This window comes from Chenopodium album, chromosome 9 (genome assembly GCF_948465745.1).
Source record: "Chenopodium album chromosome 9, dcCheAlbu1.1, whole genome shotgun sequence".
Lineage (NCBI taxonomy): Eukaryota > Viridiplantae > Streptophyta > Magnoliopsida > Caryophyllales > Amaranthaceae > Chenopodium > Chenopodium album.
The window spans coordinates 53,075,588-53,147,676 of NC_137842.1; the positions used below are offsets into that span (position 1 = coordinate 53,075,588).

Here is a 72,089-nt window from a genome sequence, read left to right on the forward strand (position 1 = left end):
CACATTGCTCTATGAACTAAAACAAGCGGCCTTACCGAATGCGTTAAGACAACGCTCGCAGTTGTTTGATAATCTAACTTGAAATCTAAACAGCATTGAACTTTTCGAGCTGTTTTAGTACAGGCCGGAAGTGGCAACTGTTTCATGTTAGAGGCTATACAGTCGCATGTCCTTGCCTTGGGGCAGGGCATGGGAACGATTATTTTCTCAAAAAATAAGCTAAGTCAAAACTTAGTGTAGGGAATAATTTCAAGCCTTTAAAATCCCACTAGCTTGAACCCCACTGTGATCATACACTAAAGTACGGTGGCGTCCAAAAGGGAAGAAGATAGAGCAAAAGAGTCGCCAACAAGTTTTTAAGGAACTTGTAAACCATCACGAGGTGAAGGTTACACCCCTTAACGATCCAAGAGATCGTCAACTCCATAAGGTCATGAACCAAATAAGGGTTCGGGGATGATGGTACAAATCCAACCTAAAAGAGATTGAACCTGCCCTAATAATAGGCCTCTACTTTATTCTGCTCGTATTCATGTGCGCTTTTTAATTAACATGCAATCAATAGATTTAACCCTAAACCTGTTTAATCTATGTTGGTTGGATTTAATGCACAAACAAACTATTATTGGCGATCACTTGAATTATAATCACAATTAACCCTAACAAGATTATTAATTATCTTATTAAGCGTGATTGCAAATACAAATTCCCTTTAAGCATGCATAAAAGGTGATCAAGCAATAACAAATAAAATAATATCAAGCAACATAATAAATAATGATCATGAATAATAATAATAATATTAATCATCATAATCATAGCAATCATAATTATAACAATATTCATGTTAAAGCATAATAAAAGTAAGATCCTAGGCATGATACTAACAAGATTAATAACAAACCCTAGCATGTCACTAAGCAATAAAAATCAAATCTTTAGCCCTAACATGATACTAACATGAATTAATATTAGGAAGAATATAGGAAGCATCGTACTTTTAATCATACTTAATATTAAAGTTACCCTAGACATGATACTAGGAATCAAAATAACAATCTAAGCATGATTTCTACATCATAATATCAATAAATCAACTAAAGTACTTACTTGGATACCTCGTACCTCTTTCTAATAACAAAATACACACGTTGGTAACTTCAAGGAAAATAATAATCAAAACAATTAAATTAAATAATTGAAAAAGAGATTTGGGACCAAACCCTCAGAAATTAAAACCTTTCACGTCTAGGGCGAAGGCAACTTCGAATATGGCTAGGTGTTTCTAGATCTTGTGAATGCAGAATTTTGTGTTAAAAAAGTAAAGTTTAGAAAAGAATACTAAAGAATTAATATTATTGAGAATTGATGAAGGAATTGTAGATTAAAATTGGAGAATAAAGAGAGTTGATGAATGATGAAGATAGTTGGTGAAAGCTAATTAAAACTAATTGTTGATGAGAATTCGTGAATATTGGTGTCTGAAAGATTGTAGGTGAATGAAAACAGAGTTTTAATACGATATTTATAGAGAAAATCATCCAAAAAAGATAATTTAACAAAACAGAGTCTGAAGATCGAGAACCAACCTTGGCGCCAACCCTAGCTAACTGGCGCCAGGCGCCAATGGCTAGCGTCTGGCGCCAAGCCTGGTTCCAGGCACCAAGGCCTGGGGTTGGACGCCAAACTGGATTTCAACGCGTTTTCGAAAATCTGATAAATTTACCGTACTGGAAGATAAAATAATATAATTCCATCGAAAATGCTATTTGATCTTGATTAAAACTCTAAAGAGTCCTAATTGAATTAAGAATGAAAAGAACCTTCTAGAATGTTCTAGAAGACTAAAACCATTCCTAATTGCATTAGGAATGATAAATTATATTAGGCCCTCCCCTAGATCATTGGGCTGCATATAAAGCTTAAACCGGACCCAGTTTAGTAAATTGGCCATAATTTCCTCAACATTCATCGGAATTGGGCTTATAATATATCGTTGGAAAGGTTTTTGCAAGCCCCATCCAACCACACCACTATTGGACCCATATCATGGACCAACCAAACTAGATTGACTGTTTTCTTAAAATAAAGTTTTCAAAAACAGGGAGAAGAGAAAAGAAATAAAACTTTCCGCAACACTAGACCTTTCCACACTTTCGTTTCATTCGATTATGATTCGACGTGAAAGGCACTCATCACCGGGTTTGGTTTTGGGGAGACACAAATGGGTGTCTACAGAAGCCCCCACTTTGACTGAGTTTGGAGAAACGCGAGTTTCGAAAACGAAAGCCAAAGTAGCGATAGGGACGGAGAATGACTCAGAACGTTCTGCGATCCTAAATCACTCTTATAACGCCGATACCTGCAAAACTAGCATTAGTTAAACAGATAAAAGAGTTAAGAAACGCGTATCTTGCACCGTCGAGCACACGTCTCTAAAGGTAACCGATTGTTTTGATGACCTCCTGCAAGCTAGAGAATGTCATCCCGCTTGAAAACCGCTACGCCCGTAACTGCTTCCAAATTAGAAGATTGCTTCGCCTGAAACGATCCTCCTCCGCAATGATAATATTCCGCGTCCAAGGGAATACCATCAAAGATTTCTTCTCTTGAAACAATCCTCATCCGCATTGATAACATCCCACGTCCAAGGGAATACTATCGAAGACTGCTTCTCTTGAAACAATCCTCAGTTGTTTGTGACAAGTCTCCACAATCTAGGGAACGCCACCTTGCTGTTTCGACGTTCACTCGTCTCTGAACAAAGAGCTTCTTTTTGATATGACTCTAATTTCCGCTGTGATAGTCTTCGAAAAGATCACTGCTTCTTAATGTTTGCTATGCCAGTACGTCGGTACTTTGTTGCTTGTGAACCAGTATGTCGGTGCTTTTGCTGTGATGACAATCCTCTTTTCTTTGGGAATAGTTGCCAACAAAACTCTTGTAGGATGTATGACAATCCGATTTAGGGAAAGTTGTCAATGCCACGTAACAATCCATCCTTGGAAATGTTGTCACGATGAAGCGACAATCCGTACCTCGGAAAATTTGCCAAAATCCAATTTTTGGAAAACTTGCCAATGCTTCGTAACAATCCTTCATAAGAACTTTGCTACGATCGACAATCCACATCTTGGAATATAACTCTTGAAAGCAATCCACCTTGGAAATTTGCCAACGCTATGCGACAATCCTTTTGGGAAAATATTGCCACTATTAACGATCCGTGTCTTGGAACATTTGCAAAAAAGAGTTGACCGACAATCCACTTCGGGAAAATTTGCCACTTACTGAAATGAATGACAATCCACGTTGAGGAACTTTTGCCGATATTTATGATGAATAGAAACCTACAACAATCCTTTGGGAAATTTTGCTATAGGGAACTGGGTGTATGACAATCCAATTTCGGAAAACTTGCCAGCGAGCCGATGAATGTATGACAATCCGAACTTGGAAAAACTTGCCAATAAAAGAAGGAGCACGACAATCCACGCTTGGAAACTTTTCCAGAGATGACAATCCAATCTTGGAAAAATTGTCTTTGAAGAAGATGCACGACAATCCATTTTTGGAAATATTGTCAGTTGGGGGTGACAATCCATATTTGGAAATCTTTGTCGTTTAATAAGAATGAGCGACAATCCATATTTGGAAATATTGTCGTTTAAGTGCTTGCTTTTGAATCGATTGTAATGAGCCAGTGTTTTAGGCGCTTAAGCTAAGTGAGACGATTTTTTTGTCAGGTCAATCACTTACTACGATTGTAATCAAACTGACTACTTAATCATGTCAAATTGCTTATAGGGGCTAACTGGCGTACCAAGGAACCCGAAACTGCTGCATGAGGTCGAAATCACCTTTCTGGGAGGCTTCGAGCTCTGTCGTTGCTGAGATATCTCTGGCGCCAAGAATTGGAGTAGGGTCTTCCCTATTCTGCTGCACCTGTATTTATTTTTTACTATAGAACTTTGCCAATTTCTTTAATTATCTTAGGGTTGACCTAAGGCTTAATGTTGCTTGACTCATCGACTTGACACGACTCAAGGTATAAACTTGACTCGATATGTTTGACTGACTCGAGGTTGACTCGACTCGAAGTGTAATGACACATGTGTTAGACTCAAATCAAAGTGATATGGCACGACATGACTCAATGTGTACATGACTCGTGTGTGCATTGTAATGTTATTGTGCGACTCGAAAATGCTGAAAAGCAAAAATTTTCCGTCATTTTTGTGGAGGGTACCGACTTTCTCCCGAAAAAGAAAGACGCGAAGAAGGAATTGAAGTTTTCGAATGCATGTTGAATGAGCTTAGTCAAATGTTGTTTGATACTATCTCTCAAGGTGCAAGGATTAATCCATCCTAGGCTATCTCAATGGTTGACTCCATAATGAAAGTATTTGGGTAACTTAGGCACGGAGGCTAAGCACTTTATACTTCGTGATGCAATGATGATCATGATTGATGAGTGATGTTGATATGACAAGGCATGCTTCAGCGTTGTATTAAGATTTCATGACAAAGGGTTCCTAAGGGAAGTATATTTGGTCATGTATCTGTGCAGTGTGTGATAGTGACACTAAAGCTAGGCCGCAAGAGATAAGTGTTTGGAAAAATATATTATTGAAAAGAGTCAAATGGTGGTGACTCTTAGGCTAGGTAAGCTAATGATGTAGGGATCAAGCCCCCAAGTCTAGCTCTAAATGAATAGGGATGAGCACAGGGGATCCCTTGATATGATCATGGTGTAAGTGTGTGAATGTGAATATGAATGCATGTTTATTACGGTCGCACCTCGATGTGAGGTTACCTACGTATCCGTTAGGAATCAGGCCGATCGTAGCTCTAGCCGAACCTCGCACAAGTGTGTATACCTCAAAAAAGGTCTTTTTAAGGGTTGTAACGTGGTTAGGCTAAAGGTTTAAAGAAGAAGGGGATAAAGGCTAAAGACCCTAGATAAGCCCCCAAGGTGTGCAACCTTGCTTTTGAATCTTTGTATTTTCATGCTTGAGGTTTTCTACTCTTTTTTAGCTCTTCCTTTTGTTTTAGCATTTATTTTATTTTAATAAGTGTGGGCAATCCCGATCATGCGGTCTATCACTCACTTGGCATTCATGTTTCTCAGGCACGGTACCGAGCACTCGATAAGAGACGCAATTTGAGACGTGTTCTTATCGAAGATATTTTCATATCAAAGACATTGGAACACTTGCCCTTTTTGTACACTTGTTTTCATTTTTTATTTTTGCTTATTTTTTGCTATTGCTTTCTTTTGAATTTTCTCAAGCTTTCTTTAGAATTGCGTAAGTTGCACACCATCCCATCCCAAGGTTAGGTAGATGTAGGTTGAAAAAAGAAGGGTCTATCGTTAGACGAGGCTCAAAGTGGTTTATGAAGAAAGGATTGTAAATTTGAAAGGTGAAAGGAGATATGATGTGGCTACAGGGGGTGCCTCAAATCATTGGTATACCTTGAGCTTAATTCGACATGGATTTTTTTTTTTTTTTGATTTTTTTTTTTTTAATGCAATGTAATGAAATGATCATATATAAGGAAATAAATGCTCATTTTATTAAAAAGGGAAAAGGAAAAGAAAAACTACAAAAATAATCTAAAGGAAAAGAAAAGGTGCCTATGCTAGACTTATTGGGGAAAGGAAAAAATGAAAAAGAAATAGAAAAAGAGGTCATGAAATCTTGTCGTTGAAGCTCGCCTCTTGTCTTGTGTCATTCGCTTATCATCACCCAGTCTTCTCGCTGGCTAGAGGCAATGGGACCTTGTTTGCTTCTATGAGGTCTTGAATGAGATTTTGAAACCTGTAGCATTCATTAGTGGTATGACCGTTTCCTCGATGGTACTTGCAATAGGAATTTGGATTCCATCTCGAAGATCGATTTTCTGGTGTCGGATCCTCGGTAGGGCCAATAGGTTTGATTAATCCTCGATCATAGAGACGATCGAAAGCAGCATCGTAGGTCATTCCAATGGGTGTGAACTCTCGCCTGGGTTTCCTTTTAGATCCTTGATTATCTATGGCTAAGACGCCATTATGGTCAAAGGTACTAACATTATTACTAGAGTGGGCGTTTTCGGAAGAAGAAGGATTGTCGCTCTTCTTTCCTTTCCAGCCACCGTGGTTGTGTTGATATTTTAAGTTGTGTTGATATTTTAAGTGCTTTGAATACTTTTCTTAGAGATTCTTGATAAACATCCTCACGGATTCCTTTTCAGTGGGGACCTCAATCATCTTGGCGGAAGTTTCCCTCCACTTTTTAAAGAAAGAAGTAAAGCCTTCATTTTCTTTTTGTCTTAGCATCTCAATTTGTCTATGTTCGGTTTCAACTTGGATATTGCACTTGTACCTATCAACGAAAGCGTTCACTATTGACTCCCAGGTAGAGGTTTTTTCCTTGTCAAGGGAGAAAAACCATTGTTGGCAAATGGTTTCAAGAGATAGTGGGAACAGAGAGGGAAAAACCTTCTTATCGATACCCTTAATGTTCATTATTGTTTCGAAAGCTCTTAAATGGAAATAAGGGTTATCTGTTGCCTTGAATTTAGGGATGTCAGTGGCGTTGAACTTATGCGGAAGAAGTTCTTTGTCCAGCGAGACCCCTTGCGAACTCATGCCCTGAAATTTATAGTCACTAGATAGCTTGCTTAGACTCTCTTGCATGAGATCCATCTTTTGTTGCTTCACGGGATCATCGACCTTAAGTGCGAGAAGTTTCAGTGTCTCAGTCACAGTAGCCAATTGGTTCTTAAGATCATTGACCTCTTCTTGAGTTGCCATTATCTTCTTAGCCTTCCTCTTTTGACGAATCGGTTTATCAAAAAGCGAGACTTGAATAAAGAGGTTGTCCTTGATTAATCTCCCTTCTCTCCTCGACCAAGTACTGTGGAAAAGGAAATTGGGGATACTTATTGTTAATTATTTGACTCAAACTTTATTCAACATGCAATGGATGGAAGAAGTGAAGAAAGATGGAAGAATGTGAAGAAAGATTTAGATGGAGGGATATGAAGAACTAGGAATAAAATGTACCCCCAACTTAAACGACGGAAAAGACCGACTCATGCATGAACCTAAGACATGGCCATGGTGATGTGTACTCAGAGTGTGTGCTAAGACTAGTGAGTGTAGGTGACATGTTAAGACTCGTGTCATGACCATGTGGCTAGATTATGTGACCAAGACTCGATTAATGACTCAACAAGGTGTTATTGACAACGGAAATTAACCGAATTAATTAGCAAACTGGTTAATTAGACATTAGGTGATGACTCGACAAATAATCCAAACTGTCGGCCAAGCGATAGGACTGGCGTCACAACATAGTGATAGGCGCCAGACTTTTTAGTAAATGTCTGGCGCTACACACCATACAGTGGCGCTACAGCTTAGACTTTGGCACCAATATTGGAGCTTTGGTCTGGGACTATTTTCGGTATTATTAGTCAACTGGGGTATGCCTAAAGTCGTACTAGGTCCATTCCTATTAAAAAGAAATTTTATTGACTCAAATTAATTAATTAATTAATTAATTAGGCAAAGTTCTTTAAGTCATTAATTTTAACCTCAACACAAATCAACAAACGGTTAAGAGGAGCATAGAATATATATGCACAACAAATAATGCACAATTAGTCAAGTAGGCATAATATGATGCAATGAGTTCGCAACCTAACCATGGCTCTAGTTCTCTAAAGTTCGGGATACGGTTTAGTCAAATAGGGTCCATGGTTAATTGTCCAGATGCACCGCGTAGAAGCCTAACCGTGAAGGGTTAACGCCTGTGGATAGGACACCGCGAGTTTTTAGAAAAAAAACTCACTTCCATGGTTTGGTGAATTCAACCTCTCAGATGTACCCTTTGTTGCCAGGAGCGTTCAATCGGGTAGATAGAGCATGAATTCCCAGAGGGTTATGTCCATATGTAGAACACATATGGGTTTCAGAAAAGTAAGAAAAAATTCAATCAGGAAGCAGGATCGAGCAAACAATACGAAAAACCGATCGAAATTAGAACGCATATTTCTGGCTCGGTATTGGGGGAAATTAGCGCCGGCAAACAGAGACTGGCGCCAACTTTTAACTGTAGCGCCTGGCGCCAATACTAGCGTCTGGCGCTACGGCTAAAAGTTTGGCGCCAAGCTCTGGCCCCTGACGCTACTTCCCACATGCCTCAGCAGCTTTCTGTGCTCAATAAAATCATCCAGTTTCGCGCGGTGTTATTTCAGTCCTAGTTGTGAAAGACATTTCTCAAATTTCCTACGTGTAAAATCCTTATGTTTTTTACTCATTACGGATGGTCTTTCCAATGAGAACCTTTTTTATGCATATGACAATAATGTTAATCAAAATTACGCACATGAAATACTTAGAACTTTTCGAGTCTCATCCACTCATTCTAAATCATTGCCGAAACAAATTCAGGAATTAAAATAGAAATCCTCCCAGTGGAGTCGCCAAAAACTGTAGGGAATAATTTCAAGCCTTTAAAATCCTACTAGCTTGAACCCCACTGTGATCATACACTAAAGTACGGTGGCGTCCAAAAGGGAAGAAGATAGAGCAAAAGAGTCGCCAACAAGTTTTTAAGGAACTTGTAAACCATCACGAGGTGAAGGTTACACCCCTTAACGATCCAAGAGATAGTCAACTCCATAAGGTCATGAACCAAATAAGGGTTCGGGGATGATGGTACAAATCCAACCTAAAAGAGATTGAACCTGCCCTAATAATAGGCCTCTACTTTATTCTGCTCGTATTCATGTGCGCTTTTTAATTAACATGCAATCAATAGATTTAACCCTAAACCTGTTTAATCTATGTTGGTTGAATTTAATGCGCAAACAAACTATTATTGGCGATCACTTGAATTATAATCACAATTAACCCTAACAAGATTATTAATTATCTTATTAAGCGTGATTGCAAATACAAATTCCCTTTAAGCATGCATAAAAGGTGATCAAGCAATAACAAATAAAATAATATCAAGCAACATAATAAATAATGATCATGAATAATAATAATATTAATCATCATAATCATAGCAATCATAATTATAACAATATTCATGTTAAAGCATAATAAAAGTAAGATCCTAGGCATGATACTAACAAGATTAATAACAAACCCTAGCATGTCACTAAGCAATAAAAATCAAATCTTTAGCCCTAACATGATACTAACATGAATTAATATTAGGAAGAATATAGGAAGCATCGTACTTTTAATCATACTTAATATTAAAGTTACCCTAGACATGATACTAGGAATCAAAATAACAATCTAAGCATGATTTCTACATCATAATATCAATAAATCAACTAAAGTACTTACTTGGATGCCTCGTACCTCTTTCTAATAACAAAATACACACGTTAGTAACTTCAAGGAAAATAATAATCAAAACAATTAAATTAAATAATTGAAAGAGAGATTTGGGACCAAACCCTCAGAAATTAAAACCTTTCACGTCTAGGGCGAAGGCAACTTCGAATATGGCTAGGTGTTTCTAGATCTTGTGAATGCGGAATTTTGTGTTAAAAAAGTAAAGTTTAGAAAAGAATACTAAAGAATTAATATTATTGAGAATTGATGAAGGAATTGTAGATTAAAATTGGAGAATAAAGAGAGTTGATGAATGATGAAGATAGTTGGTGAAAGCTAATTAAAACTAATTGTTGATGAGAATTCGTGAATATTGGTGTCTGAAAGATTGTAGGTGAATGAAAACGGAGTTTTAATACGATATTTATAGAGAAAATCATCCAAAAAAGATAATTTAACAAAACAGAGTCTGAAGATCGAGAACCAACCTTGGCGCCAACCCTGGCTAACTGGCGCCAGGCACCAGTGGCTAGCGCCAGGCGCTAATGGCTAGCGTCTGGCGCCAAACCTGGTTCCAGGCGCCAAGGCCTGGGGTTGGACGCTAAACTGGATTTCAACGCGTTTTCGAAAATCTGATAAATTTACCGTACTGGAAGATAAAATAATATAATTCCATCAAAAATGCTATTTGATCTTGATTAAAACTCTGAAGAGTCCTAATTGAATTAAGAATGAAAAGAACCTTCTAGAATGTTCTAGAAGACTAAAACCATTCCTAATTGCATTAGGAATGATAAATTATATTAGGCCCTCCCCTAGATCATTGGGCCGCATATAAAGCTCAAACCGGACCTAGTTTAGTAAATTGGCCATAATTTCCTCAACATTCATCGGAATTGGGCTTATAATATATCGTTGGAAAGGTTTTTGCAAGCCCCATCCAACCACACCACTATTGGACCCATATCATGGACCAACCAAACTGGATTGGCTGTTTTCTTAAAATAAAGTTTTCAAAAACAGGGAGAAGAGAAAAGAAATAAAACTTTCCGCAACACTAGACCTTTCCACACTTTCGTTTCATTCGATTATGATTCGACGTGAAAGGCACTCATCACCAGGTTTGGTTTTGGGGAGACACAAATGGGTGTCTACACTTAGCAGCTTAACTATCTGTCTAAGGCCTTTGGCCGGATGTATTGAGTTACTAAAGATCGCCTGTTCAATATGGTCGTCTGTCGCTTGGTTTAGGGTAATCACCATAGTGATTTATTGACTTAAAAACCATACATACTATTTAAAGTATCAATAATTTCCAAGTCAATCAATCCCATTTTTGAAACCAACTGACATCCAGCCAAAGGCAAGGACATTCGCTTAGTACACAGGTTAAAAATACTTAGCCAAAAATTCTATGCATAAAATTTCGAAAGCTTTAAAAATTTTAAAGCACAAGCATCAAAATGAATAAAACCGGTTAAACAACCGGATGCTTCATAAAAAACAAACAGCCGTCAAAATTGACGACTGCAAAAGTTAGGTGGCAAAGCCAGAGATTGTTGAATTACCCGACCCCTTGGTCGGTAAAGATACACATATACTCAGCACGCAGGCTGAAAAAGCAAATATTAGGTCATTCGGCCGCATAAAAATATGACTTAAAGCTTAAAGATCAGGGGAGTTTCTCAGGCATCCGGTTTGTCCTCCGGCGTCTGCTTGTTTGTCTCTTCATCCTCCCCCTGATCCTCCTCGTCCTCAAAAGACGAGTCGTCTGACGAGTCGGACCCCTCCTTGGCCTCTTTGGCAGCCGCCTCCTTGGCAGCCGCCTGCTCAACTTCCCTCAAGAGTAGGGCATTGAACTCGTTATTTGCCTTATCAAACAGAATATTCCAAGTTTGATAGTCGGCTGACGGCTGCACTACTTCCCAGGCCTCACGCATGATGGTTTCGTTGTCGTCCATCATTTGTTTGACTAAGGCCTATTTTTCCTCCTCCGTCAGGGACCTATACTTGGTCTTGAGTTGGGTTTCTTAGTTTTGCAGCCGCCCTCTAAGTCTCTTGACCATCTTTTCGAGGTTATTAGCCTTCTTTTGCGCCTACTGAAGGGGCTCCAGCTTCTCCTTGAGGTCCTTGACCTCATCTTGGAGCTCCTTGACCCGTCGCCTCGCTGCGTCCAAGTTCTATTGGACTTGCATATTTGCCGACGCTTGGGAATAAAATATATCAAGTGTCAGAATATCATTTTGAGCAATCTCAAACTGAGCTTTGTCCAAGGAAGAGGTGCCCCGAGCATGCGCTGCCTTTACCTCTCTGGTTTTGTCGTTGAGTGGTTTTTTAAGACCACTCACACGCACCATAGCGTGCATTCGGCCAAAACAAAAGAACACATCAGAAACTATTCGGTTAAAACATCAATCAAGTCGAAAGACACAAGTCTTACCTCGCAGAGAAGCGCCAGTATGGCGTCAAGGTCAAGGGTGCCGACTCCTTTGACAGCCGCCTTGTCCTCAGGATCAATCGTCCTGAGCATTTGCTTGGCTATCTGAAGGACACTTGGCCTCGCTAGAGCATTTGTCAATACAAGCACAATAAACTAAGTAAGAACTTTGAAAAGACAGTTGCATTTATAATCATTGAAGAGTATGGCAGAATGTATTACCTTCCTCTCCCCCTTGCGGCATCGCTGCCGCCTGTTGAGCCGAAAGCAGTAATGAGTGGCTGGCCACTCTTCGACGCTCTTTGATGAGCGTCCGGCTTCGATGGAGTTTGAGTGGGGGAAGAGGCTCCCTTTCCCTTTTTCGGCTTGTTGGCAATGTGTTTCCTGCGGCTCTGAGAGACATCGCCATCCGACTACTTCCGCAGCTTGGGATCCGGCTGTGGGGTGGGGGCAGGCTTTGATGAGCCACCATGCAAAAAGAGTTTGCATGTAAGACCTTATGGAAAATCCCAACAAATGGAAATCTATTAGAAAATTATAAGTTAAATAAATCGTTACCTGAGGAGTGCCGCCTGGCGGCTGCTCATCCGTTTATTTGAGGTTCGAACGGTAGAAGGCAGCAGAGACAGCCGGCCTCTTGTGACCAGGAAGCTTCAACATTTCTATGTCTGCATAAAACAACAATAAGAGTTAGAAACTTAGACAAATAAAAATCAATATGGGTATTAAAGAAAGTAAATTCAAGCGGCCAACTACCTCTTGGCTTTTCAGTACTAAGGCCACAGGCGGCCAAATACGTCCTGTTCGAGAGCCACCCAAATCGGGGAATGTATCTTTAGGGGGTTACCTCCTTAATCCCCGTCTCTTTGTTTGTTCGGACGGCCACAGTAAACAGGCCCCGATAAAAAATCTCTTCATGTGCCCGCCTAGGAACAGACGGCAGGGCTTTCTTCCCAGCCAGGAGGGGTAGTTCCTGGGTCCAGCGGTTGTACCGCCTGTTCTTTTGGAAATCTGGGGAAGAGATTATGTAAAACTTGGACCTCCTGTCCTTCCATTTATTCTCCTTCCCCAGAGCCATCATATAATGCTTATGGCTGGTCAGAGTGAACCAGCTGACCCCACTTGCATTCGAAGTCCTGCTTAAATAGTGCATATGAGCAAACGCCTCGAAGCTGGGCTCTACCTCTAGCATATCACAAGCGGCAACGTAGCCCAGAATGTTAACCCAAGAATTGGGGGCTACTTGCCAAACACGCAGTTGGTATCTATCCAAAATCCTCTCCACAGTCGGATGGAGAGGGAAGCGCAGCCCTGTAATCTATCCCCCGTATTTTTAAATATGTTATAAATGAAATTTAATTTTATTTATAATATTGATTTATATTATTCCGTAATTTAATTTCAAAATATTCAAATTATTAATTTGGGTCAAAAATTATTTTGGTACAAATTATTTTATGAAACTTCATTCTATAATATATTTCAATACAACTAAAGCTTAGTCCATTTCATTCATTTGGTCCATTAATTTTATGAGAATCAATCTTTCTATTTACCCTACAACATTCTCCCCTATAAATACCCCATTAATCCCCAAAATTTTCCCACACAAAAAGGTTAGTCTTATTTTCTCCTTTGTTTTATTAATTTGTGTAATTATAATTATTGATTTATGGGTTTTGATTTTATTGTTTGAAATTAATTTAATTAGTCTCAAATTGTATTTTGATGATTAAAATTTAAAATTTCAGATTTTATAAATGTCATAATTTTCAGATTTTGTAAATTTTATAACCTAGGGTTTTTAATTATTGAAAATCATGATTTTAGGGTTTTTATGAACAATTGATTTATGGCTTTTAAAGTAATGATGTTTTGAAATTTTTGTGATTATAACTACTGATTAGTTTAACTTTATTCCATATTATTTTGAACACGTAAATTCGTGTTTTCATTTTTAGATTTCCGTTCGTAAATATTAATCCCGTTTTAATCCCGATCAGGTTCTGAACTCATCCGATTTTGATAAAAAGACAGTAGTGTTTTCCATGTGGAAACAACGTTTTAAGAAAGACTTACTACCTTTGGTAGTAAGCACCACCCTCTCGTGGCCAAATTCAGCCTCTAAATATGATTTTCGGGCAGTTTTTTATTTTTAACGAAATTTTTTTTATGCTTAAAATTTTATCCTTGAGTTTGATTGATAAAATTAATTATGATTAAATTTAATTAAGTATAAATATATGTTTTTATTGAAGTTTTAAGAGGTTTTTCATCATATTATATTGTTGGAAATTTCTTGGGTTAGGAATATTAATTGTTAGTTGTTTTTTTAGAAAGTGATTATTTCCTAGGAGATTTTTAATTGAGTATTAAAGTGATGTGTTGATAAAGTTTTGAAGGGTTTTTATTTAATCTAAAGTGCTGAAAATAGTTTCTAAGTACTACTTTTGATGTTTTATAAAAAGGGTTTAATCACCCATTAAAAAGGGAGATTATTAGGGGTTTTAAAGTAATTTTCAGATTTTTTTATTAAACTTTAAACTTGTTGTAATTTCATGTATAAGAGTGTATTTTAAGGTTTTTTATGAAGAAAATTTAAAGAACTATATATAAGCCTTTAATTTTAACTAAAGGGAAGGTTTTAAAGTTTTGTTTGATTTGGATTTTGAAGGTTTTAAAGTAAGTTAGTATTGCTGTAAATTTGATTGATTGGGTATTGATTGAGATGTTATTGTTTTGTTTAAGAGAGGAGTTTATTGAAGGTGATTTCTAGATAGTAAAGTGGCATACCAATTCGTTTATTCAAGGTACGTACGAGTTACGAAACCTTGCCTCTAGATGCATGTTTAGGGATGTATCGAGAACTTAGTATCATGTATAGTGAAGACTGGGCAAAATTGTTTGGTTATACATTGTGATTTCCGTATATTGTGTATGAGGCATGTTTGAGATATAAGTATATGACTACGGTTGTGGGTGATGTATAAGTGATTGTCTTATCAATTTGATATGTTATGATTAATTAAAGGTTATGGATTCTTGGTTGTCTATAAGTGGAATTAATTTTGATAATGGTTCCATGAGGTTAATTTTTAATACTCTTTCATGAATTAATTATGATCTGAGTAAAGGAAGTTCATTAAAGTCTTATAAGATGAGGTTAAGGTTTTGGGGTGTCTTATGCACTCAAGGTGTTTATACACCGAGGTAGTTAAAGGAGTTAATAATAAATGTTGCTTGTCACTAATAAATCAATAATTGAAATTGGAAAGTTGTTTTACTTGATTGAATTGATAGTTTGCATATGATTCATCACCAATTCTAAACCTGTAAATCACGTAAAGTGCAAGATGGATGAGCAATAAAACTCTAGATTGGTGCACATCTAGAGTAATGACAATCAGGGGTTGGGGTACATGGGGTATTAGCCGTGTACTTTTCTCGAGGCCGTCTGATCTACGAGTATCTTATTTCAAATATATTTTTTTTTTAAAACTAGGAGTTAGGTGAGATCTCATACTAACTACGGTTACGGAGTCGCGCCCGTGGTCGTTGGATGTTTATTGATGTTTCCGAAAGGAGGCATGGGGTTTTCTTTTATTGATGTTCCTAATGGAGCATGGGCTGGACAACCTTGTATATTGCTTAATCCAATGAATAAAATGAAATGATTTACCTATTATTGATTAGTGGAGTCTTAGTAATGTAAACAGTTGAGTCATGTGTTTGAGTTTATAATTAAATTGGATTCGATGATTGATTGTTAGTAGCATGCTAGGAATTTCTTATTATTTTTCGTAGCTTGTATGTACTCAGCTTTGCTGATTGCGTGCTTTGTGTGTCTTTCTTTGGTCATGGCCTTCGCCTTTCAATGACCCTATAATGATCCAATCTTTACACTTGTAATATTGGGGAGCAGACTCATCACAGGTGCTTACATAGTTTGGACTTCCATCAAGGTGGTGGGATTTTAAGTGGAGAGTTGGTTCTTATTTGCAGTTTATTTCTTTTCATAATTTTGAATTTATTTAAACTCTGGTTTTATTTATTTACTACTTTTGTGGGGTTTTGAATAAGGGCCTTAATGGTTCCAAGTTGTAAGATTTAATTTGGTTTTGGTTATTGGTTTTGAAACATATTTATAACTAAGTTAGTTTTTCCGCTGCTATTTTCTTATAAAGCCTTAACGTTTGAACACGTGGCGGTAGCACGCCAGTAATTCTCTTGAATATTGTTCAGGGTCCTCACAGGTTTAAAGAGAGAATTATTGGGGTGTTACAAGGCCTGCCCGAATGGACGCTTCATAGCATCCGAAGCACTGGTCACCATAACTGGCCATCTCAGGCCAGGTGACCGTGTCCTCAGCATCCGGCACGGACATCAAGAAGCCATGTCCCATGACATGGGCGAGAATAAATTTTCCAAAGTCTTCTGTCATCCTTTCGCGCCTGCCTTCGGCAACGTGCAAGTAATAGGGAGCACGTTCATGTCGCCGCGAAGCAGACGTCTCTTCCTAACCTTCGCCCTTCTCCACGGAGATGGACTCTCGGGCAGCCTTAAGATTTTACTGCGCCTCCTCCTAGTCAACGGAGGCGTTGTTAGAGGATGATGACACAGAGTCATCATCAGAATTTTCCCTAGAGATGGGGGCCTGTCGGCTGGTGCCGGCAGTGTCCTCCCTCATCTCAACATTCGGTGCAGATCCACTCGTCCCAGGGGTTTTATATTCATCATCACACTCTTCTAAAAAAGAGTCGCTTGGGGTACTTGTAATACCCAGTATTTTTAATGTATTTTATAAATTATTTATTTAATTATAAAATATATTTTGGGTCAAACTATTTTAATTATTGAATTATAGATAAAGCAAGTATTTATATTTGGGTCAATAAGTATTTAATCCAAACGTAGCCCATCTTTATTATATATGAACCCAATCATCCTATTTTTACTTTTGGGCCACCTAATTCATCATTTAAGTCCATTATTTTTATGAAGCCCAAACCTACCCTAACCTACTCTACACTATAAATACTCTACTTATCCCCAAAATTTTACCACCCAAAAAGGTCAAATGGTCAAGGTAAGCTATTTTCTTTTTATTCTTTCTTTCTTCTTTTCCTTTTTCCTTTTCTTATTCTTTCTTTTTCTTCTTGCATTTACGTGGGTTTTGGGTGACATAAACTCACCCAAATTTCAGCCTTGTTGCTGCCACATCATCACACCGACCACCACCCGCCGGGCTCCGTCGACCACCGCCGGCGACATGGCTGCCGCGCGCCCAGCCGGAGTTCCATCCTCCACTTCTTGCTTTCTCTCTCCTCTTCTATTTTAATGGTGGGTTATAATTATATATGTGGGTTTTTTATTTTAATAGTTCTAAATGTGTTTATTTAGTATAAAAAACATGTTAAAATGATTTAAAACTATAATTTCAGATTTTTATTATTGACATTATTTTCAGATTTAATAAATTATAAAGTTAAGGTTTTTAATTCATTCAAGACTTGATTTTTAGGGTTTTTATGAACAATTGATTTAGGGCTTTTATAGTAATGATGTTTTGAAATTTTGGTGATTATAACTACTTATTAGTTTAAATTAATTCCAGATTATTTTGAAAACGTAAATTCATGTTTTAATTATTAGATTTCCGTTCGTTAATATTAATCCCGTTTTAATCCCAATCAGGTTCTAAACTCCTCCAATTTTGATAAGAAAAAGTAGTGTTTTTCGAGTGGAAACAACGTTTTAAGAAAGACTCACTACCTTTGGTAGTAAGCACCACCCTCTCGTGGCCAAATTCAGCCTCTAAATACGATTTTCGAGCAGTTTTTGATTTTTAACGAAGTTTTTTTATGCTTTAAATTTTATCTTTGAGTTTAAAAGGGGTAAGAGATAAATTAATGTTTCTATGGAAAATTTAAGTATAAAGATGTATTTTGATGAAGTTTTAAAGGATTTTTGATTAGTTTAAAATGTTGGAATTTTATTTAAAGTAGTATAATTGTGATTTTTAATAAAAGGGTGTGATTATCCATTAAAAAAGAGTTTAATTAGGGGTTTTTAAATAATTTTCAGATTATTATAAGTTAAGTAAAGTGAGTTTAAGTTGCTGGAAATTGTGTATACAAGGGTAATTAATATAGTATTATTGTCCCTTTATGTAGGAGACTTGGTTCGAGAATTGTTGTAGTGTAATCGGCTACTTTAAGGGCTTATTTGAGGTACGTACGCGTACTTAGCATATTTTGATGATGTAGAATCATGTTAGGTTTGATTTCAATCAATTACAAGTAGTATCATGCTAAGGTTTATGTATGGAATTGAGAATTTATGGTGTTTGTGATTGAATTGTGAAGCATGAATTATTTGTGATGGTTATGGATTTGGAAAATTATATTTTGGGCATGTTGTGTTTGAACCACATTTTTATTTATGGCATGTTAGAAGACATGATTAATTAAACTACATGTTTAATTATGTTTGGAATATTGAAAAGGAATTTTATTATGGTTCAAATAATTTTTATTGATGCTTTAAGCATGAGGAAGGAGCTATATAAGTGTCTATGTACACAAGGAATAAATTGTATGTTGGTGCCTTTGTGCACTTAAGGTGTTTTTAACACCGAGGGATAGGATTTTTGGCGCATTATGCGTTTAAGGTGTCTTTGACACTGAGGTAGAATTAAAAAGGGTTCAACAATAAATAATATGTGGTCACTAATTATTCAAGAATTAAATTAGTATGTTTGTTTGATTGTATAATTATTGTTGATTGACTTATTATGCTTTGAGAGTCATCACCAAGTCTCATAATATGTAAATAACGTAAAGTGAAAGAGATTACGCACCAAAACTCTTGGAACGTACATACCTTGAGTATGAACAATGGGGGGGTTATGGGGTTTTATATTTAACCATAACTTCCAATGGAGTACAGGACGCTGTATATTACTTTTTTATTATTTATTATTATGCGCAGGAATTCCGCCACCTTTGTGTGGTTTTGTCGCTGGCACGGTTAGCTCCCGTGCCAGTTAACCTCAAATTTATTTGGGGGAGGTTAATAGGTGGAAACCCGTTCGATGCGTAATCAATGCAAAATGAATTAATTAGTGTCTAGTCATTGTGTCTTGTTGATTGGTGTGTGTGCTTGTGAACAGGTGCAATGAGGTAAGTGTGTGTTGATAGGTGAAAGCATGTTAGTGTTTTTAATTACGCTTATGTAATCAGCTTTGCTGATTGTGTGTGTTTGTGTGTTTTGGCCATGTCTTTATCTTGGCCCTATGATGACCCATTTTTAATGGAGAGTAGTGGAGACAAGTAGAGATAAGCTTTTCAGGTATTGAGGCATATTCATGATGGGGCACGAGTAAAGAGCGAATCATGCTAGTTTATATTAGTTACAATGTGTTTCTACTTTAATTATTTATGCTAATATTTATATGTGAAGCTAACATCAAGTTTGGATTTGGTTTGTTTTTAATAAGGGCCTTTAATGGTTCCAAGTTGTAGGTTTATTTTCATTTTACTTCGCTCATTTTGGTTTTAACTTTACTTTCGTTTGGTTAGCTTTTCAAGTTGGTTTGTTTTGGAAAGGTTTTTAAAATTAGTCTTCCGCTGTGTATCTTTGATATTTGCCTTAACCGTTTTCACGGTGGCGGTAATGTCTTAGATATTCCTATTCAAAGTTTTATACAGGGCAAAACAGGTATTTTAAAATAAAGGAATTTCTAGGGTGTTACAGTACTAATGTTGCCAGGAGGGTCTCTCCTAATCTCAGAGACAGGCGCTCTAATGGAGCCATCCGAGTAGACCGTCTCACTTTCCGAATGGTACCAAGAACCATCCGTCGACCAGGGGCACAGACACTGTCGGATTCAGAGATGTACTCAAAGGGTAGTTCTCAAACGAGCATTCGGCACTCCTAGTTCTAGATTCAGCCATCCCTGGTGACCGGCTGATCGCTAATCTACGTTGTGCCGGGTGCGTTTGGGAAACCATTTTGGAAAAAGAAAAATGCAAAGAAATAAGTACAGAAAAGATCAGGCGGTTACCTTAGAAGAAAGTACTAAGAGGCGCTTGGTCTGGAACGTCTGCTGGAACAGGTGGACGAGCTGGCCGAGTGTCGGATGCTGAAGAAGTCAAAAGTCTTCGAAAGTCAGAAATTCAAAGATTCTCCCAAAGATTCAAGCAAGTGTGAATCCAAGGGAGGTCAACCCTTCTATTTATAGAGGGGGTAAATGATCTGGGGTAAAAACCCTAGATTCGGGTGAATAACTTTTCGGCCAATTCAGAGGCTGACACCTGTCACAGGCGCCACGTGGCATGCCACGTAACTCCTGTGAGGGGAAAATGATTTTGGGTGTTTAATACCCCCAAGTGGACCCATAAGAGAGCGACACGTGTCCCTCTAAGAGGCATCCAAATGTACCCTCCAGATCTGTGACACGTGTCACTCAAATATGCCCCTGGAAATAGCGGCCTTCAAGGCCCAAATTCCAAGGGCGCCGCAAAACGGCGCTGCCCTAATCCCTAGGTCATCAAACCCTAGGTTAGGGCACGTTCTCCTAGGACCCTATAAATAGGGAGATTCCCCCAATTATTGGGACAGTCTTTTGACACCTCAAACTTTACGTCTTAATCATTAAGGCATTTATTGCTCCCTAAAAACAGAGAACACCCGAGCTTGGAATCCGAGCATATAACCTACTTTCTGCACATTTTACTCCGATTCCGTACTAACTTAGTCTTCGGAGGCGGACCTCCGACCATTCGGAGTTCCGTTTGTTTTGCAGGTACAAGCGTCCTTGTCGAATCCAATCTTGAGCTGTAACTCTCCCAAGGGACACAAAAAACCCTGAAACACACCCCAATTTTTCTTTTTTTATCCTCAAAATCAATCATACAGATATGATTACGGAGATTTAGAGTGGTTTCATGAATTGGACAAAGGAAAGGATTGGTTTCAGTGATGGAGGGAGAGATCTAAGGTGGTTTCGATGCATAAATAATTAAATTTCACTCATCTTGTTTTCATTAAGGGTATATGGTGAATTTGAAAATTTTCATAGGTATATGCTGAATAAACAAAAAACTCAGGGGTAGATGGTGAAAAAACCGTTTTATTATTCTCATACAATATTCTCTACTTTTTATCTTTCCAATATAATATTATACTACTTCCACCATTCTCCTAAATTACCGTGCTTTTTGAGATATAGGCACGAAATGATGGGACGGAGGAAGTACATTTTGTAAGTGGATACCTTCAAATATTGTATAATTCAGACCACTCAAAGATTGTATGTACTACATTCGTTTCATATTTTTTTTGCAAATTTAGCCAAATATGGATGCTACACATTATTTGCAACTAATTGTGTTTTCTTTCCTTTTTAGATTGTGATTTCTCTCTATCTTTCTCCTCGTTACATGCAGTGCTATTTTTCTCTCTTTATCTTAGACTCACAAACAAAATTTTCCAAGGAATCTGTGCACTTTTTCAAAGTTGCAAAAATGTGAAACTCATGTAGTTTTATTTTTGACATTTTTTCCAAAAAAGGGAAATTCTATGCTATAAACCCTCAAGTGTTCGAAATTCTACGCTATGGCATAGTTTTTGAAACGTCCACACTGTAACCCCAAGGTCTCTTTAGTAACTCTGTTGTACCCTTGCCGTTAAGTTTTTAAAGTTTTGTTATCTTTAAAAAAGTAACCCAAAACCACCAGCCCAACCACCCATAATATAACTAGCCGTTGCAACCCACGGCCAGCCCTACCCCCGTCCCCTCGAGAACCGGTGTAATACCCCTTATTTTTTAAACACATTTTTTTAATTAATTAATTAGTATTCTCTTAAAAAGGGTATTTTAGTAATTTATTTTACTATTTGAATTTTGGAGCCAAAATGATATTTGAATTTCCAAAAGTATTTCAAAACTCAATTATTATTTTGAATTTTGGATAAGATTTATTATCCATTTATTTTATTTAAAACCGGATTATTTATATATATATTTAGGATATTTTAATTAAACAAAATTATATTTTATTATTTATTTAAAAGGGCTGAAAATTCCCAAATTATTTAATATGATTTTCAAATTTTTTATGTGTAGAAAATCTGATTTTCTTAGTTATTTTATTTAGTGAATAATTGGTATTTTCTTAATTAATTATTTTATACAATAGATATTATTTACACAATTATTTTTAATTCCTTAAATCAAGCAAAAACATTCCCTAAATAATGCAAAGGAAATCCGAAAATTTGGAGCATGGAAGCTTAAAATATTCGGCCACCTTGGTTGGATTTTGGGTAAATTATTTTGGTAATTTGTATTTTTAATTATCTCCTTAAAATCTCTTATTTTCCTTAATTTTATTTTTCCATCTCCTAAATATATGATCATCTTATTTTCCTACCTTATATCTTCCTTGATTATTCTCCAAGTAATCTCTTTTGCCATATTAAATTTCATGACAACACACCTTTCTTAAATTAATTATTCTTAGTCACCTTAATAGTAAACTTTCAATAATTCTTTAACTCTCTTATCCAAGTAATTTCCTTACTTGCTTTTACCATAATTCTTTTTTTATTCTCATAACATACTTCTTTCATTCACGAGCCTATAAATATCCCCTTCATACCTCTCATATTCTTCACACCAAAACCTAATTCTCTTCTTTTCCCTAAACTTATTCATACTTTTCTGGAAAATTTGCAAATTGCAGCCATTTAAAGTTCCTATTTTTTAAATTGCAGCCATTTTAAAAAAAATTGTTAATTGCAGCCCAAAAGTTTGTATAAATTGTAAATTGTAGCCCGATTCAACTTTTTCATCGGTTTACATGTCCAAAAATCTTCGATTAAGGTTTTAGGGTCATTTTAGTTCTAAGGGAACTGAATTGAGCTCGAAATTAGCAAAAAAAATAACATTAGTGCCTCATTTTGCGTAACAAAAATGTATAAATTTATGGAAAACTTTAAAAATTAGACACTGAGGTTATTCTTTTGCTAATTTTGAGCTCAATTCGGATCCTTAAGGACCAAAATGGCCCCTAAAACCTTTTCCGAATATTTTTCGACATGTAAACCGATGAAAAAGTTGAATCGGACTGCAATTTACAATTTATACGAACTTTTGGGATGCAATTTTTAATTTTTTTTAATGGATGCAATTTGCAAAACACGAACTTTAAATGGCTGCAATTTGCAAATTTTCCTACTTATCTTCTTCTCTTTTTACACAAATCAGCCCTTATACCTTTGAAGCCACTTTTTGGGCACTTTTGGTCAATTTTTGGAGTATTGATGTTTCACAAAAGATTGTTCCTCTCAAAACATCCTTGAGTTCAGGCTCAAGAATTACCCATTTCGGAGTTATATTGAAGGAGTTATGGCCTTTGCAAGTTTTGCATATTCTTTCCAATGAAACTTCAATTGTTCTCTTTAATCCTACTCCTTTAGCTTCTTCACGGTTAGTTTTCTAAAATACAAATACCTATTTCAAAGCTATAATTTTATAGTAAAGTATCATTTTAAAAGAGTTTTATAGTCCATGCACATTAGATTTGATTTTATGTTGTGATAATGGTTATGTTATTTGCAAGGTATATTCATGATTGAACTTTGAAAGTGCGAAGTGTTGATTGATATCCAGAATCAAGATACGTTTAGGTGGCTGGATACTTTAAAAGTGATTGGTTTGAATAAAATGTTTTGAATGATTTTATGATGATATGATTGAATTAAATTGATTTGAATTATGATTTATGAAATAAATTATGTTTGGAGGTATTGATTTTAATATTTTTTATAATAAAAGTATTTTGAATGATTTTTAAATTATGTTTTGAATGGTTTAAATTATTACTTATCATGTTTAAATAAAGGAAGTGATTTGAAAAGTTTTTTTAATTAAGGAGCTGTTTGGCCTAGTTTCTGAAACTGTTTCTCAATCTAAGAAACAGAAATTGGGCCAAACAAGGGAAATCTAAGAAATAGAAACAATTTTATAAGAAGCCCAAAATAGCTTCTAGGATGGGTAGAATGAGAAGCACCAAATTGGAGCTTCTCTTAGCTGTTTCTCGGGGAGCCATTTCCCTCATTTAATGAAATTTTCATTTGGACAAAAACACCCCCAATATTTTACAAAAAGACTTCCAATATCCTATCTAATAAGAAAAAACCCATTTTCTCTCTCATCTCCTCTCTCATGAACATGTCTGAGCTCTCTCTCTCATCTCAAGAAACCCAACCCCACCGGCGAAACGTCACCGGCGATACACAATCTGGTCCTCCGAGACCAACAAAGGCAGCTTTTTGTCCACCCAACCAAACTCATCAGCAATGCTTCATCCAACGTCATCATCACCGCCACCATCGTCACTCTTCGTCGTTGCGTCCTCCACCATGGTTTGTGTTTCCTCCTCTGCTACGTTAAATCTTTTCTTTGTCTAGCTCTTCTCCATTGATCCAGTCCAAGTAACATCTCTTTGTCTTTCTAAAGATTCAATTTGATTTGCATATGTTTGAAATTGTAGCCTTGTAGGGTTCCTTTGTTGAATTCAATTGTGATGAATATGTTTGTATCCGTTCTTTTCCCCAAAGCATTTCCACTTTGGCGCAAATTGACTTGATTTAATAAAAGCCCGACCACAATCTTTCAAAAAAAAAAAATTACACTTACGAACTGTTCAAAATTTTAAATTGAATTTTTATAAACAATAATGTATAAGAAACTAATTGTATATCCCTCAATTAAAAAATAAACAACTAGCTTACTTTGTTTCAAAATTATAAAAAAAACTACTACAGGCCAAATAGGGAAAAATAGTTTCTATTTCTAAGAATCACTTCTAAATTTATTAGGCCAAACAATTCTGTTTCTTACAAGTGTTTCTCTAGAAATAGTTTCTGGAAAACTACTTCTAAGAAACAGAAGTTGTTTTCCAAAAGCTTGGTCAAACATACCCTAAATAAAAGAGTTTTCAAAGGAAGAGTTATCGATTTTGAAAAGTTATGATATTTTATTTTCAAGTATCTATTAAAAGGTTGATTTTGAAAGCATGAATGAATTGAATAAAAGGGGGATTGATTTAACCTATTATAAAGGTTGATTTTATTTAAGGAGGAATTATTGAATTATTATTGAATTAAAGATTTACAGGCATGTTCATAATCCCACTATGCGGATTTGGTTTGATAAGGCCTTGGACTTTGTGTGACCGGGTGTTTCCTCAAAAATAGCCTTGAAATAGTAGGAGACTAGCTTGAGGGGTGTGCACACTTGGGTGAGGAATTGGTTTTAAAAAGAGGAATTGGTTTTATAATCATATTTGTTGGAATTGTTTTGAGAATATTGAGAATTGGTTTTGAATCATGAGTTTTGGATTTGGTTTTAAAAGCATGTTTGCAAATAAATTGAGTGTACATTATCTTGCACTTATCGTACTTAGCATATTTTGCTAGTCCGTATATATAATCCTATTTGTTTTGGTTCGTCCTCTTTACTGTAATGGTAAGCAGTGTTGACTATTTTCAGGTGGAGCCACGAATGAGCATGTAGGAGTCCCGAGATTTGCTTCACCTAGTTTAGGAACGTTGGTCTCGTCTTTATTTTGAGTACTCATAACAATGTTACTATTTTTATAAGTATTAATAAAAGAAAGTTGAGTTTCCGCTGCAAGTTTTGTTGTTGAGTCAAGTATTTTGAGTAGCCTTGCGTAATCATGCGGCGGTAATACGCCTAAGTCTATCTCTACGGTATAATTATATGTATTATACTAGTATTTCCGTAGAAGGAGACTTGAGGGTGTTACAAAGTGGTATCAATTTTAACGGTCCTAAAAAGATTAAAATTGGGAATAATAAAAATTGTGGGTAGACTTAAGAGGGCATATAGGATAGATAGAGTTTCGCATTTGTGTGAGTCAAAAGCTTTATTTTTACATAAAAACTATTATCCTATTTGTGGAAAGATGAATGAGAAAATGATTCTCAAGTTCTCTACGGAGGCCTATAATGGATACGACACTCTGTCTAGAAAAGGCTTATCTCAACGTCGTAGGTAACTTTTCTGGGAAACGCGGGCTCGACCGTCCTATATCATGACTCAAGTACATTATTATTATTTTCAAAAACAAAAGAATTGAAACTATTTGAAACTTGAGTTGTGTGATTATGTGTGCATTAGAGTTGGTGTTAAAACACCTTAGAGTATGGTCATAAGGTCCGATTTTTTTTTTTTTTTTTTTTTTTTTTTTTGAGTTATCACCCATGGTTAGGTGATCTTGAGTATGCTTAGTTTATTATTGAGTTATGAATTGCTTAATGCAAATGGAATTTATGAGTATTGAATTGATTATTTATATGACTGATGATATGAGGAATCGATTATTTGATTTGTATTATTTGAAAGGTGATGGGAGGTTTGAAAATTATGGTGTTTTGATGCTCATAATTGAGTGATCTAAAGTTATACTTGTTGATTTATACGTATTACTTCCTATACAAGGAATTCATTGAGTTTTGATTTGAATAGCTTATGTGGAATAACATTAATGCTTTTATTAAATTAATTTATTTATATGTTTAAATAGATGTTGGATGAAGTAATAAAAGAAGTAGATTCTTTAAAATTTATTACTTTAAAGGTAAAGGGATTAGTACATGTTAATGATTTTGTGATTAAATTAACCACCATTGTTCTACCTCTTATTGAGAAGTTTGACCTTGAAGTGTTTCCTCAACCACCATGGCTAGTTCTATTATCTCTAACCCATTTACCTAAAGCTAAAAAGTATAAACCTTTCTTTGAGAATGAGAAGCACCATCATGAGGGAAAGTGGCTAGCAACCTTGACTCGATTCAAAAGTGATTTGTACTACCTTAAACATGACTATATATGAACCTAAGAGGAGAGTTGTGGAACCACCAAAGTTGGGGAGAACCAAACCTTGAAAGAATTTGACCAACTTCATTACTTGAACTTCCAATTACTCTTTAGTTTATCCAAGACTTCACAAGGAGTTTGTTTCCTCCATTGATGAATCCATACCACCTTTTGAAAGGCATAAGAATTATCCTTCTCCTTCTCTTACTCCAAGTTATGAGACTCCTACCTCATGTAGGTGTCCAAACCCAAAAGCCAATTTTCACATGGAAAAGGCTTAAAGTTCATGATTTGATGCTTCATATTCATATATAAGATTACCAAGTCTAAAGTATCATCCACATCCTCCAAAGGTCCAATGTTATTTCTTCTAAGCCAATTTGTAGATTTGCTATCCCACACTGTTTCCCAATTTATAACCCAATTCAAAGCTCAAGTCATACTCCAAATTATAGTGATTACAACCCATTTTACCCAACTAAAAATCCTACTACACTTGGCCCATTTATTAAAGCTTATTGAGTGAATGGTAAGGCAAACTATGATGATCTAGATTATTATCTTTCCAATAAAGACTTTGATTATGAGAATTTTGAATAAGTAGTTGAATTACTTCTATATGTTTTCAATAAATGTCTTAATTGAAGTGATTATTGTTCAATTTTTCTATATTTTGGAATGAATTAAGTGTTTTAATGGTGTATTCCTTTTAATTTTCAAGAATCGTATGAACTTCAAGAATGGGAAATAAGCGATCTGGTTCCAAAGTAGGCAAGGTCCTTTGAAAGTTAACCCATAACACTTAAAACATCACGAAAGTGGTGAACGAGGGAAACCGAAATTCTAAACTTGATTATTATAATGAAGTCTTTAAGAGAGTTGTTGCAGCAAAACCACTTGTTTAATTGGGAAAGGAAGACCCAGCCAGTCTCAAAAACTGGATTAGTTAGTTTGACAAGTTGTTTGATGCCATAAATTGCCTAAGTGAGTTGAGGGTGAATAATGGTGCTTATTATATAAGGGAGAAAGCTGAATTGTGGTGGACCAAAAAAAAAAAAAAAAAAAAACGATGAGTTGTTGAAAAGACCAAACTTTGGGTGGGTTGAGTTTAAGGAAGCGTTGAGGGAGAAGTTTTACCCAACCTATCTAAGAAAGAAACCTGTATGGAGTTTACTAATCTAAGGATGGATAGTATGTCTATCAATGAGTAATACAACAAATCCATTGACCTAATGAGGTTTGCTCCTAAAGTTGTCCTAATTGAAACCATTAAGGCTCAGAGATTTGAGCAAGGGTTAACCATAACCCTTCAAGGAAAGTTAGGGGGAGTGACTTTTGAAACCTTGGGTGAATTTATGGTCGTGCTACCCATTTGTACGGGATTAAGGAAAGGGAGATTGAGAGTTTTGGGGAAGGTGAAAAGAAACGCATGGAACTCTCAAGGGAACGGAGGTTTTAATGGTAGGAGGGAGAATAAGGGAAACTTTGGGATGGGAAATGATGGACAATAAACCAATATTCAAGGAATGAGGATCAAGGAAACAATGAGAAATCCAAGAGATTGTACTGTATTTTTGTAGGTGTGAGAGGAACCACTGTGGGAAAGATTGTGAAGGTAATCAGTGACTTGTCATTATTGTCAAAAGCTAGGACACTGTGAATATGAGTGCTCTAAGTAGGAATTTGATGCCAAGGCAAGGAAAGTTTAAGAGAGTAAAAACCCATTCAAGCCAAGCCACCTCAGTCTAGTGGACCACAAGATGGAACCAGTAACAATAGAGAGAATGTTCCTAAGGGGCGTTTTTGTAATGAATAATTGTGAACGTGAAAGCTCTAAATGAATTAATATGTCCTCTATGATTCAAGCTTTTTGAATCCTTCTATGCGACTCTCATTAATAAAAGTTGAATTATTATAGCATTTGAATTTTCAAGGTTCATGTGAAGTTTTCATGAGAAACATAATTGTTCGAATTATGAGTGCTTGTTGAAGTTTTACAAAAATTTTATTCCAAAGTGGAAGATACATATTTGCTTTTATTAAGTGGAAGTTGGAAATAATTATTTTTATGTGCACATCATGAAATTGTGTGCGTATATATATATATATATATATATATATATATATATATATATATATATATATATATATATATATATATATATATATATATATATATATATATATATATATATATATATATATATATATATATATATATATATATATATTCCTTCTCTCTCTCTCTCTCTACCCTAGCCTCTTACTGCCGAAAATCATCGAATGTTAGTGTTAGGGTTTGGGACTTGGGGGTTAGGATTCGGGAGATTTTGCTGAATTTTGTGGTGTACTAGATGTAAGCCCGTGCGATGCACGGTTCTAATAAATTATTTTATTAATTTAAAATTTTGTATATTTATGAAGATTATTCATTAAATATATGGATAAAATTTCTAATATCATAAGATAATTTTTTAATTTTAACACTAAAGTTATCTTTTGTTGTTTTATTAATTTTATGTGACGCTTGAATTTAAAATCTCAAACCTTATTCACTAATTTTGCTTATGTGACAATTTAAATTTTTAATTCATAAAATAAATGACAAATCTAGTTTTTTTATTGATCAAAATAAGTCTTTTGCCTATATGTTTATTTAATATACTCAATCTGTTTAAAATGGTAGTCTCATTTATAATCGTTTAACTATTAAAAATTATGGGAAATTAGTCATATGAGATTTAGTTTTATTCGTCTTAATCTTTTGCCTATGCGTTTATTTAATATACTCGTTCTGTTTAAAATGTTAGTCTCATTTATAATCGTTTAACTATTAAAAATTATGGGAAATTAGTCATATGAGATTTAGTTTTATTCGTGTCGATGAGTACATTATTAAAATCAAACTTTTATAATATTTGCTAGGGAAAGATTAAAAATATTTGCGATAAAAAAATTGCATCCATATAGATAATTATTACTTTTTTTAAGAGAAGATAATTATTGGTTTTTAAAAATAATTTAAATTTAAATTATTCTCTATTCGTTGTTTTTACCTATGTGGCAAATTTCTTGAATCTCATTCGTCACTTGTGCTTAGGTGGTGAGTGAATTTAATTTTAAAATAAATTATTATTCTAATTTTTCATTGGTCAAAATAATAGTTTTTCTTGTGTGGCTCGCCGAATACTCTCCAAAAATGCCTTCTAAGCCCGTGCGATGCACGGTTCTAGTAATCATTTTATTTAATTTAAAATTTAGTATATTTATGACTACGCAAAAAAAAAAAAAATTAGTATATTTATGAAGAACATTCATTAAATATATGGATAAAATTCCTAATATCATAAGATAATTTTTTAATTTTAACACTGAAGTTATCTTTTGTTGTTTTATTTATTTTATGTGACGCTTAAATTTAAAATCCCAAACCTTATTCACTAATTTTTCTTATGTGACAATTTAAATTTTTAATTCAAAAAAGAAATGACAAATCTCGTTTTTTAATTGATCAAAATAAGTCTTTTGCCTATGCGTTTATTTAATATACTTGTTCTGTTTAAAATGTTAGTCTCATTTATAATCGTTTAACTATAAAATATTATGGGAAATTAGTTATATGAGATTTAGTTTTATTCGTCTCGATGAGTACATTATTAAAATCAGACTTTTACAACATTTTCTAGGGAGAGATTAAAGATATTTGAGATTAAAAATTTGCATCCATATATGTAAAAAAGATAATTATTACTTAGTTTTTTTTATTGTTTTTTTAGAGAAGATAACTATTGGTTTTTAAAAGTAATTTAAATTTTAATTATTCACTATTCGTTGTTTTTACCTATGTGTCAAAATTCTTAAATCTTATTCGTCACTTTTGCTTAGGTGGCGAGTAAATTTTTTAATTCTAAAATAAATTATTAATCTAATTTTTCATTGGACAAAATAATACCTTTTCTTATGTGGCGCGTCAAATGCTCCCGAAAAATTCCTACTTTATTTATATATATTAGATTAGTGTTCGAAGGGGAAAGGGAAGGTGGTCGGGCAGCGCCGACGTCGGGGGAGGGAAGGACTCTAGGTGGCCGATGCCCCGGGGAAGGGGGGCGGGCTGGCGGTGGTAGCGGGCTGTCCATGGGGTGGTTTTGGTGTTTTGTTTTGTTTTGTTTTTTTTTTTTTTTTTTTATTATTTATTTAATATTTTTTTTTTAATGTTTAACAAAAGTATGTTAACGGAGATTTAACATTAAGGGTACAACAGAGTTACTAACGGAACTCTGGGATCACAGTTTAGACATTTCAAAAACCATGGGCACACAGGCCGTACAATGTAGAATTTCGAGCTCCTCAAGGTTACATGGTATAATTTCCAAAAAAAAAAAAAAAAACAATTACTCATACAACTCATTTATGTCTAACCCACTTTGCAGTTGATCACTCAAACTGGATCAATGCTGGATAGCCCAAATCAACACGGACCGTGCACTACCTTAACTCTCCACACCACAACAAAACAAAATCCACCACTCCCAACGCACTCTGTCACATACTCAAATTAGAGAGAGAAAAAAAGAAAAGTCAGAAAAATGTCTTGTCCAGTCCTCTATGATGTCAGTCAACAACCAAACACATTTTCACCAACATATCTTTTTCAAATATTTTTTTGTACGTCCCTTTCTCCTTCGTATAAAGTGCGCACCACCACCCCGTGCAAAATTTATTTCATTTCCCTTTTTTTAAGCTCTCTACTATACTGTACTTCACTGCTTCTTTCAAATTTCAATGGGGCATGTTTTCCTCACTTTTCCCTCTTTTTAGGGTTAGGGTTCTTCGTCAATTTTATTATTCGGCGATTTTTTGAGGAAAGTAGTAAAAATGGAGTCGGAAGAGTATTACAGGAAGAAGGAGAGAGCTGCTTTGCTTATTTCTTTGATAATGGCGTCGATTTCTATGGTTTCTTTGCTCGTTGCTTTTAGTTATTATTGCTACATTCGTAACAAAGTCTCTAAACGCTCCAATCTTCAGCAAAGTATGTTACATTTTTCTGATTCTTTTTATAAATTTGTTTACATTTTGGTTTTGTTTATTTTCACTGTTTGCCTGAAATTTGTTCTAATTTTTCGTAAATTCGTTCCCTTTTTTTTTTAAAGCTTTTTAGGACATTGTTGAGTTTGATGTTTATGTATAAATCCACCTTTTTAAAAAAAAAATAAAAATTTAATTCTTAATTTTATTTTTATTTTAACTAATGTACTTAATTTAGCCTTATGTGTATGTATATATTATATATTGTTTACATGTGAAGTGGAAGCAGAAGAGAAGAATGTATGTATAAAAAAATATGGAGTATGAAAGAAAAAAAATGAAAAATAGAAGATGATTAAGAGTTAAGTTGTATAAATCATTAGTTATGTAAGAGAGTCAATTAAAGGGAGTAGAGTAGACTTGCTGCTGACTGACTGCTGAGTGAATTGTTTTGCAAATGAACAACTGGTAGTTGTGACTTGGACTTTTGGTTGTAAGAAGAGTTTTTGTTGTGGAAATGCTGGGTTGCCCGGGTGTCCGAAAATGCCGGGTACCTGGAAGAATGTACTGAGGGAAAGTGACTGATTTTGGTTTGATCTGCTTAGTGAATTTTCTAGTTTTATGAAGTGCCAACTTTTTAGATAATTGTTGGACTTTCGAGGATCTAACACAGGTACTTGAGATGAAATGATGAGTGATTAACATATGCGTAGTGTCACATTAACGATTTCTGCCCACTGTATTGGTGTTTATGCTTTTAACTAGAATTGAACATTGGAGTGAATTAGCATGGATTTTTGGAAATGGAAGGCAAACTAATCTAATCCCTTATGGGTTTTGGATTGATGGATGGTTTAGAAAACAAGACCTTTCCTTTAGCTGCTGGAAGTAGATTTTTGGTGATTGCATGAAGTATTTAAAGACCATTTAGCAGCTGCATTTGATCCTGATTTTTAAAATTTTTAAATTTGACTCACGAGTTTCATCTGTCAATAAAAATACTAAAAAGTTCTAAAGTCTCATATATGTGAAAAGATTTCGCTCTTCCTCATTTAAATTTAATTTGGTTGAGATAAGTTGTCCTTTGCTTGCTGTGGGATATAGAAGTAGCAATTAAAAGCTAAAAGCCTCTGTGTTTATATGTCTCTAATTCGGATGTACATTAATGTTAAGCACTTACTCATCACACACTTACTTTGGTAGAAATATTCTTTCTTCAGCCTGACATCTTATTCTTTTGCCTAAGTGGGGCATTTCCATATGTCTTTCAATTGTGTATTTGAAGGACTTGACAATGATGACAAAAGTGGGGCATCAAATTCGACTCTTGAAGTTGCTTGTGAGAAGGGATTACAAGTGTTTACTTTCAAGCAGCTCAATTCCGCGACTAGTGGTTTCAGCAAGTCAAATATTATAGGGCAAGGTGCATTTGGTTCAGTGTATCGTGGAGTACTTAATGATGGGAGGAAGGTTGCTATTAAATTGATGGACCATGCTGGAAAGCACGGAGAAGAGGAATTCAAAATGGAGGTTTGGTCTCTATGAAGTATTACCAAAAGTCAATCCTCAATCCCTTTTTTTTTTTCCTATGTTATCACAAATTTGATTTTTGATTGGTCACTTTTATATGCAGGTTGAATTGCTGAGCCGACTTCGCTCTCCATATTTGCTTGGTTTGGTTGGTCACTGTTCGGATAGTAATCATAAGTTGCTGGTTTATGAGTTCATGGCAAATGGTGGATTGCAAGAGCACCTGTACCCTTCTAGAGGTATGTATATGGCCTTTAGTAATTAAGTTTCTCCTTTTCCACCTTTGTTGCATGATGTGTAAAGGGTCATGGTGCAATGTAAGAAATTTAAAACTCAAAATAACTAAAATTTTCTTTTCTGCTATGTTCCTTTTCATCTTGAACTATCTCATTGTGTTCTTTACTTATGTATATTTATGTAGTTATATCAGCTTCTTTAATCTTCTTATTGTGCGAAATTATCCTTTGTCTTGGATATATCCGATGACTTCTGAATCTTCTGTATTGTGATGTAGATTTTGCTCTTTGTTTTGTTTTTTTTTTTTTTTCATCAATACTTAAGCTGATCTATCAGTCTAGTAATTTAGTTAGTGATTGGATGGAAAATGTAGTTGTGCTTGTCACATATTCACACTGGCCCCAATGTCCCTCCCTACAAAAAAAAATGCTTCTTATGACATCTTAGATGGCCCTTACTTTGGGAAACTTTTCTCGTTGATAAACTTTCACAGTGAGCTTATCCCTTGAGTGTTTATTAGATCCATGTACTTTTCCTTTAACAGTTGAAACAGAAAATGGTAGTACGCGAATCATATAGAATTCAGTTTATCAACAAGAAAAGTTTCCCAAACTCGGCCAAATTCTTGCTTGCAATGGCCTATTTGTCTTCTGTGATTTGCGAGTATTGTGACCAATAAAGAACTACAATAATATCTTGAGGAACATGCATAGAGTTTTTGGAAAAGTTGGAACAGAGATGTTTTCACATTCCATAGTCAGACCGGTGAAAGTTCAATATTGATTGTGTGAAGACGGACAAGTTGCTGGGCGTTCTGTTTTCTTCAATAAAGGTCTCCATGCTTATAAGTCTTTGTTGTCCATGCTCCATAGCCTTATTTAGGACTGGAGGATTTGTTGTCTATATGTCTTAAATTCATAACCTGCAGTTTAATGTGCAGACATTACAGTTTTTGATGCTAGAGTATACTATTTGTTCTATCTTTCTTTGAAGTGAGATTTGAATGTGGTTATCTTACATGTTCAAAATCTCTGTTTAGGTTCAAATGCTTTTCCTTCCAAGTTGGATTGGGAGACACGGTTAAAAATTGCTTTGGATGCTGCAAAAGGGTTGGAAAGGTTTCTGACAGGGATTTTAAGAGCAGCAATATTCTTCTCGACAAGAACTTCCATGCCAAGGTTTCTGACTTTGGATTAGCTAAGCTTGGACCGGAGAAAGCAGGTGGACATGTATCCACACGAGTCCTGGGCACCCAGGGTTATGTTGCTCCTGAGTAAGGGCCACACTATCTTTTCTCAGTTAGAATTTTGCTCTGGTCATAATAAGTTCATCTCTGAATTCGCAAATAATATATTCTTCTGCAATTTTTTTTATATATTTTATAATTCTTTATGTAGGTATGCATTAACAGGACATTTGACCACAAAATCAGATGTATACAGCTACGGGGTTGTCCTCCTGGAGCTACTTACAGGCAGGGTACCAGTTGACTTGAAGAGACCTCAAGGTGAAGGTGTCCTTGTGTCTTGGGTAAGCTTACTCTTCTTAGTTTTATTACATATATAGCGGACACTGGAGGATTCATTGGCAACAAGTAGCATCTTAAATAAAGTTTTATCTATCCAAATTTTATATTTGGGTGCAAATTGGGAATTCGAGTAGCTTCAAGAGAACAAGTGTGAGGTCCAAAGTTTTTTTTGTTGTTGCGGCCCTATTGATCTATTTAGTCTTGAAAACTGTGAAAAGTGAATTTTGATTCAAATTACCATATTGGATAGGTCCGTTGTTTTATATTGGTTTCTTATTTATAAACAAGTGCTTGGAAAAATACTTTCTTCTGTTTTGATGCATCTGCAATTTTCATCACACCGCCTTTATGTTGTATTCATCTTCTGCATTTGATTTGACTAACTGATTCATCCTCTAATATCTGTCTCTTTTGGAATTGTGATGGACAAAACTACAAAAGGCATTGCCAAAGCTCACTGATAGAGAGAGAGTTGTACAAATCATGGATCCAGCGTTGGAAGGTCAGTATTCGATGAAGGAGGCTATCCAGGTTGCTGCTATCGCAGCAATGTGTGTGCAGCCAGAGGCTGATTACCGACCACTAATGGCTGATGTTGTACAGTCTCTTGTTCCTTTGGTGAAGCTTCAAAGATCAACTTCAAAGGTCGGCGGCTGTTCTAGTTTTCATGCACCCAAGTCTCCTACAGCTACTAACAATATCATTAAATGTAGTGACACTCTATTGACCGAGTCCTAATTATTGAAATGCAATCGTAGGCAGCATTGTTCACCAACTATTATGGGGGTTGAGGATATTTGTATGTAGTATTAACTGAGAGATATTCCAACCAGTGGTACTAATTAGAAGGCATGTATCTATTAATATAATAGGCACACTTTGACTTGTAAGTTGTAAGTTGTAACTCTTTCTTGTATCTTTGTCAGGATAAGGAATTCAAACTAGGTCTTATTATGATATTATGGGATAATGACATTGATCTATATCCTGCGGCCTAAAGCTACGTACTAATTGGTAACTACCTGATCTTCTTTTATTATTATTACTAGTTTAAGTCCCGTGCAATGCACGGTTTTTACTTAGCATATTCATAAATTATAATGTTTAATTTAACAATAATTAAAATCAATATTTTTAATTGAAACAATACTTGATTTTCTTTTCCATTGAATTTTATATTATATTGATATCAAAAGTTATTTAAAAAAAAAGAAGCAATATTTAATGATTATAGGGTTTTATATAAGATTAAAATGTTATGTTAATTATAACCCGTGAAATGTACTTATGTACCCCATATATCCCTATTTTGTTGGCATGTTTTGACTGGCACAATGTTTTATAGCATACTTTGATGGTATCATATTTTATACAAATTTAATTGAATATTTTTATTTGTGACAATTAATAATCAAGGTTTTTTAATTTTTATTTTATAGTTATTGAATTGTAGTGTTAATTTTATAAATAAATCAACAATTCTAAAAAAATATATAAATAATAAATAAAAGGAAATGTAACAATCCCGGTTGGAGCAAAAAATCTTTCAAAGGAAAAAAAAAAATATGATGTAGAATGATATGAATTATGGAAAACTGGAGTTTTACATTAGGAAAAAAAAAATATAAATTATAAAAATGACGTCATTATTTTCCTGATATTACCTTATATGTAGTATAAAAATGACCCAATCGCCGAAGAAGGCTGTAAATCACAGCGATATGAAAGAGGGTATGAAGAATGTACGATTTGCAACAACGATCGTAGCTTTGCTTATAGAATATCTTTATTTGATTCAATTATTATGTATTTGTTAGATCTAAATCTCTTTGTAGATGTCGTATGACTTATTTATGAATCAATTTTATTTAAAAAAAGTATATGTTTGTTTGATATAAAAAATACCTATTATAAAATATTATATGTCAAAATATTTTCATTGATTGAATGCATATAGAATATACTTTATATATAGTTGTCAAATTGAAAGTTAAATATTATAGGATATTATAAATAATGTTCATAAATATTGTTAAAAAAAGGAAAGTAAAAGTGGCGGGAATTTTTTTAATCAAAACATGACAAATGTCATATCAGATTCGCCTTTAGTATTATGTTATTGATGATTGATTCCAATATTCCTTATATTACCTTATATGTAGTATATGTTTGTTTGATATAGAGAAATACCTATTATAAAATATTATATGTCAAAATATTTTCATTGATTGAATGCATATAGAATATACTTTATATATAGTTGTCAAATTGAAAGTTAAATATTATAGGATATTATAAATAATGTTCATAAATATTGTTAAAAAAAGGAAAGTAAAAGTGGCGGGAATTTTTTTAATCAAAACATGACAAATGTCATATCAGATTCGCCTTTAGTATTATGTTATTGATTGATGATAATGTTTTTAATAGCTCTTTTATTATCTTAGTATTATCATATAATGCTTATTTCCTTACCTTTAAGTATGACATCTATCGGTCAAAATTTGACCAAAAAGAAAATAAAAAATCTAACAAAATTATGATTTAAGGTAAACTAAATAAATAAAGAAAGTGGGAATGCATGTAATATTTCTCTTCAATTTTTTTTTTTTAAAAATAAAATCTATCTTACACTTCTTATTCCATTAATGCTAGATGAAGCCCGTGCGAGGCACAATTTGTTTGAATTTTTAAATTTTTTTTTTTTTGTATTTATTTACTAAAATTTGTTGCATATTTAGATAAAATTTTTAATATAAAAAGATAATATTTTACATTTAATTAATTTTAACTTAAAAATATCATTTGCTAATTTTGTTTGCGTGACATTTGAATTAATTAATTCTAAAAGAAATTAATAATTTCTTATTTAATTGGCTATAACTAAAATTTATAATCTTACATGGCGCGCTAAGAAAATTAAATCGTACGTGACTCTCTAAAACATCGGGAAAAAACTCTCCTTTATATATATATATATATATATATATATATATATATATATATATATATATATATATATATATATATATATATATATATATATATATATATATATATATATATATATATACACACTAGTTTTGTGCCTCGTGCGATGCTAGGTTGTTTATTGAATTTTAAGATGAATTTTTAATCTATATATGAAATTTTAAATTAAGTCAATAATACAAATTAGTTAGGAATTGATGTGCTTTTGTGACGATTAGTAGACATGTAATGACTAATAATAATGTTGGTGGAAATTTTCGATTTAAAAACTAGAAAAACAAATAAAATAATTGTTCAAAACTCGTTGGGTTGACCCAAACCCGAAACTTTAGGCAAGTGTTGAACATTTCTTGACTCGTAACCTAAAATGACCCAATTTGAGATGATTCATGACCCGACCCTAATTGACAAGTCTACATAGTAATAAAAATTCTATTAGATTGTGAAGTATATTATTTTAACCGATTGATATATACTGTAAATGTATGTTTTACACTTTAAATTACTTCCTTTGCTCCAAAAAAAATTATGATATAAAAAATAGATTTATTTGATAATTTTATAGAATTATAATCTAATAATTTTTTTAAAATAAAATTATTATTCAATTTGTACCTTTGAAATTAGTATTTATCGAACATAAAACTCTAAATTAACTCTTTTATCTTAAAATTATATCCAAATAGAATTTTAAACTAACTTTTTTATCTTATGAAATCTATTTAAATATATCCAACGTGGCGTGACACTTGGCGAAAAGTTCGAACGTCAAGTGTCGTTGCCTCGTGAACTAACTAAAAATTTAGCTTTATATATTAGTTATATGATATGATATGATTAGATTGCAACAATAGGACTTTTGCATTATTCATCACTCTTGTGTGACCATATAATATTTATACGTTAAACAAAATAAAGTCAAGTGAGATTCTTCTCATGAAATATTTTCACAATATCAATTTTTTATAATATTTACTCATAAAATTATAAATATATAATACATAAAATGTGGTTTGAGAGGCGTAATTTCATCCTTGTTGCAATATTATTAAAACAAATTAAAGGAAGTATGAGTGAAGACTGTACTGAAGCTTTAGTGTTCACTAGATCGAGCTGTCAATTTGGGTGGTAAACGGGTTGGGTTTGAGTCGGGTTAGTGTGGGTCAGGTCAATTCGGGTTAATGTCATGACCTATACGGGTCGGGTTTGGGTTGGGTCATTCTTGAGTCAGGTCACGTTGGGTCATACATCGTATGGGGTTTGGGTCGGGTTTAGATTAGGTTACATTCGGGTCGGGTGAATTATAGGTCAGGTTAATTTGGATTTTAACAGGTTAGGTCATTCTCGGGTTCGAGTCGAGTTCGGTTCAAGTCAATAATTTGCGGGTTATGATCGGGTCAGGTCATTATAGGGCTCGATTCAGGTCAATAATTTGTGGGTTATAATCAGGTCGGGCTATGTTCGGCTTTGGGTCTCAAATATTAGGTTAATTTGAGTCTCGGTTTGATTTCAGGTCGCGTCATATTGGGTTCGAGTACATAGAGTAGTTTTAGCCTTACGAAGTTACGACTTTACGAGTAGCTTAGAATGTATTTACCCTATATTCTCTAATTATTGTATATATCTTTATTTAGCTAGTCAATATCTACGATAATAGAGATTTATACAATGTGCACCAAAAAAAAAAAAAAAATATCTATTGTAGACACCCATTTGTGTCTCCCCAAAACCAAACCCAGTGATGAGTACCTTTCACGTCGAATCATAATCAAATGAAACGAAAGTGTGGAAAGGTCTAGTGTTGCGGAAAGTTTTATTTCTTTTCTTTTCTCTTCTCCCTGTTTTTGAAAACTTTATTTTAAGAAAACAGCCAATCCAGTTTGGTTGGTCCATGATATGGGTCCAATAGTGGTGTAGTTGGATGGGGCTTGCAAAGACCTTTCCAACGATATATTATAAGCCCAATTCCGATGAATATTGAGGAAGTTATGGCCAATTTACTAAACTGGGCCCGGTTTGAGCTTTAAGTACGGCCCAATGATCTAGGGGAGGGCCTAATATGATTTATCATTCCTAATGTAATTAGGAATGGTTTTGGTCTTCTAGAACATTCTAGAAGGTTTTATCATTCTTAATTCAATTAGAATTCTTCAGAGTTTTAATTAGATCAAATAGCATTTTCGACTGAAATTATATTATTTTATCTGCCAGTACAGGAATTTTATCAGATTTTCGAAAACGCGTTAAAATCCGGTTTGGCGCCTGGAACCAGGATTGGCGCCAGACGCCAGCCATTGGCGCCTGGCGCTAGCCACTGGTCCTGGCGCCAATGAGCCAGGTCTGGCGCCAAGTTAGTTTTGCGATCTTCAGACTCTGTTTTGATAAATTATCTTTTTTGGATGTTTTTCTCTATAAATATCGTATCATAAACTCCGTTTTGATGGACGGATTATCAATATTCATTCACCATTCATTCATCTACATCTATTATTCACCAATTTCTTTTATTCTGAAGTTTTAATAAATTTCGTTTTCAATCATCATCTACAATCATCAATCGTCAACAATTACTTTATGAATTATTGATCTTTTAGCATTCTTTCTAAACTTTGCTCTTTAATACATAATTCCGCATTCACAAGATCTAGAAACACCTAGCCATATTCGAAGTTGCCTTCGCCCTAGACGTGAAAGGTTTTAATTTCTGAGGGTTTGGTCCCAAATCTCTCTTTCAATTATTTAATTTAATTGTTTTGATTATTATTTTCCTTGAAGTTACTAACGTGTGTATTTTGTTATTAGAAAGAGGTACGAGGCATCAAAGTAAGTACTTTAATTGATTTTATTGATATTATGATGTAGAAATCATGTTTATATTGTTATTATGATATTCCTAGTATCATGTCTAGGTTAATTTTAATATTAAATATGATTGCTATGATGCCTTTTATTCTCTTCCTAATATTTATTCATGTTAGTATCATGTTAGGGTTAAAGACTTGATTTTTATTGCTTAGTGACATGCTAGGGTTTGTTATTAATCTTGTTAGTATCATGCCTAGGATCTTGCTATGCTTTAACATGATTATGATTGATATTATTTTTATTATAATTATTATTCATGATATTGATTATTTATTATGTTGCTTGATATTTATTTATTGCTTGATCACCTTTATTGCATGTTAAAGGGAATTGGTATTTGCAATCACGCTTAATAAGATAATTAATAATCTTGTTTAGGGTTAACTGTGATTATAATTCAAGTGATCGCCAATAATAGTTTGTTTGTGCATTAAATTCAACCAACATAGATTAAACAGGTTTAGGGTTAATCCTATTGATTGCATGTTATTCAGAAAGCGCACATGAATACGAGCAGAATAAAGTAGAGGCCTATTATTAGGGCAGGTTCAATCTCTTTTAGGTTGGATTTGTACCATCATCCCCGAACCCTTATTTGGTTCATGACCTTATGGAGTTGACGATCTCTTGGATCGTTAGGGGGTGTAACCTTCGCCTCGTGAACGGTTTACAAGTTCCTTAAAAACTTGTTGGCGACTCTTTTGCTCTATCTTCTTCCCTTTTGTACGCCACCGTACTTTATTGTATGATCACAGTGGGGTTCAAGATAGTGGGATTAAATAAGGCTTGAAACTATTCCCTACAGTTTTTGGCGACTCCACTGGGGAGGATTTCTATTTTAATTCCTGAATTTGTTTCGGTAATGATTTAGAATGAGTGGATGAGACTCGAAAAGTTCTAAGTATTTCATGTGCGTAATTTTGATTAACATTGTGGCATATGCATAAAAAGCTTCTCATTGGAAAGACCATCCGTAATGAGTCAAAAACATAAGGATTTTACACGTAGGAAATTTGAGAAATGTCTTTCACAACTAGGACTGAAATAACACCACGCAAAACTGGATGATTTTATTGAGCACAGAAAGCTGCTGAGGCATGTGGGAAGTAGCGTCAGGGGCCAGAGCTTGGCGCCATACTTTTAGCCGTAGCGCCAGACGCCAGTATTGGCACCAGGCGCTACAGTTAAAAGTTGGCGCCAGTCTCTGTTTGCTGGCGCCAATTTCCCCCAATACCGAGCCAGAAATATGCGTTCTAATTTCGACCGGTTTTTTGTATTGTTTGCTCGATCCTACTTCCTGATTGAATTTTTTCTCATTTTTCTGAAACCCATATGTGTTCTACATATGGACATAACCCTCTGGGAATTCATGCTCTATCTACTCGATTGAACGCTCCTGGCAACAAAGGGTACATTTGAGAGGTTGAATTCACGAAACCATGGAAGTGAGTTTTTTTTTTTTCTAAAAAAAAACTCGCGGTGTTCTATCCACACGCGTTAACCCTTCACGGTTAGGCTTCTACGCGGTGCATCTGAACAATTAACCATGGACCCTATTTGACTAAACCATATCCCGAACTTTAGAGAACTAGAGCCATGGTTAGGTTACGAACTCATTGCATCATATTGTGCCTACTTGCCTAATTGTGCATTATTTGTTGTGCATATATATCCTATGCTCCTCCTAACCGTTTGTTGATTTGTGTTGAGATTTAAATTAATGACTTAAAGAACTTTGCCTAATTAATTAATTAATTAATTAATTCGGGTCCATAACGTTTTTTTCTTCTTTTAATCGGAATTGACCTAGTACGAATTTAGGCATACCCCGGTTGACTAATAATACCAAAAACAGTCCCGGATCGAGGCTCCAAAGTTGGTGCCAAAATCTGAGCTGTAGCGCCACTGTATGGTGTGTAGCGCCAGACATTTACTAAAAAGTCTGGCGCCAACCACCATATTGTGACGCCAGTCCTGTCGCTTGGCCGACAGTTCGGATTATTTGTCGAGTCAAAACCTAATGTCTAATTAATCAGTTTCCTGTTAATTTTGCCGGCAATAATGCTTAATTGAATTAATATTCGAGTTTAGGCACTAAGTCCCATGGTCTTACACAAGAGTCCAAACATGTCACCTACACTCACTAATCTTAGCACACACTTTGAGTACACGTCACCATGACCATGTCGTAGGTCCATGCATGAGTCGATCTTTCCGTCATTTGAGTTGGGGGATACATTCTATTCCTAATTCTTCATATCCCTCCATCTAAATCTTCTTTCACATTTTATTCCAATTTTCCTTCATTCCTCCATCCATTGCATGTTGAATAAAGTTTGAGTTAAATAATTAATGATAAGTATCCCCAAATTCCTTTCCCACAGTACTTGGTCGAGGAGAGAAGGGCGATTAATCAAGGACAACCTCTTTATTCAAGTCTCGCTTTTTGATAAACCGATTCGTCAGAAGAGGAAGGCTAAGAAGATAATGGCAACTCAAGAAGAAGTCAATGAGTTTAGGAACCAATTGGTTACCATGACTGAAACACTGAAGCTACTCACCCTCAAGGTTGATGATCCCGTGAAGCAACAACAGATGGATCTCATGCAAGAGAGTCTAAGCAAGCTATCTAGTGACTATAAATTTCAGGGCATGAGTTCGCAAGGGGTCTCGCTGGACAAAGAACTTCTTCCGCATAAGTTCAACGCCACTGACATCCCTAAATTCAAGGCAACAGACAACCCTTACTTCCATCTAAGAGCTTTTGAAACTATAATGAACATTAAGGGTATCGATAAGAAGGTTTTCCCCTCTCTGTTCCCACTATCTCTTGAAACCGTTTGCCAACAATGGTTCTTCTCCCTTGACAAGGAGAAAACCTCTACCTGGGAATCGATAGCAAACGCTTTCGTTGATAGGTACAAGTGCAATATTCAAGTTGAAACCGATCATAGACAACTTGAGATGCTAAGACAAAAAGAGAATGAAGGCTTTACTTCTTTCTTTAATAAATGGAGAGAAACTTCCGCCAAGATGATTGAGGTCCCCACCGAAAAATAATCCGTGAGGATGTTTATCAAGAATCTCCAAGAAAAGTATTCAAAGCACTTAAAATATCAACACAACTTGAATACTTTCAAGGCCGTCTATGACATAGGTATCGAGATCGAAGATGACCTCGCAAAGCAAAAAGCTACTAACAATAGCAACCACGGTGGCTGGAAAGGAAAGAAGAGCGACAATCCTTCTTCTTCCGAAAGCGCCCACTCTAGTAATAATGTTAGTACCTTTGACCATAATGACGTCTTAGCCATGGACAATCAAGGATCTAAAAGGAAACCCAGGCGAGAGTTCACATCCATTGGAATGACCTACGATGCTGCTTTCGATCGTCTTTATGATCGAGGATTAATCAAACCTATTGGCCCTACCGAGGATCCAACACCAGAAAATCGATCTTCGAGATGGAATCCAAATTCCTATTGCAAGTACCATCGAGGAAACGGTCATACCACCGATGAATGTTACAGGTTTCAAAATCTCATTCAAGATCTCATAGAAGCAAATAAGATCCCATTGCCTCTAGCTAGCGAGAAGACTGGATGATGTCGGAGCAAACAACACAAGACAAGAGGCGAGCTTCAATGACAAGATTTCATGACCTCTTTTGTCTATTTTTTTTTCTTTTTTTTCCTTTCCCCAATAAGTCTAGCATAGGCACCTTTTCTTTTCCTTTAAATTATTTTGTAGTTTTTCTTTTCTTTTCCCTTTTTAATAAAATGAGCATTTATTTCCTTGCATATGATCATTTCATTAAAAAAAATAAAAATCCATGTCGAATTAAGCACAAGGTATACTAATGATTTGAGGCACCCCTTGTAGCCACATCATATCTCCTTTCGCCCTTCAATTATACGATCTTTTCTTCATAAACCCTTTGAGCCTCGTCTAACGATAGACCTTTCTTTTTTCAACCTACATATATCTAACCTTGGGATGGGATGGTGTGCAACTTATGCAATTTTCAATTTCATAAAAAGCTTGAGTAATTCAAAAAATAGCAAAAATAAGCAAAAGCAAAAATAAATAAAAGTGTACAAAAGGGTAAGTGTTCCAATGTCTATGATGTGAAAATATCTTTGATAAGAACACGTCTCAGATTGAGTCTCTTATCGAGTGCTTGATAGAGCGTCGCCAACCTATCAAATAATAGACCTAACTCGATCCTGCTAAACTAGTAGCAAGGGCAAGAAAGGGTCGAACCCATGAGAGGCGTTGAATCAACCACCAAATGTTAGTGTTTAAACAAGCTAGATTAAGTCGGGTTTTTGGAATTGGTATTATGTCACACCGATCTAATTCAAATCAATTAATTCTAAGAGGTGATTAACGATATTAAGAAGATCTAGGATATGGGTTACACCGCTCAACTTCATCACAAATAACGATTAGCATACATAGCAATGGTAAAATGGGAGATAAATTAGGGGAAGTTACCTAAGGCACCCTACTACTCTCTCAAGCTAGAGGGATTACTTGACATCAAGAACATAACCTACTCTCGTGATTATGGGCAAGAAACAAGTGTTAAAGCATTATCACGGTAACATACAATTCCCTTGACTAGAAGTTCCTATTCTCATGGCAAATCAAGTCAATTAAGCATAAGGAGCCCTCTCAAGTTCATCTCTCGATCCTTCGTTGAAAAAGCTAGATAAATAATTCAAGCAATGGCCAATTACAAGAATTAACAATTAATTCACTTAAACTCAACTAATTAACATCCCACAATTACCAAATTAATACATGCAACAAGCTATTGGTGACTACATTGAGGGTTCACCCAAACCCCAGAAATTAGACTACTCACAATCCATGGAGATTAAAGCAATTAAGTGTTTCAAGTAATTCATGACCAAATTAAAACTAGGAATTAAGTAGAAATTAACAATCTAAGCATGCAAATAACAATTAACAATGAAGAATAATAAGTATTAAAGCAAGAAAGAGGGAAGAGAAAGAGTAAGAAATGGTTACTAGAAGCTTCAACTTGAATAACAATGGTGGAACTTGTTCTACAAAGATTTGGATTGAAATTTCCAAGCAAATAACTAAAATCTACAATTACAAGCTAGTGTTTTTTGGAGTATTTTTGAGCTACCAACTAAGAGAAATAGATTTCTGGAATAATAATGGCCACCCCCTTCAAAAACGTCCAAAGGGGCTATTTAAAGGACCCCCAAAAAGAAAGGACGGAGAAAACAAGAGAAGTCGCAAAACTGACTCTGCACGGACGTGCCAAATTCTGCACGTCCGTGCAGAGGGTGGCAGTAGCTCGATTTCAGACTCAGGCCAGTCTGCACGGCCGTGCAACATCTGCACGTCCGTGCCAAACTATGCACGACCGTGCAGAATGCTGCACGTCTGTGCTGTCTGGGGCAGAAACTCTCCTTCAGTTTTGGCCGTGCTGCACGGCCGTGCTAAGGCATGCACGACCGTGCAGCCCTCCCTCGGGGCTCTAACGACTCCAAAACGCTTCCTCCTTGCCTCGTGGGTCCCGCATGATGCTCCCCTTGCCTTGCACTCGTCGCTCCATCACCAAAGGTGCTCGGATCATCGTCATTTTCACCTGAAAAGTGCATCAAAAACACGAACACCTCGTGAAGCACGTAATACACAAAATTACATAAAAATAAGGTAAGATAGAGCAAGTAAGTGGATAAAGACACGGAAACAAGCCCTAAAAGTACCCTAAAATCATGTTTGATAACAAGTTATCAAATCCCCCCAAGCTAAGCTCTTGCTCGTCCTCGAGCAAACTAACAATAATAAATAGGAGAGGGACTAAATTGTAGCGAAGAGTGAGAGCAAGGACTATGCCAAAATCGGGAAGCAAAAGCACACTAATCCAAACAATCACTTTTAGCAAAAGTGAGAAGCCGTTTAAACCTATAAGTCGCCTAATAGGACGAGTTCATCTCTCGTGAGGGTTTCCAAAGAGAAACACCCACAACTCCAACAACCAAAATATCTATTTACAATCAAAACATGCTTCCAAAGAAAACAAAAGTTTTTAGCCCAAGTCAACCTATCGGGATGTGAACACAAGCAAGAAAAGAGAGCAATTTGCGGAAATCAAATCATACTAGTGTACACATGAGTTAGAGACCAAGAAGCAACTAAACAAGATTGCAAAGGGACGCTAACTTAAACTTTTTACTAGTTCATTAGAACACACTTAGTCACTCCCAAGTCGTGGCACATTTTTATTTTCGGTTATAAAATAGTGGAGTACAAGTCCACCTCCCAAGATACACCAACAAACTCCTTCCACTAAACTCCACTATGAGATTTTTACAAGATGAACTAAAATATATACATAATGTGGGAGGCGTCCACAAATTGACCTCAAAAGAAAAAGAATTTTTATGGTTTTTTTTTTGATAAAGTTCTTGAATTTTGAACTTTATTTATTGCTCCGCCTTTTTTGACTGTTGAGCGGCATTTTTTTTTTTTTTTTTTTTTTTTTTTTTTTTTTTTTTAATAATTAATAATTACTAGAGGATAAAAGAGTGGTTTATTTTACCACTTATTTAACAAGCAATAACCTACTAAATCTCAAGTGAAGCTTCGCTTTGGGAAGAGTGGAGGCAAATCAAGGGCACAAGGGACCGCAAACCAACTGAAACATATCCTACTTCAAGTGTGCTTAGACAAGTTCATGAACTAACCGTGCAATTGAACATTCATCGACTTAATTACAAGCATGCACCTAAGCAATCAAGTTTAATAAACTCCTAAATGTACCGAACCCTTGCATACACTTTCTTTTAAGGAAATCTTACTCATCACTCAACGATCAAGCAAGTAATTCACATAGGTATCGTCATATAGGAATCATTCTTGGGCATTTTTTTTCTTTTTCATCATTTTTTTTATTTATTTATTTATTTATTTATTTTTTTTATTATTATTTTTTTAGCATATATACAAAATTAGAGTAAGAGTTAAATTAAACTAAAAGAGGAGAAGATAGAAACTAAATTAAACTAAAAAAAAGGAGAAGAAAAATTTGGATTTATGGGAAGATTGGATTTTTGGGTTTGGATTAACGGGAAACAAGCAAGGGAACAAATCAAACAAAAACAACACAACCAAATCACAACCAACACAACAAGTTCCAATGAGCACAACCAACTCACAAGATATCCAAATCACAACCCCCCCCCAAGCTATCACTAACATTGTCCCCAATGTTAAGCATGAAAATCATAAGGAGGGGCAAAGAAGGAGTACCTCATTGGTTGGGATCGTGGGGGCTTGAGCCTCCCGGGTAGAATTGCCGATAGGCGTTCCGGAACTCTCCGAGGTCCCCACGAAGACCTTCAAAACTCTCCCTCATTTGGGTGAAGGCCGTAGTCATTGTTTCATTCGACCTCCTCACCTCCCCGAACTCGGTTTGGAGATTTTGAAAGTTTGTGTTCATCATTTGGAAGTTGGTGTTCATTTGGTGGAAATATTGCTCGTAGGAGAACGAGCTTGTACCAACTTCCGGTTCTCCAAATTGGAATCCTTGTTGTTGTTGGAAAGCCCCTTGGAAGGATTGCTCTCCTTGGAAATGGTGAGGATGTGGTTGCTCCTCTTGATGTTGTCCATGTGGTTGATGGGGGTGTTCTTGATGATGTTGGGCTTGAGGTTGCTCCTCCCCTTCCTCTTCTTCCTCCTCGTCATCTACTCCACCCGGTTGCCAATTGTAATCCGACTCAAAGATCCAGTTGGATGCGTCGTAGATGACGGTGTTCATTGGATTTGGGAGGTCGGCGTATCGGGCACCACTCACGTACCAAATGAGTGTGTTTCCTCTACCCTGCTCCACCCATTGCATGTTTTTGATTGTGGCTAAATCGATCCTTGTTGAACCTGGGAGAGCCTCAAGACCTGAAAAATCAACCTCAAGAAAAGTAGCAATAAAAGTAATCATGCCTCCTATAGCTATCCCTCCCTTCCCCTTGGCCACGTCCTCTAAGTGATCAACCAACCATGCGCCAAGGTCTAGTCTATCATCCCCCTCGCAAAGATGCCATAGAAAAAGCAACTCGCGATTAGACACAACTCCCGCGCTATCTCCTCTAGCGAAGATAGTGTTAGCAATGAGCCTATGGGCGAGTCTAAAGGCGGGGTGAATGATGGCTGTGGCCTTGTCCGATCTAGGGTCTCTTACAAAAAGTCCGGTAATTTTTCTCCAAAAACTACCGGCTTGGTAATTCCTAGATGGCTTGTCTTTAGGGCCAAACCTTTTTCCTACGGGCCACCTAAAGCAACGGTTTACTTGTTCTATTGTCATGCGGTGCTCATGGTCCATAAGCTGGAAGGTCATGTACCTAGGTGCATTGTTGTTATCCCGATGAACGTATAGGGATGAGAGAAATTCTACGGTGAGCCTTTTATAAGTTAATGCATGCATTTCAAGCCAATAAGGGATACCGGTAGAGTAGAAAATTTGTTTCACATCGTTCTCAACCCCTAATCTTTCCGCAATTCCTTCGTCATAGAACTTAGTTGGTTTTAACTTCCTAGTTACTATTGACTCATGTTTAATGCGGTGTTCATTTTTTTGGTAATGGATTCCAAGGGAAGTTGTCATGGGTGGGACATTGCTAGGTTGTCCAACTTCTAATTGCCTAGGTTGCCTAGGTTGCCTAGTTGAGGTGTTTCGGGTAGGGTTTCTCCTAGACATGATTGATTAAATTATCCAAACAAAGTCCACAAAGCACACAATAATCACAACTTACACAACCAAGGCTCTAAGTCACACCTCCTAAAATCAACCAAACAATAGTCCACAACAATTAATACCAACAAGGTCAATTAGTCTCAACCACCAAACAAGAACAACCAAAACCAATCAACAAAATTTTTTTTTTTTTTTTTTTTTTTTTTTTTTTTTTTTTTTTTTTTTTTTTTTTTTTTTTTTTTTTTTTTTTTTTTTTTTTTTTGCTCAAAATCACAAATCAACACACCAAATCAACAATTTCAACCAAAAACAACAAAAAACATCAACTAAAATCAACTAAGAACAAGTAGTAAAGAGTGAGAGTTGGAGAGATTATACCCAATGAATCGTGGGTGTAAAACCCGCAAATGAACTCCACTAACGTTCCTTGTTGTTGATTGAAGCTCCTAGAACACCCAATTTGCCCAAAATTTGAAGATTCAAGAAACCCCCAATTTGATTTTTAAGTTAGGGTTTATGGGGTTTTGATGAATTTGTGGGAGTTTTAGGTAGAAAAGGTTAGTAATTTGTTGTTGTTGTTGTTAGAAAGTGAAGGATTTTCAATTTTTGTGGAAATATTTGAAGATTTGATGGAGTTTTGAGGAGATTAGAGAAGGTTTGAAGGGAGGAAGAAGAAGAGTTAGAGAGAGAGAGAGGCGAGAGGAGAGAGAGTGATTTTTTTTTTTTTTTTTTTTGTTTTGAGCCGTGCAAAACTGCACGTAAATGCCTCTTCCTCGACGTGCACGGACGTGCAGAAACAGGCACGGACGTGCAAGACTAAGCACGGACGTGCCAAATTCTGCACGTCCGTGCAAAGGGAGGCAGAAACTTTCCTCGATTTTTCCAGTTCTGCACGGACGTGCCAACTTCCGCACGCCCGTGCAGTCTTCCAGACCTGCACTTCACGATTTTTTTTTTTTTTTTTTTTTTTTTTTTTTTTTTTTTTTTTTTTTTTTTTTTTTTTGAAGAGAAAATAATAGGGATATTGTTATGAGTTCATAATTGGTGAATATGCGTCATAACAAATCCCATTAATTTATTTCTTACTTCTCTCATTCATCAATTTTTCTCAAAAATGCGCGGGTTGCCTCCCGGAAGCGCTCTTTTATTGTCACTAGCTTGACCATATTTCAAAATCAACCATGAGGGACATCAAATTCATCCAAATGAATTACCTTTGTTTCTTCTTGAACAAAACCATCAAAGTATGCCTTCAACCTTTGGCCATTAACCTTGAATGGTTCTCCTCTCTCATTGGAAATCTCAATGGCACCATAGGGGAAAACCTTTGTGACGGTAAAAGGGCCACTCCATCTTGATTTTAACTTACCCGGAAACAACTTCAACCGGGAGTTAAACAACAAGACCTTGTCACCCTCCTTGAACTCTCTTTTGTTGATGTGCTTGTCATGCCATGCTTTGGTTTTCTCCTTGTAAATCTTTGCACTCTTATATGCATCTAACCTCAATTCTTCCAAGGCATGAAGGTCGAGCATCCTTTTTTCACCCGCGGCTTGGATATCAAAATTTAAGGTTTTGATAGCCCAATGAGCACGATGTTCAAGTTCCACCGGTAAATGGCAAGACTTCCCATAGACAAGCTTGTAAGGGGTGGTGCCAATGGGAGTTTTGAAGGCGGTGCGGTAGGCCCATAAAGCATCATCCAATTTTGATGACCAATCCTTCCTTGACCTATCTACCGTCTTCTCTAAGATCACTTTGATCTCCCTATTTGAAATCTCGGCTTGACCACTTGTTTGAGGGTGGTAAGCCAATGACACCTTGTGCCTAACACCGTACTTTTCAAGAAGAGCCTTGAAAGACCGCTTTGCAAAATGCGATCCCCCATCACTTATGACGGCGCGGGGCACTCCAAACCTTGGGAAAATGACTTTTTTGAACAACTTGACCACTACCTTAGCATCATTTGTAGGAGATGCAACCGCTTCCACCCACTTTGACACATAATCAACGGCCACTAAAATGTATTTATTCCCAAAAGAAGAAGGGAAAGGTCCCATAAAGTCAATTCCCCATACATCAAAAATTTCCAACTCAAGAATATTGTTCAATGGCATTTCACTTCTCTTTGTCAAATTACCGGTTCTTTGACACCGGTCACAAGCTTTAACGAACCCCCAAACATCTTTGAACATTGAGGGCCAAAAGAATCCACATTGCAAAATTTTCGCCAATGTCTTGTTACTACTCATATGCCCTCCACAAGGTGAGGAGTGACACATAGCAATAACATCATGAATCTCATCATCGGGGACACACCTTCTAAAAAGGCCATCAACACCTTGTTTGAAGAGCAAGGGGTCATCCCAAAAATATTGATGAACATCATGTAAGAACTTCCTCTTTTGTTGATAGGTGAGGTCGGGAGGGAGTATAGAGCAAGACAAATAGTTTGCGATATCCGCAAACCAAGGAGCCGGAGCTTGAATGATTGCAAACAATTGATCATCCGGGAATGAATCATCAATTGGCAAACCCCCAAGTTCTTCATCAAAGACCGGTAGCCGTGAAAGATGATCGGCTACTACATTTTCGGCACCCTTCTTGTCCCGAATCTCAATATCATAGTCTTGTAAGAGCAAGACCCACCTTATCAACCTTGGCTTGGCATCTTTCTTGGACAATAGGTACTTCAAAGCCGAATGGTCGGTGAAGACTATGACTTTGGAACCCACCAAATAAGATCTAAACTTCTCAATAGCATGGACAATGGCTAGAAACTCTTTCTCGGTTGTTGTGTAGTTCCTTTGTGCTTCATCTAATGTTTTGCTAGTGTAGTAGATGGCATGAAGCTTCTTGTCCTTTCTTTGCCCAAGGACGGCTCCAACGGCATAATCCGAAGCATCACACATGAGCTCAAAAGGGAGCTCCCAATTCGGTGGTTGAATGATAGGAGCCGTGATCAAAGCTTCCTTCAACCTATCAAAAGCTAGCAAACAATCGTTAGTAAACACAAAAGGGGCATCTTTTACCAACAATCGAGTGAGCGGCTTAGCGATTTTAGAAAAATCTTTTATGAACCGGCGGTAAAAACCCGCGTGTCCAAGAAAGCTCCTTACCCCCTTCACATTAGTGGGGGGAGGGAGGCGCTCAATGACCTCAATTTTGGCACGATCAACCTCAATGCCCCTACAAGAAACAACATGACCCAACACAATACCTTCTTCTACCATAAAATGACATTTTTCCCAATTAAGCACAAGGTTCACCTCTTGACATCTTTTCAGCACTTTCACCAAGTTTTTAAGGCATATGTCAAAAGATGAACCACAAACCGAAAAGTCATCCATGAATACTTCAATTGATGATTCAAGCATGTCGGAAAAAATAGACATCATACACCTTTGAAATGTAGAAGGTGCATTACATAATCCAAATGGCATCCTTCGATAAGCGAAGGTACCAAAAGGGCATGTGAATGTAGTCTTTTCTTGATCCTCGGGTAGGATTGGGATTTGGAAAAATCCCGAATACCCATCCAAGAAACAATAGTGACTATGTGATGCTAGTCTTTCCAAAATTTGATCAATAAAGGGGAGTGGAAAGTGGTCTTTCCGGGTGGATTTATTTAATTTTCTATAATCAATGCACATTCTCCACCCGGTGACCGACCTTGTAGAAATGGTCTCACCTTTATCATTCTTGACAATGGTCATGCCTCCTTTTTTTGGAACTACTTGAACCGGGCTAACCCACTTACTATCGGAAATAGGGTAGATTATGCCCGCTTCAAGGAGTTTCAAAACCTCTTTTTTAACAACCTCTTTCATATTGGGGTTGAGCCTTCTTTGATGCTCAATAGAGGAAGCATGTTCATTATCAAGTAAAATTTTATGCATGCATATTGTGGGACTTATCCCCTTAATGTCATCAATTGTATAACCAATGACACTTCTATACTCCCTCAATACAACTAGGAGTTTCTCAAGAGAAGTGTCATCAAGCTTGGCATTGACAATAACGGGATAAGTCTCACTATCATCAAGAAAAGCATATTTAAGCAAAGGGGGAAGGGGTTTAAGTTCAACCTTAGGAGGAGGCGTAGTACTCTCCTCTTTTACCTCCACTTCAAGTACTTCAAACTCCTTTGCCTTGCTATGTAGAGGTTGGTCAAGCAACAACTTGTACCCTTTAGCTTCTTCACCATCATCATACAAGTTTCCCGTGAGGGTTGCTTGTAAAGTATCCTTGCTACCATTCACTTTCTTCAATTCTCCTATGTCTCTTTCAAGAGTATCGGTTCTATTGATTTCCTCATACAAAGGCTTCTTCATAGCTTGTGAGAATGAGAATGAAATTTTCTCATCTCCCACATTCAAAGTGAGCTTGCCTTGTTTCATGTCAATCACCACTCCCGCGGTGTTCAAAAATGGTCTTCCCAAAATAAGAGGCACCTTGTCATCCTCTTCCATCTCCATTACTACGAAATCACATGGTACAAAAACTCTTCCAACTTGTACCGGCACATCTTCAAGAATTCCCAATGGTAATCTAACCGAGCGGTCGGCTAGTTGAATGGACATCCTTGTTGGTTTCATCTCACCAACCTTCAAGTTCCTTGCAATAGAAAGGGGCATCAAGCTTACACTTGCCCCAAGATCACACAAAGCATCCATAGCTTCCATATCACCAATCTTCACCGGTATTGCATAGCTACCCGGGTCACCAAGCTTTCGGGGAAGCTTGTTTTGAATGATTGCACTCACCTCCATTGGAAGGGAGATGGTTGCACTCTCTTCAAGCCTACTCTTGTTGGATAAGAGATCCTTTAGAAATTTTGCATAGGTAGGCATTTGTGACATAGCATGAAGAAAGGGGATGTTTACTTGAAGTCCTCTCATAACTTCAAGAAACTTTGAAAACTTCTCATTGAGCTTCTTCTCCACCAACCTATGAGGGAAAGGAATTGGTGGTTTGTACACCCTCATGGGAGGCTTCTCAACCTCAACTTCAACTCCCTCATCTCTCTTTGTGGCTCCCTCACCACTCTTTTCTTTCTCTTTTCTCTCAACTCCTACAACCTCATTCTCAAAGTCACCCTCATCTCTCACTTCAACTCCCTCATTTCTCTTTTGTGGCTCATCTTCACTCATAACCGGGCCTTCATACCCTCTCCCCGATCTCAAGGTGATAGCCTTGATATGCTCCTTTGGGTTCACTACCGTTGAGCTTGGAAAGTGACCACTAGCATTGGAGGTGGAGCTCCCAACTTGTTGAGCAATTTGAGCCAATTGGCTCTCAATTATCTTATTATGCGCTTGAAGTTGTTGAATGTTAGAGCTCATCTCGGCATTGCTCTTCCCTTGTTGATTTATAAAAGATTCAAGAGCGGTTTCAAGGGAAGTCTTTTGAGGTGGAGGAGGTGGTTGATTGAATTGTTGTTGCCTTTGTTGGTTAGGATGGCGGTATGGGGCTTGTTGATTTTGATGTGGAGGGGGTTGGTTGTAGTTGTTTTGAGGAGGATGGTTATAGTTGGATTGATTTTGGTTGGATGGTCTCCACCCTTGGTTTTGCTTCCACCCTTGATTGAATGGTTGGTCATTCCTTTGGTTCATGACCGCAACTTGCTCCGTGGTAGCGTTGCAATATGAGGCCATGTGATCGTTACCCCCACAAGTCTCACAAGACATAACTTGTGGTTGTTGTTGAGAGGTAGAGGGACCGGAAGAAGATGTCGCTTGGTCTAGCTTGTGAGCTAACATATCAAATTTTGAGGCAATAAGATCTATTGCACTCAAGTCATACATACCCTTCTTCTTTGGTTGGTTCTCTCTTCGATCATACCGGTAGGCATAATGCCTAGCAACTTCCTCAATCATACTTTCGGCTTCTTCTACCGGTAGCTTTTTAAGGCTACCTCCCGCTCCATTATCAAGGTTGGTCCTCGAAGTAGGAGTAAGACCGTCGTAGAAGCTTTGAATAATCATCCATGAAGGCAATCCGTGGTGTGGACACTTCCTCTTGTAGTCCTTGAATCTCTCCCATGCTTCACCCAAGGTTTCATCATCCTCTTGAGTGAAGCTTGTGATCTTCCTTCTCAATTCCGCGGTCTTCTCGGGTGGACAATACTTCCCAAGAAAGGCTTTTGTAACCTCTTCCCATGTTGTCAAGGACCCTTCTTTCACGGACCTCAACCAATATTTAGCCTTGTCCCTAAGAGAAAACCGGAACATATGCATCCAAATGAATTCCTCCGTGAGATTGTTTTGCTTGATGGTAGTGCACAACTCAAGGAAATTGTCTAAATGAGCTAGAGGGCACTCATTTACACTCCCCCCGAATTGTTCACTTTGGATCATCCTTATGAGTTGAGGAGAGAACTCATAGTTGTTTGCATTGGTGGTGGGAAGAAGTAAGCCACTCCGAAGTTGGAATGCATCGGGGTGGTCATAGTCTTGTAGAATCGGTTGTGGTTGATTTTGTTCATTCATCTCTTCTTCAATCTCCAATGTATCCTCCGATTCGGAATCCGTATAGGCTAATGAAAACTCCGGCGTGCCTTGTAAGAGCCTTCTTACGTTCCTTAAAGTCCTATTCAACTCCGGATCTACGGGGATAAGCGGTGATTGCTTACTCCTCCGTGTCATGCATAGTCAAACAAAGCTAAAGAAAGCGTTAGCAATGACTATCACAAAGTAAACACGCATAAACAAAAATAAAACAAGAAAACTATGCACATATACACATATCTAGACTCATTCAACAATAACTTATTCAATGTGACTTTGCCTCCCCGGCAACGGCGCCAAAAACTTGATAGAGCGTCGCCAACCTATCAAATAATAGACCTAACTCGATCCTGCTAAACTAGTAGCAAGGGCAAGAAAGGGTCGAACCCATGAGAGGCGTTGAATCAACCACCAAATGTTAGTGTTTAAACAAGCTAGATTAAGTCGGGTTTTTGGAATTGGTATTATGTCACACCGATCTAATTCAAATCAATTAATTCTAAGAGGTGATTAACGATATTAAGAAGATCTAGGATATGGGTTACACCGCTCAACTTCATCACAAATAACGATTAGCATACATAGCAATGGTAAAATGGGAGATAAATTAGGGGAAGTTACCTAAGGCACCCTACTACTCTCTCAAGCTAGAGGGATTACTTGACATCAAGAACATAACCTACTCTCGTGATTATGGGCAAGAAACAAGTGTTAAAGCATTATCACGGTAACATACAATTCCCTTGACTAGAAGTTCCTATTCTCATGGCAAATCAAGTCAATTAAGCATAAGGAGCCCTCTCAAGTTCATCTCTCGATCCTTCGTTGAAAAAGCTAGATAAATAATTCAAGCAATGGCCAATTACAAGAATTAACAATTAATTCACTTAAACTCAACTAATTAACATCCCACAATTACCAAATTAATACATGCAACAAGCTATTGGTGACTACATTGAGGGTTCACCCAAACCCCAGAAATTAGACTACTCACAATCCATGGAGATTAAAGCAATTAAGTGTTTCAAGTAATTCATGACCAAATTAAAACTAGGAATTAAGTAGAAATTAACAATCTAAGCATGCAAATAACAATTAACAATGAAGAATAATAAGTATTAAAGCAAGAAAGAGGGAAGAGAAAGAGTAAGAAATGGTTACTAGAAGCTTCAACTTGAATAACAATGGTGGAACTTGTTCTACAAAGATTTGGATTGAAATTTCCAAGCAAATAACTAAAATCTACAATTACAAGCTAGTGTTTTTTGGAGTATTTTTGAGCTACCAACTAAGAGAAATAGATTTCTGGAATAATAATGGCCACCCCCTTCAAAAACGTCCAAAGGGGCTATTTAAAGGACCCCCAAAAAGAAAGGACGGAGAAAACAAGAGAAGTCGCAAAACTGACTCTGCACGGACGTGCCAAATTCTGCACGTCCGTGCAGAGGGTGGCAGTAGCTCGATTTCAGACTCAGGCCAGTCTGCACGGCCGTGCAACATCTGCACGTCCGTGCCAAACTATGCACGACCGTGCAGAATGCTGCACGTCTGTGCTGTCTGGGGCAGAAACTCTCCTTCAGTTTTGGCCGTGCTGCACGGCCGTGCTAAGGCATGCACGACCGTGCAGCCCTCCCTCGGGGCTCTAACGACTCCAAAACGCTTCCTCCTTGCCTCGTGGGTCCCGCATGATGCTCCCCTTGCCTTGCACTCGTCGCTCCATCACCAAAGGTGCTCGGATCATCGTCATTTTCACCTGAAAAGTGCATCAAAAACACGAACACCTCGTGAAGCACGTAATACACAAAATTACATAAAAATAAGGTAAGATAGAGCAAGTAAGTGGATAAAGACACGGAAACAAGCCCTAAAAGTACCCTAAAATCATGTTTGATAACAAGTTATCAGTGCTCGGTACCGTGCCTGAGAAACATGAATGTCAAGTGAGTGATAGACCGCATGATCGAGATTGCCCACACTTATTAAAATAAAATAAATGCTAAAGCAAAAGAAAAGAAAGAGCTAAAAAAAAAAAAAGAATAGAAAACCTCAAGCATGAAAATACAAATATTCAAAAGCAAGGTTGCACACCTTGGGGGCTTATCTAGGGTCTTGAGCCTTTATCCCCTTCTTCTTTAAACCTTTAGCCTAACCACGTTACAACCCTTTAAAAGACCTTTTTGAGGTATACACACTTGTGCGAGGTTTGGCTAGAGCTACGTTCGGCCTGATTCCTAACGGATACGTAGGCAACCTCCCATCGAGGTGCGGCCGTAATAAACATGCATTCATATTCACATTCACAAACTTACACCATGATCATATCAAGGAATTCCCTATGCTCATCCCTTTTCATTTAGAGCTAGACTTGGGGGCTTGATCCCTATATTATTAGCTTACCTAGCCTAAGAGTCACCACCATTTGACTCTTTTCAATATATCTTTCCACACACTTAGCTCTTGTGGCCTAGCTTTAGTGTCACTATCACACACTGCACAGATACATTACCATATACTTTCCCTTTAGGAACCCTTTGTCATGAAATCTTAATGCTGAAGCATGCCTTGTCATATCAAAATTCACTCATCAATCATAATTTTCATTACATAGAAGTATGAAGTGCTTAGCCTCCGTGCCTAAGTTACCCAAATACTTTCATCATGGAGTCAACCATTGAGATAGCCTAGGATGGATTAATCCTTGCACCTTGAGAGATAGTATCAAATGACATTTGACTAAGCTCATTCAACATGCATCTTCAAACTTCACTTTTGATTTTTCTTTTTCACGTCTTTCTTTTTCGGGAGAAAGTCGGTACCCTCCATAAAAATGACGGAAATTTTTGCTTTTTGCTTTTTGCATTTTCGAGTCGCACGATCAACACTATGCACACACGGGTCATGAGTCTAACACATGTGTCATTACACTTTGAGTCGAGTCAACCTCGAGTCAGTCAAACATATCGAGTCAAGTTTATACCTTGAGTTGTGTCGAGTCAATGAGTCAAGCAACATTAAGCCTTAGGTCAACCCTAAGATAATTAAAAAAGATTGGCAAAGTTCTATAGTCAAAAATAAATACAGATGCAGCAGAACAGGGAAGACCCTACTCCAGCGCCTGACACCAGAGATATTTCAGCAACGACAGGGCTCGAAGCCTCTCAAAAAGGTGATTTCGACTTCATGCAGCAATTTCGGGTTCCTTGGTACGCTAGTTAGCCCCTATAAGCAATTTGACATGATTAAGTAGTCGGTTTGATTACAATTGCAATAAGTGATCGATCTGACGAAAAATCGTCTCACTTAGCTTAAGCGCCTAAAACACTGGCTCATTACAATCGGTTCAAAAGCAAGCACTTAAACGACAATATTTCCAAATATGGATTGTCGCGCATTCTTATTAAACGACAAAGTTTTCCAAAAATTAGATTGTCATCCCCAACTGACAATATTTCCAAAAATGGATTGTCGTGCATCTTCTTCAATGACAATTTTTCCAAGATTGGATTGTCATCTCTGGCAAAGTTTCCAAGCGTGGATTGTCGTGCTCCTTCTTTGTTTGGCAATTTTTTTCAAGTTCGAATTGTCATCGCTGGCAAGTTTTCCGAGATTGGATTGTCATACACCCAGTTCCCTATAGCAAAATTTCCCAAAGGATTGTTGTAGGTTTCTATTCATCATAAATATCGACAAAAGTTCCTCAACGTGGATTGTCATTCATTTCAGTAAGTGGCAAATTTTCCCGAAGTGGATTGTCGGTCGACTCTTTTTTGCAAATGTTCCAAGACGTGGATTGTCAATAGTGGCAATATTTCCCAAAAGGATTGTCGCATAGCGTTGACAAATTTCCAAGGTGGATTGCTTTCAAGAGTTATATTCCAAGATGTGGATTGTCGATCGTAGCAAAGTTCTTATGAAAGATTGTTACGAAGCATTGGCAACTTTTCCAAAAATTGGATTTTGGCAAATTTTCCGAGGTACGGATTGTCGCTTCATCGTGACAACATTTCCAAGGATGGATTGTTACGTGGCCTTGACAACTTTCCCTAAATCGGATTGTCATTCATCATGCAAGAGTTGTGTTGGCAACTATTCCCAAAGAAAAGAGGATTGTCATCACAGCAAAAGCACCGACATACTGGTTCACATGCAGCAAAGTACCGACGTACTGGCATAGCAAACATTAAGAAGCAGTGATCTTTTCGAAGACTATCACAGCGGAAATTAGAGTCATATCAAAAAGAAGCTCTTTGTTCAGAGACGAGTGAACATCGAAACAGCAAGGTGGCGTTCCCTAGATTATGGAGAGTTGTCACAAACAACTGAGGATTGTTTCAAGAGAAGCAATCTTCGATAGTATTCCCTTGGACGTGGAATATTATCAATGCGAATGAGGATTGTTTCAAGAGAAATAGTCTTCTATGATGTTCCCTAGGATGTGGAATATTATCAAAGCGGAGAAGTTAGTTTCAGGCGAAGCAATCTTCTAATTTGGAAGCAGTTACAGGCGTAGCAGTTTTCAAGCGGGATGGCATTCTCTAGCTTGCAGGAGGTCATCAAAGCAAATCGGTTACTTTCAGAGACGTGTGCTCGACGGTGCAAGATACGCGTTTCTTAACTCTTTTATCTGTTTAACTAATGCTAGTTTTGCAGGTATCGGCGTTACAAGATTGATTTAGAATCGCAGAACGTTCTGAATCATTCTTCGTCCCTATCGTTACTTTGACTTTTGTTTTCGAAACTTGCGTTTCTCCAAACTCAGTCAAAGTGGGGGCTTCTGTAGGCACCCATTTGTGTCTCCCCAAAACCAAACCCAGTGATGAGTACCTTTCACGTCGAATCATAATCGAATGAAACGAAAGTGTGGAAAGGTCTAGTGTTGCGGAAAGTTTTATTTCTTTTCTTTTCTCTTCTCCCTGTTTTTGAAAACTTTATTTTAAGAAAACAGCCAATCCAGTTTGGTTGGTCCATGATATGGGTCCAATAGTGGTGTAGTTGTATGGGGCTTGCAAAGACCTTTCCAACGATATATTATAAGCCCAATTCCGATGAATATTGAGGAAGTTATGGCCAATTTACTAAACTGGGCCCGGTTTGAGCTTTAAGTACGGCCCAATGATCTAGGGGAGGGCCTAATATGATTTATCATTCCTAATGTAATTAGGAATGGTTTTGGTCTTCTAGAACATTCTAGAAGGTTTTATCATTCTTAATTCAATTAGAATTCTTCAGAGTTTTAATTAGATCAAATAGCATTTTCGACTGAAATTATATTATTTTATCTGCCAGTACGGGAATTTTATCAGATTTTCGAAAACGCGTTAAAATCCGGTTTGGCGCCTGGAACCAGGATTGGCGCCAGACGCCAGCCATTGGCGCCTGGCGCTAGCCACTGGTCCTGGCGCCAATGAGCCAGGTCTGGCGCCAAGTTAGTTTTGCGATCTTCAGACTCTGTTTTGATAAATTATCTTTTTTGGATGTTTTTCTCTATAAATATCGTATCATAAACTCCGTTTTGATGGACGGATTATCAATATTCATTCACCATTCATTCATCTACATCTATTATTCACCAATTTCTTTTATTCTGAAGTTTTAATAAATTTCGTTTTCAATCATCATCTACAATCATCAATCGTCAACAATTACTTTATGAATTATTGATCTTTTAGCATTCTTTCTAAACTTTGCTCTTTAATACATAATTCCGCATTCACAAGATCTAGAAACACCTAGCCATATTCGAAGTTGCCTTCGCCCTAGACGTGAAAGGTTTTAATTTCTGAGGGTTTGGTCCCAAATCTCTCTTTCAATTATTTAATTTAATTGTTTTGATTATTATTTTCCTTGAAGTTACTAACGTGTGTATTTTGTTATTAGAAAGAGGTACGAGGCATCAAAGTAAGTACTTTAATTGATTTTATTGATATTATGATGTAGAAATCATGTTTATATTGTTATTATGATATTCCTAGTATCATGTCTAGGTTAATTTTAATATTAAATATGATTGCTATGATGCCTTTTATTCTCTTCCTAATATTTATTCATGTTAGTATCATGTTAGGGTTAAAGACTTGATTTTTATTGCTTAGTGACATGCTAGGGTTTGTTATTAATCTTGTTAGTATCATGCCTAGGATCTTGCTATGCTTTAACATGATTATGATTGATATTATTTTTATTATAATTATTATTCATGATATTGATTATTTATTATGTTGCTTGATATTTATTTATTGCTTGATCACCTTTATTGCATGTTAAAGGGAATTGGTATTTGCAATCACGCTTAATAAGATAATTAATAATCTTGTTTAGGGTTAACTGTGATTATAATTCAAGTGATCGCCAATAATAGTTTGTTTGTGCATTAAATTCAACCAACATAGATTAAACAGGTTTAGGGTTAATCCTATTGATTGCATGTTATTCAGAAAGCGCACATGAATACGAGCAGAATAAAGTAGAGGCCTATTATTAGGGCAGGTTCAATCTCTTTTAGGTTGGATTTGTACCATCATCCCCGAACCCTTATTTGGTTCATGACCTTATGGAGTTGACGATCTCTTGGATCGTTAGGGGGTGTAACCTTCGCCTCGTGAACGGTTTACAAGTTCCTTAAAAACTTGTTGGCGACTCTTTTGCTCTATCTTCTTCCCTTTTGGACGCCACCGTACTTTAGTGTATGATCACAGTGGGGTTCAAGGTAGTGGGATTAAATAAGGCTTGAAACTATTCCCTACATCTATACAATAATTAGATAATAATGTTATATATATTCTAACACTTGAAATGAGCAAATAGCTAATAATTAGTTTAGGTAAGGAGTCATATTTATTGGACTATTGACTGTTGAACTTCTCATAATAAGTCGTTTGCACAAGCACACTACACAAGTGACACACATAAGATGTCATTAATTTCATATAATATAATCATATGTTCTTATTTACGTGGCGAACATCATGTTCTTAAGGCATGTTCTCATTAACCGAACTCAGCTGAACTGAACTGAACTTATTAAAGCCGAACTGAACTAAACTGAACTTATTAGAGCTGAACTGAACTGAATTGAATTGAACTGAACTGAAATGAATATTTTATAAGAGAAGGAAATTATGAGCTGAACTGAACTTATTAAAGCTAAACTGAACTTATTAGAGCTGAATAGAACTGAAATAATCGTATGAGAAAAGGCCCTTAGTAGAAATAATTTAGAAATGAGTACGTAACTATATAACTATATATTGATAAGATGGTCTAAATTGAATTTAAGGTAATTTGAAATTGGGTTAGGTCAATAACAAGTTAGGTGGAGTTCGAAATGGGACACGAACAATTCTTATTGAATTTGGATCAATAACAAGTCGTGTTGATTTTGGGTTAGGTTAGTAACCAATCAGGTTGAAATTCGGGTCGGGTTAGTAACAGGTCAGGTAGAATTCGGATCAGGTTAGTAACAAGTCAGGTTAAATCTTGATTTTAACGGGTTAAAATGGGTTTGGTTTAATCTCGATTTAGGCCAGGTTCGATTCAGGTCAATAATTTACGGGTTATATTCAACTCGGGTCATTCCTAGGTCGGTTCATGTTCGGGTTCGGGTCTCAAATACTCGGGTTAACTCGGGTCTAGGGTTGTTTCCAGGTCGTGTCACATCGGGTTCGGGTCACCTTTTTTTTTCCGGATTCAAACAAGTCGGTTAATAATTGGGTTCGGGTAATTTTTCGGGTCAGGTCAGCTTTTAAAGGTTCTAGTGTCCTCTTTTTTTTTTTTTTTTTTTTTTTTTTTTCACGAGCACCTTAAAAGATTATAACGTCCCTCTTCCTTTAAAATTAGAATAAAGATAGTTTTACAAAAATAAAGAAAACCTTTTTTTTATTCTTCAAATGTAAGAAGCCAACCTATTAGCAAAGATAATAAAGAAAAAAAAAAGAAATTTAATTAAATATTGAACAATCAACAAAATATATAAATTAATTACTTAAATTAAGTCCAAAAATAACTACATAATCTATATTGCAATTATACAAATTCTTAAACGTACCTAGTTCACACTAATTTATATTGGATCACTAACATTAGAGAAAGTATGGTTGTTTTATTTATAAAAAAAAGGGTCACTATAATTAAAAAAAAAAGTTCACTATGTTGAAATAAAAATCATTTTGGTAATATATAGGCCTAAGTGGTTATTTTGTAATGAAATATTTTATATACTGATCAATATGAATAATAAAGGCCACTATGTTAAAATCAGGGTAATAGCGTCGTATTTCAAGTTCACAATATTATTAAACGTTGTAGTAGTTTTAATAAAGGTTACTATGTTAAAAATAATGGTCACTATGTTCACTATGTTCAGGGTAATATATTATTGTGGACCAGGTCCACACAAGTCTTTTTTATACAATTAAAATTATCTTCCATAAACTATAAACTTACATTTAGATTATATTTTAGTAACTTTGATATTACCTCATATTTTATACTGTGCATTAGTATTGATGTTCATATTTCGATACCAAAATATTGTCAATCAAGTTTATATCTTCTACTGTTATTTAGTCCAGGTACCTTCCTAACTGTCTACATTCATCCTTTTTATTTTTATTTTTTAATTTTACTCCCTCCGTCCCATAATATAATTCCTACTATGTTTTTTTTTTTTTTTTTTTTTTTTTTTGCCCGATATTTAAGAAATGGGAGGTGAAATAGAAATAGTAGATTAAAAGTGGAAAAGCATGGATAAAAGTTAGACAAAAATACAAAGCAAGTGGATAAATTTAAGGGAAAAAGTACAATTATAGACAAAAGATATAGGGAAAAAGTGGAAATTAAAGAAGTACTATCTCCGTTACAGGTTATGTGCAACGATTTGACATAAAGCAGAGAGTGAAAATGTCTAATCGTTGCATATAACCTATAACGAAGGTAGTACAATACAAGTAGATAATTTAAGGATAAATTAGAAAGTTTAATGAATAAAGTTAAAAAAATAAGGGTATAAAGTTCTTTCCATAATCTAAAAATAGAAACAGGTTCAACATTTTGGGTCTCTTAAATAGAAAAATAGGAACTATATTATGGAACGGAGGGAGTATTTTTTTTTTTTACAGTTCTACCCTTATCCGTCGTACTCATGAATCAATATATTTATTTTCATATGATATTTTATCCTTAGAGCACTCACATCAGTGAGCATTTTTTTTGCTCATGAGCAAAAATGGTGAGCAAATTTGTAAAAAATGGTTCCCCATCAATGAGCATATTGAAAAATGCTCATGAGCATTTCTGATTTTGCTCATCCTATGAGCAAATTTGAAGATGAACAGTAACTACGTGGGGCCCAGCAACTCTCCAATGTCCCTGTTAGCTTCTTCCTCCAATCAACAAATATTACCGTTTTTAAACGGTAATTAATTTAAAACGGCTATTTTGGCCGATCTATAATTTTTTTTTTTAAAAAAAAAAAAATCATCAACAGTTATAATTTTTTTTTCTCTACAAATAGAGATCCATTTTGACATATTTTGGTATAATTTCAAAAATCACAAAAACACTCTATATTATTCTTACTCCCATTTCTAGTGAGATTTATAATTTATACTTCCTCCGTTTCCTTTTACTTGCAACACTTCCCTGAAAAGGAAATGTCACAATACTTGCAACACACTATAAAAGGAAAGTTATTTTAGGAAAAAACTATATTATTTCCCTTATTTAAAGCACATGACCCACTAAATTATACTCCTAACAACCACTCATCCCATTTTAAAGTGTATTATATCATGTGAACCCCACATTTCTTAAATACCGTGAAAAAGTGTGTGTTGCATCTAAAAGAAAACGGAGGAAGTAATTGTTTAGCGATTAAATTTCAATATTATTAATTAATATTTAATAATTGTATTAAGTTAAATAATAGTATAATTGTAATTAGTAGCATTAAAACTTCATTTAACCAAAACATGCGCCCCACTATTTGTCGCTCCCATTTTACCAGGTAACGCTCCCTTTTTGCCTTGAATGGACCACTATGCCCTTTATGCAATTTGTGTTATAAAAAGGACCTTGTTCCCCATTTGGACACAATACCTGAAACGGTCCCCTCACTTCACGACATTGCTGTCCCGAGCCTCCCAAAATCGGTCCCCACGACCTTGAAACCAAATCGGTCCCCACGACCACCTAAATTTTCTATTTTAAAAAATCGTGAAATTTTCCGACGGGTCTTGGGTCATGGACGGCGAGTGGAACATACGTACGCCGGAGAATGCGTCGGATCATTCTGTAAGTTTTTTTTTTTTTTTTAATTTTCGGTAATTAGGACATCCATCTAAAATTTCCAGATGTCCTAGGTACATCCGCCTAAAATTTCCGGATGTACCATGGAACATCCGGAAATTTCAAGCGGAAATTTCAAGGGGAAATTTCAGTCGGGAAGTCTACCCGATACATCTTCAAGTTAGTCGGCCTCTTGGCCTTCTCTTAAACATCAGGCCGGGCAAGTGAGACAACCAACTAGCATCAATCGCCGCAAGGTCCTCCACAGATTGACGACCTCGCCAAGTGAACAAGTCAGAACATAACTTTGTCCTACTCAAACAGCGCAAAACACTACGCTCCTGCTCCATCCAGATATACCGTGCCACGTGACCGCCAAAACTAGGGATAACTGACCCATCCTCAGGCCCACCCGGCATCGGTTCCTGCACTAACCATGCCTCTGCAGAGCTGGAAGTAGGCTGACTCGATCCACTACCAACAAATCTCCCAAACTGACCCCTATATACCATATGGAAATCCTGAGGGTCCTATTCTTCATCCCGGTCACCAGCATGACTAGCCGAACATTCGTCTTCCTCGTCAGATATGGGTGCTCCACTTGCAGAGTACAAGGGCCGACTACTACCAGACTGTTGGTCTCTTGACCAACCACTAGTAGACCCGTATTGCTGCTGCTCGGGCTGAAGCGGTGAAGATCGAGATGTATGTCTCCTAACAGACGCATTCAGACGTCGTGATATTGCATGTCGAGCACCAGAACCCTCGATCTACATAAAATAAGAAAATAATCCGATTTTAGTAATAATAATAATAATAACAATAATAATAATAATAATAATAATAATAATAATAATAATAATAATAATAATAATAATAATAATAATAATAATAATAATAATAATAATAATAATAATAATAATAATAATAATAATAATAAAAACAATAACAACAAATAAACTTAACAACAACAACAATAACCATAATAACAATAATAACAACAACAACAACAACAAATACAAATTAACAACAACAAATAAACTTAACAACAACAATAACTAACAACAATAACAACAACAACAACAACAACAACAAATACAAATTAACAACAACAGCAATAACCGTAATAACAATAATAATAACACTAATATCAACAACTATAATACTAATGATAATTAAAAATATTAATAATAGTACTACTAATAACAATAATAATAATATTATTATAACAACAACAACAACAACAAAAAAAAAAAAAAAAATTAAACAACAACAATAACCATAAAAACCCTAATATCAAATTAGTTTAATAATAATACTAATCATATTTTTAAAAATAATAACACTAATAATAATAATAATAATAATAATAATAATAATAATAATAACAATAATAATAATATCAACAATAATAATAACAATAATAATAATAATACTAACCATAACACTTCAAAATAACAACAAAAATAACAAAATCCAAAAAAAAAAAAAACAAATTAACAACAACAACAATAACCTTAACATTAATAATAAAAACCTAATATCAACAAAATAATAAAAATTATCATATTTTTAAAAATAATAACATTACAAAATATTCTAACCACAATAATAACAACAACAATAATAATAATATCAACAATAATAATAACAATAATCACCATAACACTTCAAAATAACAAAAAAAAAAAAAACAAAATCCGAAAAAAAAAATTAAAATTAACAATTTTATTAACGGGCAAAAAAAAAAAAAAAAAATTTGGACCATTCGCCCAAAAATTCCGAAATTTCCATGGAGGATCCGCCTGGAATTTCCGGATCCTCCATGGAACATCCGGAATTTCTGGGCGGATGTCACTTCCGCCCAAAAATTCCGGATGTCCCATGGAGGATTCAGAAATTCCAGGCGGATCCTCCATGGAACTTCCGAAATTTTTGGGCGGAAGTTCCTGGGATCCGTAATTAAAAAAAAAAAAAATTACCTCGTCGCCGCCGCCGCCTCCGTCGCTGCCACCAGCGCCGCCGAAGCTCCTCCCTCTGAATCTCAGCCTAATCCGCCTCGAATCACCCATTTTTTTTGTGTTTATGATGATTGTTGTTTTTTTAAAAAATGAAGAAAAATTTTTGAATTTTTTTTAAAAAATTTTTTAGAGTGTTTTATAGAGTTAGAGAGTTGGAGAGTTAGAGAGAGAAGTAAGAAAGTGAGAAATGTTGGTCGGGAAGGAAAAAACCGTATTTATGTATTAGGGGTAAAATTGGAATTTCAAGACAAAAAGGGAGCGTTACCCGGTAAAATGGGAGCGACAAATAACAACACCCTAATAATATGGTGATGTGTAAGAGAGAGAAATGTTGGTGGGGTATGTGAAAAAGTAGGAGAGAGATTGATGAACATTTTTTTTGCTCACTAGTGGGATAAAATTTGCTCACAAAAAATGCTCATGGTTGACAAGAGAGAGAAAGTGGCTAGAGAGAGAATGAACAATTTTTTTTTTTGCTCACTAGTGTGAGTGCTCTTAACATTTTTTTTTTCAATTATACTGTCTAAGTTTTTTTAAAATTTTTTTTTTCTATAACATTTGCCACTAAACTATTTTAAAGACTAATATCTCTATAAATTATCTACATTGTAATTTACAATGAGACGATCTAAGAAGCAGTTTCTAGTTTGGTTCTTCGGCATGTCATCATTGATAGCTTGTTGAACAAGAGGATACATGTACGGAGTATCAAATATCATGTGTTTTTGTATATTTTGTTAGGAGAACTAGACTACTACAGAGTAGGGATGTCAATGGGGCGGGTCAAATAGGAGACATGTCCCATCCCTACCCCAGTGGGGCGGGGATGAGTCTTGGTTTGGCGGGTGGTGGGGCGGGGATGGGGATGAAAACCATGCTCGCCATTGGTGATGGGGCGGGGGTGGATTTTAGGTTGTACCCGCCCCATCCCCGCCTTGCCCCATCCGCCCCACTTCGTACTCGCCCCATCCGCGGCACTTCGTACTTGCCCCATCCCCACCTTATACTCCATTTATATATCTTTAAAAACAAATTCTATACTTTAATACTATTTTATAAAATATTTATGTAAAATAAAATATTAATTATAATACTTTGTAATACACTTATATTATAAACAAAAAAAATGTGTAATATTTAGAATGATTTTTTTTTCTTTTTAATGTAATCTATATTAATTGTGTAGGATTGTGTATTTGAAAGGTGGAGGTTAGGTGGGTCTTAGATGAGGAATATGGGGGTCTTTGGCAGGGATTAGGTGGGGGTGGATATCCAAGTGGAGGGTGGGGCGGGGATGGTTTTGGAATTGTAGCCGCCGGGCGGGGATAGGAATGAATTTTAGACCCGCTGCGGGGATGTGGATGGGGATGGGGATGAAAATGTTAGGTGGGATAGGGATGGGAATGCCAACATGCGCCCCGCCCCGCCCCATTGACATCCCTACTAGAGAGGATTGGTAATGTGATTGAATACAAAATGTTGTTGAGCAAAACGAAACATGAATTTGCAAGACTTGATTAGATATAGAATTGAGGTAATTATGAAATTCATATGAATCCAAACGAAATGACTTGTATTGAACTAAAGTGAATTTACCTAAACTGAAGTCAAATGATTTGAATCTTAGGGAAATGAATTCCTCCATTTCACTCCTTAACCAAATAAGGAAACTCATTTCCTTCATTTCTCCCCACTATTTCTTACCCAAATAATATGTAAATGTTAAGAGAAGATGTGCATATAATAGTATTCGACTATTGAACCAATAACTATCTTTAATTAGGAGAAGATGTGATGTTAGGCAGACATCTAGCAATATGGGACAATAGGAGTGATGATCTTTGAATTTGCATAGTCATGTTCTTCTCAATTAATTAAATATAAATATAAACCTTAGGTAATCGAAAGAGAAATTTCAACCAATTGATAATTTTGATTTAAAGGGACATCCCATCTTACAACAACATGGATTAGGAATTTGAAATAATTAATAGTTATGTAAATGTTCTCCCTCCCCCTAGCCTTTGTTTTCACTTACCTGACTCCACTTAGGTATACTTTTATTCTAAACTAGGGCAGCGCGCGAAATGGCTAGCCTTTGCAACTTAATTTTACTTGTCTTGTGTTTGCACTTCACATGGAGGAATAAAAGATCGACAAAGGAATATACATAGTATTTTTATTGTTTAGGCATTGTTTGTTTGTAGTCGTGCTAAGTTGAATGTTACGTGTGAAATATCTCGTATATTGAAAAAAATCTTTATTTTTATTATTTGTATATGGTGATTCTCTTAATTGGAATACTATGTAGAGTCACAGTACAATATAATTCTTAGGTTTTTCAATGATAATGTAGAAAAGGAACAAATGTTAGAATTGTTGTTTGTTTATTTTCGCTGTGTTGATGTTAGCATTACTTAATTGTGGTGGTACAATACGAAATAGAGAAAGAATAATCAATGATGAAACCGAAACGACCAATTCCTAATCCACCATAGAGGCTAACAACATTAAACAATCGCTATATATTGGTATTGTCAACTTTTTTTTGGCCACAATTTGATTTGGAAATTTTGGGAAGGTGGTGAACAAAGATGTGGAATTTAGTACTTGGATTGGCAATGATAGTGTGGAGAGAGAAAGTTAAAAACTTTCAAGAGATGGAGTCATGGAGAGGAGGAGAGAAAGCTCAAATGTGTAAGGAAATGTAGACGGGTAAGAACAATTTGAAGTTGGACTGTTGGAGTACAAAATTACAAATAGGGATACAAAGGTAAAACACATTTTAAAGAGTAAATAGGGGTACGTACAGAGGTAAAGTAACATTTTGAAGGGTATAAAAGTCCGTGCACTATTCATAAGAACAACTTTCTACTTTTTATAAGGTAAGGATATATACTTGGAAAAATGTGCTTAATTAATTTCGTATACTTGAATAAAAACTACCCAAATTTGATTCACAACTTTGTCACATTAAAAATATTAGTTTGAAAAGGTTTAGACATGTATGATACCAATAATTAATAAGATAGTAGCGTAGTGTCGGTCTATAAATACGTACATCGGAATGTGCAGAAGTACTTGATATAGGTTGCATAACTTTGACGGATAGATCGAATTTCGATGTGGAAATGAAAAGCTAAACTTGACATGCCTTCATAAGTTCATAATCTTCGAATTCTTCTACAAGCTTTAAACCATAGCTTTAAAAGTGGAGATAAAGATTGACAACCATCCCACTGAGCGTGCCAAAATTTATAGGTAATTACATTTTTTTTTTGAAACATAGGAAATTACATACTTTGTTGCAAAATGATTTAATTAAGTTCATATGAACAAGCTTAAGAGTTAAGAGCTCCTTGGAGAAAGGGTTCATTTAAGAGCTACATAAGTTGTTATCCTATAATCTATCAATAAGATATTTGTACTTTAAAGTATTAGCGATTCTTAAACCAAAAAGTACATAGGGTCAAGATTTTAACTTTCAACTTTTACTTAAAAATATACTCGTATTGCAAATACTTAACCATTGTGACACAAGTCACACAACTATTTATATTTTATAATCATCGCTGCTTTATAGACTAAATTTCCTTAGACAATATTTCTTTCCTACAACAAATAATTAATTGAAGAATAACCTCTCCAGCTACTCCCTCTGTTCCTATTTG

The 72,089-nt window shown here is 35.9% G+C and overlaps 1 non-coding gene and 1 pseudogene across 2 annotated transcripts; both read left to right on the forward strand.

Moving 5' to 3' along the window:
• The first annotated feature begins 31,262 nt into the window (after positions 1 to 31,262).
• LOC145559870 (putative serine/threonine-protein kinase PBL7) lies at positions 31,263 to 35,987 on the forward strand (annotated as a pseudogene). Its single transcript, XR_014093011.1, has 6 exons — positions 31,263 to 31,723; positions 33,005 to 33,249; positions 33,353 to 33,488; positions 34,526 to 34,759; positions 34,884 to 35,016; positions 35,456 to 35,987. The product of XR_014093011.1 is annotated as a putative serine/threonine-protein kinase PBL7 (transcript).
• A 19,614-nt stretch (positions 35,988 to 55,601) lies between these two features.
• On the forward strand, positions 55,602 to 55,708 carry LOC145560887 (small nucleolar RNA R71). The gene has a single exon (XR_014093482.1). It is a non-coding gene; the product is annotated as a small nucleolar RNA R71 (small nucleolar RNA).
• Positions 55,709 to 72,089: the final 16,381 nt, after the last annotated feature.